This window comes from Vitis vinifera, chromosome 6 (genome assembly GCF_030704535.1).
Source record: "Vitis vinifera cultivar Pinot Noir 40024 chromosome 6, ASM3070453v1".
Taxonomy (NCBI): domain Eukaryota; kingdom Viridiplantae; phylum Streptophyta; class Magnoliopsida; order Vitales; family Vitaceae; genus Vitis; species Vitis vinifera.
Genome location: NC_081810.1, coordinates 23,226,792 through 23,282,963, shown reverse-complemented (window position 1 = coordinate 23,282,963; position 56,172 = coordinate 23,226,792). Strand labels below are relative to the sequence as shown.

Genomic DNA, 56,172 nt, shown 5'->3' with positions numbered 1-56,172 from the left:
ATAAAAATATTAAAAATTAAATAAAATTGGAAGCATAAATATAAAAAAAAATTAAAGTGAAGTGGTAATCATTTTTTAAAATATGATTAATAAGATACATATGAAAAAATAAATAAAAATAAAAGAATAATATAAAATAAAAGGGTGATATAAATTTAATAAAATAAAAGATAAATCGGAAAATAATAATTATAAAAACATGGGTAAATGTTTAAAACAATAGGCCCTTTTTGAAAAAATTGCCATTTGGCAATTTTTTGCTTGCCTTCCTCCCCACATGTTTGTGCTACCATGCTCAATATTTTCACTAAAAAATCATCCGCCAATCAAATATCGGTGAAATATATTTCGTTGATTTTCCCAATTTTTGGGTCATTTTATTTAAAATATAAATTTATTAAAAAAATACTAAAATATAAAATAAAAATAATAATGAAGTTCTAATATTTTTATAAATTAAAATTAATTTGATAAGATAAATAATATATTATATATTAAGACCGATACATCCTCAATTACATTTATAGAATAACTTGAACATGTGTATTTTTACTTATTTTATCATCTTTTGGGATTTTTCCAAATATTTCCATGAATAATTTTCACCTCATCGAAATTTTTGTCAAAATGTCCATCGATATTTCTTTGATATTTTCAATATATCCGTAAAATCCAAGAACCGATATATTTGTGTTACTAATATTTCAAACAATGCTTATGAGTAGCTAAGAACTCAATCTTATTCCTTAAAACTCACATTTAAATCTTTTAGTAGAAGTTGTAATTTTACCACAATCAATGATGATAAATTGTTTGTCATAATTTAGAGATTAAGAGGCTTTGTGGCTTATTTCGGGATTATACTAAGAAACTATTAGAGGAAATTTGAAAACCTACAGATAAGAAAAAGTTTTAACCATTGTTTTAAAAATCGGACTAGACCAGTCGGTTGGACTGTCGATCGGCCACCATTCCAATCCTATCCACATCTTTGAGCCGACTAGCCTTTGAACCGTCGGAACCGATGGTCGGACTTGTGAACTGGTTGACTCGCTCGATTTTGGATGAATTGAACGGTTCAAAAGATTTTTTTTTTTTGTTTTGTTTCATTCCCTTAAAAACGACATCGTTTTAACGCATTTTGCATCGAAACGAAGTCGTTTTGACCCTTACACCTGTCATGTGCACTTGGGGCCCAGTTGTGTAATGCTTATTATTTAATTTGTTGGTTGCTTATTATTTAATTTGGTTGAGTCAGAGTCATGTTGAGTTGATTAATTTAATTATTTGGGTCCAATAATTGTACGTGGGCATCATCCGTTAATTCACAGCCAAGTATTTTGGCTTAAGAATAGGTCTTTAGGTTGGGTTGTTAGCTGAATATCAGCGTCGTGGATTGAGTCAGTTGTTATTTTCAGTTGTATTTAAGTCTTTCATGTTAATGAGAAAGGTATCAAAACAGTTGCAATCAGTGAGTATTGGAGGCTGTGGATTTCCTCGAATTAATCCAACATTTTCTTAAGCTTGAACGTGACATTGGTATCAGAGCCAGGTCGTTCCAATGGCTGAGGGTACAGGTACCAGATATTCCCAGCTTGTTGAATCTTTGGCAGCTGTCAAACAAAATCAAGAGCAGTATCAGCAAAATCATAATTCTTTGCAACAAGTGGTTGAAGGGTTGGCCCATCAATTAGAAGTGGTTGCCTCCAATGTGCAAACATTAGTGCAAATGAAGACTAAGCATAATTCAGGTGATTCAGAAGGGTCTAAACGACAGATGACTAACCCTCTTTTTGAAGATAATGGGGGAATTCAGACTCGTGCAGTACGGTTGGATTTTCCTAAATTTAATGGAGAAGACCCCAATGGGTGGGTCTATCGAGCTGATCAATTTTTCAATTACCATCAAACCAATCCACATCACAGAGTCCTATTGGCATCCTTCCATATGGAAGGGAAGGCCTTGGTTTGGTTCCAGGACATTGAAGCTGCAGGGGGAATTAGTAGTTGGGAGGGATTTGTACGTGCACTTCAGACAAGGTTTGGATCATCACCTTATGAAGACCCCATGGAAGCTCTTATTCGGTTAAAGCAAACTTCAACAGTGGAAGATTATAAGAGCCAATTTGAGGCTCTTTCAAACCAACTTAGAGGACTGGCTGAGTCTTACAAACTCAGTTGTTTCCTAAGTGGGTTGCGGGAAAATATTCGATTTATGGTACGTATGCTTAATCCTTCAAATTTACATATTGCTTTTGGTTTAGCAAAAATGCAAGAAGAGAATGTGGCTGCTCTTAGAAGAACTGCAAAGCTAGGATCAGTTCCTACACGTTTGGCTATTGGGCCTCCGAGCCCACCTGAAAAAAGGGCCATTGTTCCGGTCCAAAGATTATCACCTAGCCAAATGAAGGAGCGACGGGATAAGGGACTTTGTTATAATTGTGATGACAAATGGGCCCCGGGGCATAAGTGCAAATCAGCCCGACTGTTTATCATGGAGTGTGATGAATCAAGTGATGATGAGGTGCCCAAATCTGAAGTTGCAGAAGGGCGTGCGAGCAAGTCTAAGGAGGAAACGCCTATAGTGGAGATAGAACCCGGAATATCTATTCATGCATTAGTTGGGTCACCAAACCCAAAAACAATGAGATTCTTGGGGCACATTTGTGGAAGGGCAGTAGTAATCTTGGTTGATACGGGAAGTACACACAATTTCATGGACCCATCTGTTATTCAAAGGGCTCACCTACCATCTAATCCAACAGAAGGGCTCTCTGTCAAAGTGGCTAATGGGCAAGCAGTTCGTAGTGAGGGGAGTTGTGCAGCAGTACCTCTACATATGCAGGGTAATCTCTATACCATTGATTTTTACATTTTGACCCTAGGAGGATGTGATATTGTTTTGGGTGTTCAATGGCTTCAAACCTTGGGACCTATCCTTTGGGATTTCTCAAGACTTCAAATGGAGTTCTCAGTTTGGGACAAACCTCGAAAACTACAAGGTATGTCACCAACTGGTATCTCATTAGTAGAAGGAGAAAAATTTGGTAAAGTTTCTAGGCAAAATAAAAGAGGACTAGTTATTCAGCTTATTGATTTTGAAAATTCCAGTTTGCTGTCCATTGAAACTTCTGCTGAGCCACTAATATATGACCTTCTTAACCTATATCCAGAAGTGTTTTCAGAACCCAAAGGATTGCCCCCTACTCGAAATCATGACCACCATATTGTATTACATTCAGGTGCAAAACCAGTTTGTGTAGGGCCTTATAGATACCCTTACTTTCAAAAATCTGAAATTGAAAACATAGTTCATGAAATGTTACAATCTGGTATTGTTCGACCTGGCCAAAGTCCATTCTCATCCCCGGTCTTATTAGTAAGAAAACATGATGGAAGTTGGAGGCTTTGTGTTGACTATAGAGCCCTTAACAAAGAAACCATTAAGGTTAAATTTCCTATACCTATAGTTGACGAACTTCTTGATGAACTTCATGGATCAACCATCTTTAGTAAGCTAGATTTAAGGTCGGGATATCACCAAATTAGGGTCCACCCAGAGGATATACCTAAAACAGCCTTCCGTACCCATGAAGGCCACTATGAATTCTTGGTAATACCTTTCGGGCTTACCAATGCCCCGACAACCTTCCAAAGTCTTATGAATGACATCTTTAAACCTTATTTACGAAAGTTTATATTGGTTTTTTTTTATGACATTCTTGTCTATAGTAAAAGCCTTGCTGACCATGTCCATCATTTACAAACTGTTTTAGACATTTTAAAACAGCACCAGCTTTTTGCAAAAAAATCTAAGTGTTGTTTTGGATGTTCTGAAATTGAGTATCTTGGTCATCTAATCTCAAAAGATGGGGTACAAGCTGATCCTACCAAAATTGAAGCAATGCTTAACTGGCCCTTTCCTACCAGCCTTAAATCCCTTAGAGGCTTCCTAGGTTTAACTGGATATTACAGAAAATTTATCAAAGGATATGGACTTATAGCAGCCCCCTTAACAGCCCTTTTGAAAAAGAATTCCTTCAAATGGACCGAATCCGCAAAAAGGGCTTTTCAAGATCTTAAACATGATGTAACTAGCCCTCCTGTCTTAGCTTTACCAGATTTTTCTATTCCTTTTACTATTCAATGTGATGCTTCTGGTATTGGTGTTGGAGCTGTATTAATGCAACAGGGCAGGCCCTTAGCATACATGAGTCAAGCAATTCATGGAAAAGCCTTGCAACTATCTACCTACGAGAAGGAGTTGATGGCATTGGTCTTAGCAGTGAAGAAATGGAGGTCTTATCTTTTAGGACACAACTTTAAGATACAAACGGACCAGTAGAGTCTCAAGTACTTGCTGGAACAAAAGATGGGTACTCCTCTTCAGCAAAAATGGATTACCAAACTTTTGGGATATGAGTTTGTGGTAGAATACAAACAAGGAAAGGAAAACAAGGTTGCTGATGCACTGTCCAGAAAAATGGAAGATCAGAAGGAAGGGAAGCTATATGCTATTACTGCACCAGCTAACACTTGGCTAGAACAACTCAGAACCAATTATGCTATAGATCCTAAATTGCAGCAGATTATTAAAAATTTGGAACAAGGAAGTCTTGCATCCCAAAATTATAAACAAAGGGATGGATTATTATTTTACAAAGGAAGATTGTATATTCCAGCTTCAAAGGAGTTGAGAGAACAAATTCTTTATTTGCTGCACAGTAGCCCACAAGGAGGACACTCAGGTTTTCACAAGACTCTCCATAGAGCTAAGTCTGAATTTTATTGGGAAGGAATGAGGAAGGAGGTCAGAAGGTTTATCAAGGAATGTGATATATGTCAGCAAAACAAGTCTGAGAATATCCACCCGGCTGGATTGCTGCAACCATTGCCAATTCCTACTAAGGTATGGACTGATATTTCCCTTGATTTTATTGAAGGATTACCGAACTCTGAAAGCTACAGTGTTATTATGGTGGTCGTGGATCGGCTGTCTAAGTATGCTCACTTTATTCCTATTTCTCATCCGTACACTGCCTCAAAGATTGCTCAGGTGTTCCTAGCCAATATTTTTAAATTACATGGGCTGCCTAATTCCATTGTTACTGATAGAGATCCTACTTTTACGAGTACATTTTGGAAGGAGCTCTTTAAGCTGCAGGGAACCACTTTGAAATTTTCATCAGCTTACCATCCTCAAACGGATGGCCAGACAGAGATTGTCAACAAGATGGTTGAGCAATATCTTAGGTGTTTCTCGGGGGACAAGCCAAAGGGATGGGTTAAATGGCTTCCGTTGGCTGAGTGGTGGTACAACACTAACATTCATGCATCTACCAAATTATCCCCTTTTGAATCTGTCTATGGCTACCCACCCCCAAAATTAATTCCTTATACGCCAGGAACCACACAACTCCAAGAAGTAGAAAATACTTTGAAGACCAGAGATGAAATCATCCGCATCCTTCGTACAAATTTGCAGTTGGCACAAGATAGAATGAAAAAATTTGCAGATATTAAGAGGACTGCGAGAAGCTTCAACATTGGGGATTTGGTTTACCTTCGCTTACAACCATACAAGCAGCAATCGGTGGTGCAAAGAAGGAATTTGAAATTATCTCCAAGATTCTATGGTCCATATAGAGTGCTGGAGAAGATCGGTACTGTTGCTTATCGGCTTGAGCTTCCTCCTAAGGCAAAAATACATCCGGTGTTTCACGTATCTTGCTTAAAAGAGAAGTTGGGAGAAAGGCACCAGCTGGTTGTTACTCTTCCACCAGCAGACAAGGATGGAGTTATTCGACTAGAACCAGAAGAAATATTGCACAGGAGGTTGAAGAAGAAAAAAAATCATGCGGTGACCGAAGTACTGGTGAAATGGAAGGGGCTCGGTGAAGATGAAGCATCTTGGGTGGAATATTCTACCTTAGTCAATGAATTTCCAGACCTTGTGGACAAGGTCATTTAATGAGGGGGGCAATGTCATGTGCACTTGGGGCCCAGTTGTGTAATGCTTATTATTTAATTTGTTGGTTGCTTATTATTTAATTTGGTTGAGTCAGAGTCATGTTGAGTTGATTAATTTAATTATTTGGGTCCAATAATTGTACGTGGGCATCATCCGTTAATTCACAGCCAAGTATTTTGGCTTAAGAATAGGTCTTTAGGTTGGGTTGTTAGCTGAATATCAGCGTCGTGGATTGAGTCAGTTGTTATTTTCAGTTGTATTTAAGTCTTTCATGTTAATGAGAAAGGTATCAAAACAGTTGCAATCAGTGAGTATTGGAGGCTGTGGATTTCCTCGAATTAATCCAACATTTTCTTAAGCTTGAACGTGACAACACCCATCCCTTCCCTAAATGTTCGTTGCTTTACGCCACTATCACTCTCTTCCGACTCCAATCCTATGACGTCGTCGGCCCGATGATGATTTCGCCTCCATCCCTATGATGTCGCCACCATCCAATGATGATGCCATTATCACTCCCTTTAGGCTCTAGTCCTACAATGTCGCCGACCCGACAACGATGCTACTGCTATCCCGACATGCTACTGCCATCTGACGATGATGCCACTGTCACCCCCTTTCGACTCTAGTCCTGCGATGTCGCCGACCCGACGACAATGCAGCTGCCATCCCGACATGCTACCACCATATGACGATGACGTCATCCCGACGGTGGCCATAACTCGTAATATTGAAGGTTGTCATAAACAATAATTTAATAAATAAATTGTAACATTCAAACTTTCCATAAGCAATAATTTACTTTTTTTGAAACTTTCAAAGTTTTAATGTAGAAATGTCAAAGTTTATGACTAATTTTTTTGCTATAATTTCATGAATTTTAAATTTGGTCATTAAATGTGTTAAAAAAAATCTTGATCTTTCCATTAAAATTTCAATTATATACATATAAGTATGTTATTGATTGAGAAAAGTTAATTTTTTAGTATCATATTAATACAAAGAAATAATATTTAAATATAAGAACACAATATTATGAGTCTTTCATTCAAATTTTTAGATTTTTTTTATATTTTATATTTTTATTTACTTTATTAGTTTGTTTCCATTATTATTTATTTTAATTTTAGAATTGTAATTTTTTAAATTTATGTTTTTTAAAATTTATAATTTAAATTTAAATTAATCAAAACATTATGATTTAAAAAAAATATGAAAACATTGTGTCACTCATAATTTACTATTTTTATTTTTCAAAATTATTTTTAATTTTAATAATATAAAAATATATATTCCATTATTATTTATTTTAATTTTACAATTGTAATTTTTTAAATTTTATGATTTTTAAAATTTATAATTTAAATTTAAATTAATCAAAACATTATGATTTAAAAAAAATATATGAAGACATTGTGTCACTCATAATTTACTATTTTTATTTTTCAAAATTATTTTTAATTTTAATAATATAAAAATATATATTTATGACATCACCGGTTTGACCGTCGGTTCAACCAGTGAACTGTGAACTAGTAATTTTTTCAGTTTAATGACCGGTTCGATTCTGAAAACATTGGTTCTAACTAATATTTTGAAATCTAGATGGGACCGTTAGACCCAACAGTCGAACCGATGGCCTCTTCGATTTGGCTAATTGGATTATTCAAAGGTTGGATTAGTGCCAAACCACCTGAACCAGCGATCGACCATCCAATTCAATTCTAAAAACATTGGTTTTAACTATTGAAATTAGAGCAATTGAGCACCTACAACTTAAGAACACCATGTTACAATGTTGTAGAAGCTTGTAAGTATGCTTTTTTTATATAAGAAAGTTCTAGGTACTTGTATCTTTATTTGGATCTTCATGCTCGCTTTTTTGTCAATCTAGATTCATGACCTTGCAAGAAAGAAATATGCAACTTCCCCTCCCCCCCAAATGATGTAAAGTGGATCTTTCCTTACATTAAAACTAACATTTTGAGTTTAGTGTTTTGGTTTATATTATATATACTAATATTTTATTTATCTTCAATTGCTTATTGTTGATGAGAACATTGCCTTGTTCCCCCTAATATTTATGTTTGAACTTTAAACTATGTTTAATTCTCAGAAGGTACTAAAAAAGAAAAATTATGAGAGAAAATGTTTTCTTATATTTGGTTTCATTAGGGAAAATACGAAAAAGTCAAATATAATTAAAACTAAGTTAAAATGTATACATTTTAAACTTATCTAATCTTTACATAGAAAATGAAAAAGAAGTGAAATGAGCTTGAAATAATATATAAAAATAAATGAAACAATTTTTGTAGATTTGTAGGCCTCAAATTGATCTATGAATAAACAATTGTGAATCTTTAATTTTATGGTAAATAAATAATTCATAATAACATATAGCTAGGGATCTTAATGCATTAGAAATTTCACAAAAGTTTATTTCTTAGTGAAAGATAGTGTTTGCTTTTGTTGTTACACTCGAAAAAAATTGAGAAACTGCTATCTTGGAGCAAGGTATTGTTATTGTAATAGAAGCATGTTGTGCTTATAGTAGTGTGTATAATACATATAGATTATGTTTGGTTTTCAAAAATTTTGAGGAAAAACGAGAGGGAAAGAAAATAAAAAGGAAAGGAAAAATAAAAAGTGTTAAAAATAAACTCAAAATCAATAAATTATTTTCTTCTTCAAACTTTCACTTATTTTCCTATATTATATAAAATTATATAATTTTAAAATGTATAAATTTTTAATTAATTTTAATTATATCTTATTTTCCATAATGAAACTAAATATGAGAAAATAATTTTCTTTAATTTTTTCTTTCCTTAGTAGTTTTTGAAACCAAACATAGTCATATTGTTTGTATAATAAGGAGGTTCTATTGTAAAGATGAAATCAAAATCAAGAGAGAGTTGAAACCATGTGAGAACACACATGAACCCATTGTTATGCAGAAAATTTTGGAAAGAAACATAAGCAGATGATTTTATTTATGTACACCAACTGCTAATAGACATAAGCATTAAAACGCCAGACTTGGCATCTGCAGATGGCCTGAGATCCACATCTACAGTTCCCACATCGATCGAACTGTTTCTTATTCTCTCTCTCTCTCTCTCTCTCTCTCATTCTTACACACCAAGACAAGCTTATGGTGCGCTGACAGTCCTCCTCAGCTTTTTCAACTGTTTTGCTATCTTTTGTGCCTTCGTTGCTTCCTTACCTTCTATAGCTTGCTGCTTGTACATGCAGAAGAATTAAATTCATAGAGTCAGAAGTGAAAGTAATATAAATCTATGCAAATGGGTGTTACATAAATGTGAGTACAGATTGATATGATTTTATAAAAGGAATCAAAAGAACAACATGGAATGCATGCTATTGTGCATCTTAATTTGTTAAACTTGATTGAATCAGACTTCACCTTTTCTCTCCGCTTACGTTCAGCCTCGGCCTATACCAATGAGAAATGTTTACATAAGCATACACAAGTCAGAAACAATGCCAGTGGAGTAAATAAATTCTCTTCTTGTATATTTTCTGAAAGACACGCATCCACTCTTACCACTATTTTCTTGAGCTTTGTATTTTCTTCTTTAAGCTGATTCAGTTCTAGTTCCAGCTCCACAGTATAAGCCTGTAGTAGAACAAATCAAATAGGTTATTGTTTAAGCTTCATGGTTGATAGAACAAAAGCAAACACATTCTCACATAGAATATCAACCTAATTGGTTACAAGGATGATACCTGCTTCCTGGCTCGTGATCGGGCTGCGGACTCTCTATTTTTTATCATCCTACGCTGTCGACGCTCCACCGCCATCTCAAGTGTACCATCTGTTGTCCTCTTTCTGCCTCTCTGCCCACCTGGCTGTGGTGCACTTTCTCCTTTTTCTTCTTCCTTAGTATTGGATGACTCTCCTGGAAACTTATTACCTTGTGCAAGATATGCTGCAAGATCATTGCTTGACAAGTTGTTACCAGAATTCTGTGAAGCGGAGAATTCCAAACCCATCATATTTCCGATGCCAAAGGTTGTCTCCAAGTTTGTATTATTATTTGGAAAGCTCCCGGAACGTTGAGTAGGTGTTAGCATATGTCGCTTGGAAGAGCCTGATGCTTCTTCAACAAACACGTCTTGAACAACCCCTGCTTTGACTAAAAAGTCTTCCAAAGTCATCTCCCCAAAGGTTTGTTCACCTTGAACAGAATCGTTACTGCCATTGTTGTTAGAATTTTGCTGCTGTTTGTTTTTGTTGATTTCAGACCACACCTCATCTATAGTTTTCTTGCATAGTGGAGGAGGGATGGAGAAAGATGCTTGTCGGGGGAGATCAGTCTGGTCAGCCATGTGTTTATCATTATTCGGTTCGTCTTGGCTGGATACCGAATAGAGGATGTTTTCATCTCCATTCCATATGCTGTTGATGAGTTCATCCATGTTCATGGACCCAAAAGACTTTCCACTCCTGACTTGGTACTCATCAAGAGTAAGTGAGAAGACCGAATTCTGTCGAATTGGCGCAGGAAACAAAGAGTCTTCTTGATGCAATTGTGGTGGTGATTTTGGTTTAACCTTTCCAGAATCAGACTCAGAAACCACCATTTTTGTATGCAAAAAGAGATGTTATTTTCCTGTAGCAAGAGATCACAGATGTTAATTCTAGGCCTAAATGTGTTCCTGGTGGATATAGAGAGACTCAGTTTTTTGATGAAACACTGATTTGACCTATGCTAAACACAAAATATTATTCACTCAAAATGAAATTCAAGAAGATGAACACTTGAAGGTAGCATGGTGAAATTAATGATACAAAGGATCCAAGACATCAATCCTTTTTGGGAAGGAAAAAAAATAAAATTCAATGAGAATAGAAACTTACATCTATGAAAGGAATGCAAACATTTGTTTTCCCTACACATATAACAAACATAAGGAAAATTGTGACACAAAGCTTTTTTAGACCTTAAGCATGATACTTTCTTTTTGAAGTTAAAACATCCACCAAGATATCTAATAAAAATCATCAAGAAAATTAAGACAAACTCTTCTTAGATCCTAAGTGCATGCACTTTTTTTTAGCTAAAACACCCACCAATTTATTGACTTCCTATAAACAATGATTATATATAATATTAATAAACATTCTGAAAAAGAAAAAAAAAACTTAATTTACTGAATCAATAAGAATAAACAAGGGAATTGTTGATATAATTATGATAATTTGGACCCTTCAATCTCAACTTTGCTGTTGCCATTTTTAACCACATATAAGAGATAATCACTAGTATGTTTGCATTCTATAACATTGAAAGGGCGAAATTCCCAAAAAACTTAGTAGTTATAGATCTTATAATACATTAATATCATGAATGACCCATGGAAAGCATGTGTTAAAGGATTATAGAGAATATGAAAATTCAAGTTTAAAATTAAACATAGAAAGTAGTAGACTATCCATAAAACCATTCAATCTATGATTATCAAGACCAATATCAAAGTAAAATTTAGAAGAATCGTACTTCTCCCTTAATCTTGACAATCCACCAAAGTGTTACTTATATTCTCAATAACCTAACAATTATTCATCTAGCTTATTGTACTATACCATTAAAAGGAACAAACACTATGCAATGTGATGCATTTTCATTCATGACTAATGCAAATATTAGGTTTCCTACAACAAAATCTTGGTAAAACTACATTATTTAAACCACAAACCCTTACCTTCTTTTTTGGTCTTCTTTCAAAACTTATCGCTCTAGAGAGAAGAAGAAGAAGAAGAAGAGCTTCGTTGATGTTCGATTGATACTTTCAATAATTCTATAAACTATATATAGAAATCAAAGTATCCACAAATAGAAAAAGTATTCTAACAAAATCCGAGCGGATTCGATTTTTCACTTTTTCTAAATCATGAAGATTCGATAGCAGTAATTGCGCATATCTAGTTCGCTATTTCAAATACTTTGTATGTATAAAAATAGTCTAACCAAATTCAAAATTATTTAAAGTTGAAATCTCCATGAATTCAATCCATGATAAAAGATGGCTCTTATGCCTTATCAGTTTTAGACCTACAGTTGCAAAAGGTGTTTGCTTAGGTCTCGCAAGTGACCGGGAAATTTGAAGCCTTGGCTTTTCACATTTTGAGGACTTAAGCAAGGGTCTTCAAAGAGGTGACGCCTATATTGTCTTGACCAATGAAATAAGTCAATGGAGGTGAGCCCCCATTTTTTTATAATATTAAAATGACGGTGAAAATAATGTTTTGATTGTTTGAATATTACTATTGCTAGATGATAACATATATTTTTGCCTCCTTGTTTCCCTTAGGTTATTGCCTTGTTTCTCACTTTCACCTAAGACAAAATAGGGCAATACTACTTGACATGTATTTTCCTTTAATAATATATTTTTGGGTCCAATATTGCATTTTGTCGATGGTAAACTCATTCCAACTTTTAATACATTGTAGCAGATAGAAATCTTTTTAGTGTCTTTTCTCTATCATTCCTCAAGACCTACTCTAAGCGTGTGACAATCATTTCACTCTTCAAGCCTGAAGGTTCAAAGTGTAAATTGAGTCAACCCTTGTAGTGGGTCTTAGGGCATGATAGAGTGGTATTAGAGCCTATTCTCCACCCTGGTGTGGGGTTTGTTTGGCCATATGAAGGGTGTTTGTTTGTTTAGCCTCATAATCTTATAGGACACTACGAGGGTGTTGTGTTTACATGAGGGGTGTTTGTAATATCCCACATCGAATAGAGGAGAAAATTCCTAATACTATATAAGTATGAGTCCTTCTTAACCCTATAGATGTGTTTTAAAACTATGAGGGTCCCTTTGGGTCTAGAGCGAATACACGATTTGGAGTAGGTCCTTACAAATGGTATCATAACTGATCTTCGATCCTAGTGTGAGGGTTTGTTTAGCCCTGTGATGGGCATTTGTTTGTTTGGCCTTGTAATCCCATGGGACACAATAACGAAGTTTTGTTTGTAATATCCCATATCAGATAAGGGAGAAACTTCCTAGTACTATATAAGTATGAGTCATATTTAACTCTATAGACGTGTTTTAAAATTATGAGGGCTCATTTGGGTTCAGAACGGATAATATCTACATGGTTGGGAGCGGGTCGTTATAGGCTAAGGTAGACTCTTACCAACTAATAAATCTAAACATTAAATTTCTTTTATAAGTATCTTTTTGCCTTAATTATTATATGAAGTGATTGTATTCATAAAAAAAGAAAAAAAGGGTAATAGGTTATGTACTTAATTAGAAGTGTTGGAGAGCTTCAAAGGAACAAACCAATTTCAATATTTTAGAGGGCATAAAAAAATGTGTTTGTTTGCTTGGACTTTGGGAAATAACCAAAAGTAAAAACAATTGAAAGAGAAAAACTAAATGAAAGGAAGAATACTTATATTAGAGTTTAATGAACCATAAAACTGAAGATAAGAACCAATGATCAAGAGAACCTCAATTTAGATCAAACATCATGAATGTACAAAAAAAAAAAAAAAGAATATTAATGAGTGCTTTCTAATTGATTTGCTATTTTATTTAATGATAAAAATAGTTAACGTTAAAAGGGTGATTACCAAGCACCATATTGAGTGACCTTTCAGCATCATGAGTTGTTAAATCAAGATAGACAAACCAAGATAGATAAAGTTGAGCTAATGAAAGCTATTAGGGTAGTAGAAACTGTGATGCCTTGTTATGAAAATAAAAAATAACAAAAAGAAAAAAATCACTTACAAAAAGAAAATACAAGGTTTAACATGGTTGAACTAATCATACATACATTCATATATTAGAAAAAAAAATCAATTTTTATGCATGATACACTATATAGTGTTGAAGGGAAATACTATTCATCCCATAATGTTGTATATTTTAAATGAAGTTGTAAAGGTATTATTTGTTAGTCTATAATAGTATGAAACAAGGAAATACATTTTTGTATATTATAGTTGTGTATTATTGCTGCTCAAAAGGAAAAATATTCTTACAATTTCTTCTATAATTTTGACACTCCCTCTTAAGTTGAGACAAAATATTAATAGTTCTCGTTCTTTTCACAAATAGAGCTAAGGGTTTTTTTTTTAAATAAATAAATAAATTTATAGGGTTTTAGCAAAAATGTAAGCTATTTGGTGCTTTGTAATAGAAATGTAGTAACAATTTCTTCTCATTCCATTTTAAGTGAATATAATGAAAATCTACTTTGATTTATTTTTCTTTTCATGAAAAAAAGGATGTATTTTTCTTTTCATGAAAAAAAAAATTTCTAGCTAACGATATGGATGATGACTTGAATGTTAACACAATAAAGAGGAGTTAGATTTGACATCGGTATTCCAATTTCTAGAAAAGGATTATCAACTAAGTCAACTCACTTATTGAATTTTCCTTTGTTTGATACTTTGTATTTGCATTAGAAATGAGTTGCAACTCTCTTGCTTCTCCATATTATGAGATTAACTCTAATGAGAATATAATAATTAGTTGTTGATTCTTTATCATAGGGAAATTTCACCTAATTAGAGTATATCCATTACTATGAACATATATGGAGAATAAATAAAGAAGACCACAACAACGAGCTCCCTTAAGATATTTCAAAAATTGTGCAATTGCATTTAGTTGACAAACACCCAGGATGATCACAAATATGTGAACAACATTGATTACATAAGATATATCTAGTTGATAGTGGTTATAAATTAGCTTTCACACTTGTCTTCTATATAATTTAGAATTATCCATTAACTCTCCATCATTAAGTAACTTTTGATTAGTTTCCAGGCACACAACAAGTTTGATAACAAGATAACTTGTATCTTTTAGAATGCCAAAAGTATACTTTCTTTAAGACACAAATATCTCTATTTGACCTTAAAACTTTAAATCCTATAAAATAATAAAGTTTGCCAAGATCTTTGGTATGAAAGCTAATCATCAAGATTAAAATGCCATGGTATGCCCTTTTGAAAAAAAAAAAGAAAAAAAAAACTAAATAATAAATTTAACTTATGATCATGTCATGAGCTATCAATGTTTTGCCATATTTTTCAAATCATGCATATGAAGATTGTTTGAGTCTAAATGTTGACTTCTTAAGTCACTATGAATGAAGGACTTTTCTATATGAAATTAACAAAGGGGCAAATTTAGATTTGCTGCACAAATATAATAATTTGTATATAATTTACTTTGGCCATATAATGAAAATTCTCACTACATTTAAGGCTTCTTTAGCCACTAAACAAGCTTTCACTTTATCAATTGTACTATAAAAATTGTGTTCTACGGTTAAGACCCAATGACAAACAACAATCCTAGCAATGCTAGGCCTATGAACAAGATCCAAGGTATGATTCCATTGCAAACATATATGTCATTTTCTATTACTTTTCTTTAGCCATGATAAGTACTTATTTGTAAGAATTATAATAAAAAAGAAGAAGATAGAGAAAGCTTTGAAAGAGAAGTAAAAGTGATCATAAAAGAAAAAAAATAGAAATAGGATAGATAGTAAAATGTATGTAACTTTATAAATATCAATATAGAGACAAAAAAAAAAAAAAAAAAAAAAAAAGATCTAGAAACACAAAGGGAGTTAGTGAACGTGATAGAGAACATGATATTACTTCGTGACGAGAATGTTGTTTTATTTGTGAACATGAAACTTATAAGAAAAAGAATGTTGAGCATTGGAGCAAGATGAACTTGCTCTTGAAGAAAATACTTCAAAAATTCATACCTCAGAATAATAAGGTATACCCTAAAGAAAAAATAACATCAACATAAACAAAGTGATTTTGCAAAGTGGGATCTTAACATTAGTATTTTTTTTAAGGTTTAGAAATAATAGGAAATGTGCACTTATAAACTCTAGATTCAAGTTTGTTAGAATTTGGACTTTGATTATTTACAAAACAAACACTCATAAAAACTTTTAAAGGGAGAGAGAAAGGTTCTTGTTCCTAAAATAACATTTGATAAGGGGACTTTCCAAGAAGAACTCCAAAGAATTCTATTAAGCCAAAAATCCATTGTGAGAACACCATCTCTCAAAAATAACTTCGACACATTCATTTAAAACATTAAGACATGTAAGACCATTTTTCTTTTAGTAATTCCATTTTATTGAGATGTATCAACAAATGAGATTTGATAAATATACCTCTTAACTCAAGGAAGTACTAAAATATAGAATGTTTGTACTCAAAGACATTGTTAGTTTGAAAAATGTTGATTTAGCATTGAATCAATAAGTATTTTAGAAGAAAATGAGTTAAAAATATCAAATACTCGAATTCAATCATTGAGAATATACAACCAAGTCAAAAAAGAGCAATCATGTATAAAGAAAATAAAATAATGATAGACAAATAATCTAATTTCCTAGATGAACCCTAGATATTAGAGTGGACTACTTGAAAAGGATGCAAATAAGTCTTATTGAGGAAAAGTTTAAAAGTAACCCTATTCTTGCCATAGCCTATGCTTTAGTGCTTTAAATGAATGTACCAAAGTTTTTTTAGAGAGATGTTGTTCTTACAATGGTGTCTCTACTTAATAGAATCCTTTTTAGAGTTCTTCATAGAAAGCCCCCCTATCAAATTTTATTTTATGACTAAGAACCTTTCTCTTTCTTTCTTTCTTTCTTTCTCTCTCTCTCTCTCTCTCTCTCTCTCTCTCTCTCTCTATATATATATATATATATATATATATATATATATACACTTTTAAAGGTTTTTATGAGTTTTTGTTTTATAAATAATCTAAGCCTAAGTTGTGATGGACTTAGCCCTAGAGAATGGACTAGCTTGAAATGAAGCTAACAAGGCTCATTTAGGAAAAGTTTAAAAGTAGCCTATGATGTTTACTGAGCTTTCAGGTTTCATAGTGGAAGAGAGGAATAAAAGGTAAAATAAGATCTAACATATGGGGACATATAAAGGAAAGATGACTAAAATGGAAATGGGGAGTTGAGAGCTAAAGATTTGCAAATTGGCTAAAAGTAGTAGAGTCCACAACTTTTAAATCCTTGGTTAATCACCCTTTTGCCCATAGATCATGAAAGATTTAATATGAAGAATGAAATATGACTAAACACTTCAAGTGAGAGACAAGTTTGTTAACAAACAATAAGTTAAAAGAGCAATTAGAGATACATAACAAATGAAAGTGAAAATTAGTCATGCTAACTATTCCAATTCTTTAGTTGGTGATTTAGAACTATTAAAAATGTAAGAAATGATGGAGATAAAGGATGAAAAAAGTTGAAAATTGTTGGGATAGATCCCTTAAAAAGCATGATATGTTGTTATAAAAAGAAATTCCATTAATATATTTATATATTATGATTTTAGTTTACACTATTCTATTTTTGTTTTCATTAAAATTTATTTGAACATTCATGTTTGCATCACTAACTAGCATTGCACATGATTTCGGTGCATTAAAAGTTACATAGAAGATCCAAGTCATGAGTTCCTTGCAAGTTGATGAGTTGTTCACAACTAATTGATGGACTTAGATAGTCCATAAGGTTATAGTGTACTACCTCCTAGATATAAGTGTTGGAATAGAGCCTTGAAAAACATGACATAATATAATGTTTTAGATTTATTAATAAACTTATTTATTTATGTTTTTGTTTCCCTTTAATACCATATTTGCAATAATTGGTTATCTGAGTATATATGCCCATTTCATTTGCATTGTACATAACTTGGGCACATTAAGAATTGCATAGAGGACACAAGTCATGGTTCCTTGTAAGATGATTTGATGTTCACAGTCGATTTATGGATTTGGGTAGTCTAGTAGAGATTGTAGTGCATTACCTCATAATTGGAGGGATGACTTGTTTTGGTTGTCGAGATAAGTTTCCTATGATTAGTACACTAGTGTCTATGGTTACACATTGGACATGACTTATGGTGAATCATGGCATAAGACTATTAATTGTCATGATTCACCAAGCTATTATAATGTGTGAACTCTCAACCTTGAGAGGATATTGAGCCCGTCCTAAAGTTATCAAGAGACGTTGAGTTATGGGTGAGACTCCAAAATAGTCATATATCCCTATGGATTAGGTCACTATTGATGGAGGTTATGGTAACAAATATTTTCAATAGAAACACCACGATATTTCATGAGATTGAGATAGTGTGTCCATTTAGGTGATCTAAAAGACGTATGATCTAAACGACTATGACAATAACATTTCATTTAATGAAAATTTGACATATGCTCCTTGGGGCTAGAGTATGTCAATTAATAACATAATTAGTGGATTTGTAATTTAAGGATTAGAGAGGTAATCATAATAGGTGATAACACCTATCTTGTTAGATTACAGACACCACTTCATGGGAAGTCTACATGTAGTAGATAGTAAGTTACCAACATAAATACTTGCCTCATTGTAATTACATAAAATATTGGAGTGCAATTTATTCTCTTTAGTGAAATGTGGAATCAACTTTAGAATTGGATTTTGAGGAAAACGGTATTTTTACATGGGTCTTAGTGGTCCCCACTCGAACATCTAATTCATGATGACACATTTGTATTGAGGGATTTAGGTTTTAGATTCATAAGTGTGCATAAGGGCGTTTTGGTAAGTGTAAGGTTATACAAGATCTTATGAATTGTCTTTCTAGACCGATCTAATTAATTAACTAGAGCTTAATAAAGCTAATTAATTAATTAGAGTTTAATAGAACTAATTAATTAATTAGGAACTAGGTGGGTTGGATTAAGTGAGCTAAGCCTAATTTGGGTTCAAGTTAATTAAGCTTATAGGGAGCCTTATAAATATCCTCTTAAGGGTTAGGGTTCCAAATTTTTGTTTGTCTTCTTTCAGAGAGAAATCTTAGCCATCCTTTAGAGAGAAAAGTCCACATTTTTCTTATGTTAGGAACCATGTAAAGTGTGATCAGGTGGAAGAACACTGTGTAGATGAGTCTCTCAAAGTCTTCTACGGTTATGGATTCTTCAACAACATTTTTTACAATTTGGAATTGATCTGAGAACATCCAAATCTAGGTATGCTTTCAGTTCTCCCTAGATTAAATATCTAATTGGTTTAATAAATCCATGTTGTTGCTGATATTATGATTTAGATAGCCTTAGGTCAGATGCATGCACCCTACTAGATCTAAGGCTAGAGAACAAAGCAATATGATATTCCTAGTAAGAAGGATGACTTGTCTTAGTCCTCACGATGGGTTTTCCATGGTGACTATACTATTTTATGTGGTTACATATTGAATAGGACTTATGGTGAATCATGACATCAACTATTAGGTAGTCATAATTTCACCAAGCTACTATACTGCATGCACTCTCAACCTTAAGAGACTATTAATATAATTTTGAGGTTTTCAATATTTTTTATCTACAAATGAGACCTTAATGTTTTCATATGTTCCCTCGAATTAGATCACTCTTGATTAAAATAGGTTGCAATAAGTATTCTCAATAAATACACTATAATATTTTATAAGATTAAGATAGTGTATCCTTTTAGGTGATCTTAAGGACATGATTATGAAATCTGCGGTGTTGCAGTAATTTCTTAAGTGAGACTTTATATATGTCCTTTGTGGACTAGAGTATGTTAGTTGATTATAAAATAGGAGGATTTGAAACTCAAGGATGACAAAGGTAATCATGAGAGGTTGATAACTTGTAACTCATTAGATTCTAGACACCAATTTATCGAGAATTTACATGTAGTGGATGGTAGGTTATGAACATAATAATTAAATTAGATTTAATCAATTTTCATCTCGATATACTTCTATACAATGTTGGAGTGTAGTTGACTTTTTTAATAGACTGTTGAGTTGACTTTAAAATTGGATTATGAAGAAGCTAATATTTTTTTACGGGTCTTAATGGTCATTACTTAAGTTTATATTCTTTGTTGACACAAATTCTTGAGTTTGTATGGAGAGTTAATCATTTATGTGCATAAGTGCAGTTTAGTAAAAATAGGATTATGCAAGATTTTATAATTAATTATTTTTTAGCTTTTTGGATTGAGCTACTTAATTAATTAGAGTTCTTGAAGATTAATAACTTAATTAGGACCTAATGGATGAGATTAAATGACCTAAGCCCAAGTTGGGTCAAAGTCATTTTAGCCAACAAGGAAGTCCATTAAGGGTTTAGGATTAGATAGTCAAACATTTCAAAAAGTGGTCTTCTAGAAAGCCTCCACCTCTATCCTCTTAAGGTTTGTAGCCACTCCACATAAGTGTTATAAATCTAAAGATGAAGCTAGTGTTTTTCTATTGGTCCTAATGGTCCCCACTCAAGTTCATATTCTTTGACATCAACACAAAGTCTTGAGGCTTTATAGAGAATTAATCATTTATGTGCATGAGGATGTCTTACTAAAAGCGTAAGGTTGCACAAAATTTTATGATTATTATTATTTTTTTAGATTTGGTCACTTAATTAATTAAAGCCCATTAAGGCTAATTCATCAATTAGGATTTAGTAAGCTAAACTAAATGACTTGGCCTAAGTTAAGCCAAAGTCACTTAAGCTAATAAGGAAGTCTATATGAACCCTCTTAAGGGTTTAGAGTTAGATACTCTCAACTATTTCAAGAGGTGGTATTCCAAAAAGCTTCCATATCTCTTATCAAGGTCTGTAGTTACTTTACACAAGTGTTATAGATTGAAGAACAAGTCACCTAAAGTAAGATGGCAAGGTTTTTTGGATCCTTGCATCAACTTGAGTAGGATCTAAGAACATCCAAATCCAATGGTATGGTTTTTATTACACCTAGATCTATGTTTCCTTGCTTTCTCTATGCTTATATCTAGATCTCTAAGAAGATTAGATGCTTACACCCTTATAATCTAAAGCTTGAATGGTTTTTCCAGATATTCCAATAAAAATAAGTAATGAATTACCTATCATATGATTGGATGAACCTAAATTGATAATCCAAGGAGTAATGGGTGAGGAATGAAGACTAATGTTATTTAAGTTACACAAAGTGGAGGTAGATAGAACAAGACAATGCTTGACACAAGATTTAAATTTTGATTTAGAAAGTATAACTTGCTTCACAACAATAGTGGCCTACTTTTTTCCTTGAACAATAGTCTAGTTAACCCATATATCAGTACTTTAAAGCTTCCAATAGAATCTACAATAGGGTTGTTTTAGTGACAATGAGTATATTACTTAGTGATATGACCTCCTTAGCCACTATGTGTGGTACAACCTCCTCGATCATTATATGGTTTGACCTCTACATCCTTGAGCTCCATGTGGATGAGTTGAGTGACTAAGAAGAATAGAAAAGGCCAATGTTTGAGTTTTTTCAAGTGCAAGAGGATTTTGGATTATGCATTGAACACCCATAAAAAGTTTTGCCAACAATGGACACTTTTCATTATAAAGTATCTATGAGTCTACAAATTCAAGGTATAACCAAGGTCAAAGATAAGTTTAATCATGTGAAGTTCTTTTAGATAACGCTTCTAGATAAGTTTAATTATGAGTAATATTGTTAAAATTATTAACTTGTTGACAAGAGAAAAGATTTTGATAGTCTTTGTAAATATATTCTACAAAAGAATACATGTTGACCTATCCATTTCAAATATCCTTAGTAGAATTAAGACTATAGGAAATACTAATAAATACCTTTGGTTCCATGTTATGTAAAAACGATTTATATAAAAAATATTTATGACTCATAAAAATCATTCCATTTTAAAATGCTTATCATAATTTCAAATCAACTAATAATTTATAATTAATTGCTTAATATTACATAACATAAAAAGTCTCTTTAATGCTTATAAACATGATATGATTACTTTCACTTTTGCAAATATCTACATATTAGGAAAAAAATGTTAGGCAATATAACCCAAAATTTCCATCTTATTAGCATCATTACATTATCATATGGCATCTACGTCAAGCATCTTTGTGCATAAACTACAACAAATATTCAGATTCTCCGTCAACAATCCACCATTAAGAATGAAAAAAAAAAACAACTAAATAAGAATATATTGTAATAAATAATTGTCAAAGACTATATCAATTATTTTTTGAATACATATAAATAGTCTTAATTTTATAGTATCATTAAGCATATATTGAACACATGCACATGATTTTCCAAAATCACGTACCTGAATTTGATATGCCTGATGAGAAACATAAACGGAAAATGAGAAAAGAGTACAGTTGTGATGGAGAGTCGTGTAAAAGGTTGAAGAAGAAAAGAGAGGCGGAGAAAACTATGGAAGAGATAGAGAACATGTAGAGTGGCGAGGGGCATTCACTAGGAGTAAGTGAGTAACTGCCCTTTTGCCACCCTTTGGAAATGGGTGGTGGATCCATACCCCATTCTTTACTTTTTATTTGTTTTTTTCTGTTTCACTCTGACACGTTTATGCCACACGCCACTCTTTTTCTGCCACCATCTCACTTGTAACCACTATTGAGTTGCTTAAGATCTTCCCATGTGCTACTCTCAAATTGAGTGATGTCTAAATTACATTTTTTTTAAACTAGGAATTAGTCTCAAAATTCTTGAATTACTAAGGAAAATTTTCAATCAATTACTACTTTTCATTACTTGTGATGATCATATGTAAAAGTTTTTATATATATATTTTTTTGTTTGTTTATTTATAATTATTTTTGCATTTAATCACCCCAATCATTTTAGAGATTATATATAAAAGACAATATGATAAACATGATACTTATATCATTACTTCTAAATTGTATGATAGCTGCTAAAAAAAGTTAATATATGAATAAATAGAGATAAATTTCCATCCTCACTTCTCACATCAACTATGATTCACAATTCTTAATATATTTTAAAAACCCTATTTAAAAATAACATAAATTCAATGGATTTGAATTGAAGTTAATTGTATTTATATCATATTCATGTTGTAATTGGTCATATTCGAATAAAAGACTTCAACCATATATGTTGATTTTGACATTTTTCATTTACCATATTATGTGAGTCAATCTATCTATGACTTGTTAAATATTATCTTATATTGACACAATTTATATTCAACTCCTACTTCATCTACTATTCATATAATCATTAATTTTAAAGATTTTTTTTAAAGGACTCCTATAAAAAATTATATTAATTTTTTTAGAATTGAATTTTTTTTTTTATAAATTCAGCATCTATATGTGGATTAAATAAAAAGGAGAATAAATAAGTAGATAAAATACTACAATTATGGAAAATTGGGTCACTTTGCTCATGAGTGCACTAAGACAAAGAAAGTATACCCAAATCCTAACTCTCTTTTCATATGTTTATACACATGTATTAGTTGCTCATTCTCTTCCTAGGTGGATTGTAACCTTAGGAGCAGCAAAACATGTAACAAAGGATATAGTGGGATTCGTAGATTACATAAGGGTACTTGTTGGAAGACACTATGTTATTTTAGGTAACATATCAATGGAGAATGTTTTAGGAGTTTGAACATACCAACTCAAATTGCTCTTAAGGCATACATTACTCCTTTATGATGTGTCATATGCACTTGGTGTCCATTGTAATCTATTTTCAGTAATAACACTACTTGAATTAGGTTTTAAATTTCATTTTGTTGGGTCAAAGGTTGAATTCTATTTAAATAAAACCTATATGGATAAGGTTTTTTATTCAATGGTCTATTTATATTAGATTTAGATTCTTCATCTTCTTATGTGGCTTGTGATAATACTATTAATTCTTTGAATTAGCATAAGAAAGAATGGCTAGACTAGTTAAAGAAGGTTTGCTAAGGTATCTCTCCAATGTTGGCCTACCTATGTGTGAGTCTTGTTTAGCAAATAGAGCCTGTAGCCTTTTGGAAAAGTGCCTAACGCTTCTTACCCTTTAGAGTTAGCCTATTCAGATATCTACAAACCTATGAATGTAAAGGCACACCATGATGCTTTTTATTTTCTCACATTCATTGATGATTACTTGCATTTTAATTATGCATATCTAATCTCTCAATGCTTTAAAGAATTGGATTGTTTTAAGCACTTTTTGACAAAGGTTGAGAGTAAGAAAGAAATGAATTTAAAGATTCTTCAAATTGATAAAGGTCACAAATACTTGTCACATCAATTTCAAAAACTATGTGAGGAGAAAAGAATACGTAGGTAGTCAATAATTCTTGACACTTCGCAATAAAATGGTGTAACAGAAAAAAAGAATCATACTTTATTAGATATGGTTAGGTCAATGATGACATAGACTAACCTCCCAATATCTCTTTAAGGGAATGCTCTTTTAATTGCTACCTACATCCTTAACCAAGTGCCTTCTAAGTTAGTCCCTACAACTACATGAGTTATGGAATGGTGTAAAACCAAATTTGAAGAATTTGCGACCTAGGATTTGTATGATTTTTGTTCATAAAACTTCTCACAGATATGAGAAGTTAAGCTTTAAAGCAAATAAAAATGTCTTTATATGATATTCTGATTGCTCAAATGGTTATGCAATAGATGATGAACATCCTAATAGAGGATAAACTTAAATAGAGTCACATGATGTTGATTTTATAGAAAATGATTTTCCTAGTATTGGTGAAGTAAAGAAGAGTCTTGAACTCTATGAGTTCTAAGAGGAAGCACCACAATCTTTAAGCAAGGGTTGGGAATTACAAGTCCATCTTGAAATCACCAAAGATAGCGGGAGTGACTTATCTTCTAATGGGAATATGCCACTAGATGGCTCTTCACAAGGTCTCAAGTTACATAGAAGCAAACATGGCCAAATTCCTTATCACCATTTTAAAATTGAAGGAGAATCCTACATGTGTACCCAGTTAGACCTTGATGAAGTTGCTTCTTATGAAGAAGTTTTAGCTTCACTCAACTCAGCAGAATGGATGGATGCTATGAAGGAAGAAATGAGTTCCATGATAAGGAAACATGTTTAGGAGTTGTATGATCTTTCGCTTAGGGGTAAGACCATTGGAAATAAATGTGTTTTGAAAATTAAATGCAAGATAGATGGTTTAATTGACAAATATAAGGCTCCTTTAATGGTGAAAGGATATAACAAAGAAAGGGTATAAATTATGAAGAGACATTCTCCTTGGTGGTGAGATTTACCTTTATTTACCTTATTCTGGCTATAGTCACACATTTAGACTTAGAGCTCTTCCAAATGGATGTGAAGATTGCATTTCTCAATGGAAAACTAGATGAGGAGATCTATAAGGATAAACCTATTCATTTTAAGGTTGAGGGACAAGAATGTAAAGTATATTGTCTCAAGTGTTCTATTTATGGCTTAAAACAATAATCTAAGCAACAATGCTTTAGATTTCATAAGGCAATTATTTGTATTGGCTTTGAAAAGTTGGAAGAGGATAACTAGTTGCATGCCAAACGATCAGGAAGAGACTTTCTCATTCTATCTTTATATGTTGATGAGATTCTATTAGCTGGAAATGACATAGACATGATTGCTGTCATCAAAGGGTGGTTGTCCTTTAATTTTGATATGAAAGACATGGGGGAAACAAATTTTAAGCTTGGAATTAAGATCTTAAGGGATCGCTCAAGAAGACTTTTGTCTCAAGAGACTTACATTAAGAAGATTCTAAAGCGATTTTAGATGCAAAATTGCAAACCTATTAACACTTCTATCGAGAAGGGTTACACCCTAAGCCTTGATCAATGCCTTAAGAATGATGATGAAATAAAACAAATGGTAAGAGCTTCTTATGCAAGTGTAATTAGAAGTTTGATGTATACTATGTTGTGTACTCGACCTAACATATACTTTGTAGTTGGATTGGTCAGTCATTACCAAAGTAACCTAAGCCTTGTTCATTGTTGAGTATTTAAGAGGTTTTTTCGTTAACTCCAAGGGACTAGAGATTTTATCCTCTGCTATCAAGGTCGGGACATGAAACTAAGATAATAGTATGATGCAGATTAGGCTAGTGATAAAGATGAGTACAAAACCACTATTGGATATGCTTTCTTACCCAATGGTGTCACTATTACTTGGTGTAGTAAGAAACAATCCTTGTTGCTCTATTCACTAAGGGTTAAATAAAAAGGATGATAAATAAGTAGATAAGATTTCATGAAATTCAAAATGTGTTTTTGAATTAAATTGGTTAAAAACATAATGAGGATAATTATCCATTTAGTTTTAAATCTTTATGTTTCACCAATAAGGTTGCCCATAAATAGTAGACTCATTAGTGAGTCCAACAATCAATTCTTCATAAGGCTTGAGCTTCTCCATCTCTTTTTTATTCTCTCCCAATCAATTTCTTCCTAGTGTCCATCTACACCTAGAATTTAAAGGATGGAGTAATAAGAAACTCTAGTAGTTTTTTTAAAAAAAAAAGAAGTTACCTACATTAAAGATTGTAATTCAAGTTACAAAGATCTCTCACAAATATTTATCTGAATCATAGTTTTTTATTTTATTTTATTTTTATTTTATTTTTTATCTTACAAATTTATTATATTTTGATAAATCATTTTAAAAATAAATTAATTTATAATTCATGTAAATTTTAAAATTTTGAATAAGCTCAATGATTCACAATGGTAGTAAGTGAGTTATAATGGTATTTATGTAGGCAATATTTAGATAAATGAATTATATTCATGCTTGTTTTATATTAATTTAACATAATCTCAATTTATTTATTTAGTGGTTATATGGAGTATGCCTATGACAAATGGGTAATATTCACATAATTTTTTTTTGATGTAATTATTAAAAGTCATACAAAAATAAATATTAAAATCTTTACCTTATTCAATACAATTTGCCTGTCTTTTGAAATAAAAATGACTCAATGTGAGAATCCATTAGTGATATTATGAGTTGAATGAGCCACTTTTTAATCACATATTGTTTAAAAAGAAAAAAGTGTATTTTCATATACTCATATAAAAATAATCATAAAATTGGAAACCTTTTAAAAATAATTCAAGTTTCATGCACTCATCGATTAAAAGTAGTACCTAAAATGGTCACAGATAGTACCTATATCATTAAAAGATAGCACCTAAATGTCAAATTAAGGTATTGCATGAAATGCTAATTATTTTTAGATAATTACTTGAAATTTGTATTTTATAAACTTGGATTCCGATTTTGTGGTTATTTTTTTCCATATGAGTATCGAAACACAATTTTAATAATAGTTTTAATTTTCCAGGATTTTGACCATGATCAAGTTAAAAAATTTTGAAGGATTCTGATAACATTCATCAGACCTATTTGCTGCTACTCTTCTGGTTCCACCAAAATTTTGTTGAAAATGATGAAAAACTTGTCTAAACATCCTGTTTTCATTCTCAAGATTACCACCACTATGATTGATTTTCAAAATATTGCAGATTCTTCCTTCTATTTTTGGACTCATCCTGAAAATTAAATGAAACAGGAGCAGCTGCAGGAAGGCCAAACTTGATGGATTCAAACACAATTCACTTTCTATGCAGGTGTATGCTGCTCTTCTGATCATTAAAGAAACCAATTTACAGCCAGGAGAACACAAAGCAGCTGAACTAGGCCTAAAATCTTTGGGGGTTCCTAAAGACGAATGCAATATGACTGTAATTTATCACTCTACAGATCAATTTACTAAGAGGACACTGCTTTGGATGATACAAAAAAGGATTTAACAAATCTTATACTGCATATTAATGAGGTTCAACTAGACCCTCAGAGTGGAGTTTCTTCTCCAATCAAAAGAGCCCTTAAAATGGCTTCACACAGACCTTGGTAATGAACTATCAAGTGCCCACCATCAGGAACTTCATGGTACCGAATCCATGGCAGCTTTTCTGCAACGTATCTTTGTAGCTGAAATGGCACAACCTTATCCTCGTAGCCTTGCCAAATGTGAACTGAGCTTTCATTTTGAGGAAATGGGTTGCTCAAATCCATTGGGTCAAAGTCCCAATCGCCAAAACCGACAATGAAGTCATGACGAAGAGATTCAAAGACACCTCGCTGCCGTATCTTATCCTGTGTGCGGAAGCATAACCAGTTGTCATAATCATCATTGTGTTATCTGGGGACACCGAGTAAGAAATTTGAGTTTTTGAGTTGTTATAACCTGGCTGAGCATTGGGAATCCTGATGTCTTCTTTAGTATATCTATGTCCCGGTTGCTGAAGAACATTGGACTTCTTTCCATGGAAGAAGATGAAGGGAACCATATCTGGGTCACCCACCAGTATAGCAGATCAGGGGCATGGTTTGCAATCCAGAGTACCCATGGGAAAAGTTTCTTCCTGTAGTCCTCTCTTGTCAAGTAGTGAGGAAGAGAAGGCCATGAGTAATTGATGACTGGGACCACTAGAGCCACACCTGCAAGCCTGCAAGAGTGAGGTTGTTTCAAGTAAGGAGAGTTTGAATGGACTGAAGCTTAAAAGGCAATGAATCTAGACTTTGGAAGTAAGTTTTTTTGCCTGTGTGGTATATGTTTGAGGCAACTCCAGGTGGGGTAGGATCCCATTGAAACTCCAATCACATAAAACTTGGATCCTAGTTCTAACCTATCAGCAACTTCTTGGATGTCGAATGCTTCGTTCTTCACTGAGCGCTTGGGGTTCAGATCACTTTCTCCATAACCAGCTCGATCAAATAACAGAAAATATATCCCCAACTCATCTATGAGCTCCTGGACGTTTAAACATTGCGAAGTTCATTTTATTTGAAAATATATAATTTTTCATTGCTTCTTTTACTGAAAAGGTGAAACAAGACTGCTAATTGCCAACATGGTGGGAAGTGAGTACTGTGAATGATGATGATTCCCAAACAAAACCAAACTCAGAGCATCTGTAGATGCTTTCGCTACATAACCCCTCTTTTATACATGTGGTGTGCTTGGAATTGCTGTTCCAGACTTCTCTATATGCTGTCTATTCTACATAAACTGAATTTTTTTTTAGCATCTCATATATACTAGGTGCCTAGAATTTCTTGTTCTTACAGCTTGAGAAATGTCATATTTTGATATCAAGGGCATTTTGGAAAAATATTCAGTTCATCTTTTCATCACCCATGCACATTTTTAAGCTATATTTTTATTCCAGTTTCCCATGTACCCTGTCTCTGTTCCTCAAATTGATAACCGTGTTCTATCATCTATGCAGGTGAAAACCCAAGTGAGAATTTGCCTACTGCTTGGGATCTATACGAGGAAGAAGGTAAGGAAAAGGGTTTATTTTTGTACCTGTGGGGCCAGAAAATTCATTTCTTTGGAGCTACCAAAGCCATGAACAATGATGATCTTGTAGTTTGATTCATTCTTGGGAACTCCTTTCTCTTTATAAGCCAGATATCTTCCATCACTAAGCATAATCCTTGGTGAAGAAGTAGGAGGAACATCTGACAACTCGGTACTCTCTGGATGGGCAGGTTGTGTGGCCCGGTAAGCTAATCCCAGAAGACCCATCAGCAACACAAGGGCAGTTTTCAAAACCATCCCTGAAGGAATAGAAAAGAATGTGTAGCAAACATATTCGAATGCAATATCACATTAGTCTTCCATAAACAGGACAGTCAAGCTCACCTGAGAGAACTTCACAGGAGAATGACTATGTTTGATTTTGAAATGCAAGTATTACAGAAGTTTGTGGAATATTACTTACATATGCTATTCATGTATTGTTGGTTGCATACGGTGTTTCTCTACCATTTTGCTCTCTGAGTTTCTTATTTTCTAGACTAGTTTGTTTTGAAATGATTGCCTCTCTTTACCTTATACAAGATATTCTATCATGATGTCTTTATTCTGTATATGGCATATTCCTTGCGTGAGAATATTCTTTTGTTCCTTGCTGGACAGTACTAGCTTACTGATAAATGATTGGAACATATCATATTGAGGATTTGTTTGTCCATTCTACCCTTGGAACAACATTGTCCTGTGAGCCCACTTGCAGAACCCTTCTAGCACTTCCGTTTGTATGAATTTTGAAAACCAAATTGCAAAGCAGAACAAAAAAATGTTGATTAAGTTGGAAATTAATCATAACACAAGACAGATAATTGTTAGGATTACAAGCCTTTGGATAGTTCCAATGGGGTAGAAGATGGTTTTGGAGAAGTTATATCAATGTGGAAGACCTTTTTTGGAGAGCCAAATCTAGATGATAGATGGTTCTTCTCCTAGCAACAGTGACCTTAAGATTGCTTCCAAAAAATTTCTGTCATGAGTAATCATATGACCACCATCAGGAATTTCATGATACTGAATCCATGGTAGCTTCTGGACTAGGTATCGTTGCAGTTCAAATGGCACGAGCCTATCTTCGTAACCTTGCCAGAGGTGAACAGAGCCCTCATTGTGAGGAAATGGATTTTTCAGTTCCATTGGGTCAAAGTCCCATTTGCCAGAGTGCACCATTAGGTCTCGATGGAGGGATTCATGGACACTCTGCTGTTGTACTTTACACTGTGATTAGAAACAGGAGATTATCACAACTATCAGCATTGAACATCAGATTTGAACATTAGTAATTATTCCATTTCATGTTGTAGCACCAGTACAAATTCATATGATAAACACTTGTTTGAACAGCAGAAGGGAAGTACCACATCAGGAGCATAGTGTGCAATACGAAGTTGCCATTGGTCCCTGGTAAGTTGCTTCTTGTAGGCCTTACTGCATAATTTGGAAGGAAAAGAGGCCACGAGTAATTGATGACAGGAACTACCAGAGTCACACCAGCCAGCCTGCAACTATTAATGTTCCAAAACGGTTCCTAAATATTGGTTTCTGCCTAAAAGTCCCAAATTGGAACAGAGAATTTCAGCTATTGGACTTAGTAATAGGCTGATATGATTGAAGAACGAAAAAGATATCAAGTTTGAATGTAAAGACCCAGCTCAGCAATCAGCTCCTGTGCACCAATACCAGTTACATTAGTTAGGGAATTGTTCAACAGAGGTCATATTTGAGAAACTGGCAAGTAGAGGCCCTCGGAGCTGTCAAAGCCATGAGTGGAAATAACCTTATACTCGGCCTTTTCTTTGGGAACACCTCTCTCTTGGTAGGCTAGATGCCTTCATCTCTGAGTTTGATCCTTGGCGAAGTGACTTGAGGGCCATTAGGCGATCCACATATCCTTGGAGGGGGAGGCTTCATCTTCTGATGCTCCCATAACACACCTGCAACCCCCAACACCATTGCTGCCACTGCAGCATCCCTGAAACAAAACTCAAGGAGATCCAATATATAGAGATTAGCATATATATGCAGTCTAACAAATTTAAGGTAAAGAGAAAAGAAGAATGAGATGATGGAATAGTTATGCAGTAGTGTTGAGGCTTGTAGAGACGTGGGTGTTTTCTTTCAGAGCTTTGCCCTCTGGCTTTTACTTGATGCCTGAGTACAACCCCTTCCGGTGATATCATACAAAGGAAAAGAGACATGGAAGCATAGATAGGTCCTGAGTGCATTACAGAATGGTATGTGTGTCTCATCACCAAACTTGCAAAATTCTGTCGAGTGGGGCTTTGAAAGATTGAAGAGACCTCACATGTGTCAATTTGAGAAAGACCCAGTTGATACTCACTGGCATTTTATCTTTTTGCAAGAAACAACACCATGGCTTGTGATGAGTTAAAGATACACCATGATGGTAACTAACATTAAATGGAATGGAGATCTCTTATCCATTTCCAATTCAGAGATTCATGAACCAAACCCACCATTTAACAATTGGTGCCATGACACCTGACTCTTAATCATATTCCTGTTCTTAACCAAATCAACAAGAATTCTTCTTGTTGTTTGTATACCAACCACGCTACTAATCTGGTTGACAACTTAAAAATAATTTAAGTTAAAGTTAATAAAAGTCTTTATGTAACAAGTATTAAGTCTTATCAAATATTCTCTAAGTTTTTATCCGACTAACTTGTATGTACCTTTCTACGTATTTATATTATTAAATAAAAAAATAAAAAAATTATCATAATGCTTTTAATGTTCCATGGCAATAATAATATTTTTTTTTAATAATATTTTTTTTTCGTTAACTCTTTTTAATATGAATATATTTTATAAATTTTGTATCAAAATTATCTTTTTAAAAGATTATTTTATTATAAACTTGTACTGAGATCATCTTTTCTTTGAAAAGAAGCACATGTAATTGGATAAAAAAACACCCTGAAAATTGCACAACGAAACAAATAAACAATGCTCAAGAATCCAAGCCTTCAGATATTTCCACATACAAATGCAGAGCAGAATTGTCAATTTATGAAAAAACAGGCTTGTAGTAGTTGGTTGGATCAATGTGGAACACCATTTTGGGAGACAGAGCATTCTTCTCCTAGCAAAAGTGACCTGAAGATGGCTTCACACAGCTTGTTGTGATGAATGATCAAGTGGCCACTATCAGGGAGTTCATGATACTGAATCCAAGGTAGCTTCTGGGCGAGGTATCGTTGCATTTCAAATGGCACGAGCGAGTCTTTGTGGCCTTGCCAGAGGTGAACAGATCCCTCATTGTTAGGGAAGGGATTTTTCAGTTCCATTGGGTCGAAATCCCACTTTCCAAAATGCACCATTATGTCTCGATGAAGGGACTCATAAACACCTTGTTGTCGTATCTTATGCTGTAATTTCAAAACATTAGATCATCACAACATCAGGATTAATGATGATGGGAACCCAATTTTTGTTTTTCAAGAGAATAAAAGAGAAAGAAGTTACCTCATCTGGCATTGGAATCTTTGATATTGTCTGTATGATTTCTACATCTTGTTTGCTGAAAATTATTGGGTGTCTCTCCAAGATGGATGATGAAGGGAACCACTTCTGGGTCAGCCACCAGTATGTTAGTCCAGGAGTATAGTGTGCAATGCCAAGCTTCCATTGATCCCTGGCCAATTGTTTCTTGTAGTTCTTGGAGAAGAGTTCTGAAGGAAAAGATAGCCACCAGTAATTGATGACAGGAACTACTAGAGCCACACCAGCCAGCCTACAGCCAAGGTTCAAACAAGTTTTCTGATTCATTGATTCTCAAAAAATATGAACATAATGCTAAGAACATGGGGAAAGACATGCCTGTGTGGTATGTATTTGAGGCAAGCCCAAATGCTGTAAGTTCCAATGGAGATCCCAATCACATGAAACTTGGGGCCTAGCTCTAACTGATCAGCAAGTTCCTGCAGATCGAATGCTTCGCTCTTCACTGACCGCTTTGGGTTTGGATCACTTTCTCCGTACCCAGCTCTGTCATATGTCACAAGGTATAGACCCAGCTCATCAATCAGATCCTGCATGCCAAAATCAAAATTTTTATTGGTTAATCTTCATAGTCCATGACTCTGCAATTACTATGCTCTTAATAAGTGTATTTGTGACAGATTTTTGTCCATAACTTCTTATTAATGACCTGAAAGATAGCCTGTCCTTGGGACTATGCTTGACTCCCTTCTCCCACTCCTCCCCAAACCCTTCCTCACTTGATATCTCTGCATCCTATGCCCAACTGAGATTTTTTTTTTTTTCAGCAACCCCAACCTAAATCAGCTCCAAGCTCTAGGGAACGATCCAGGTTTGGATTCAGACCTGCCTGAATGCCTGTCTGTGCTATGAAATTCAGGGCCAAGCAGTGTTTACAGACTAGATACATCGTATGTGAAAACACTAGAAGTTTTTCCTTAGCAATACACAACTATGTATTAACCAATATTCTCTTTAGTACACCCAAAATTTCAGCAAACAGTTATCTTTAATCTTCAACACTGTTCACTGTAACTTTTGTATAATTTATAAAACTTCAGCAATTTTCTGCTAACAGGATAAGAGAACTGTTGAAATTTGCAAAGGAAACTTAAGATCTCCTTTTAGGCAAGGATAACCACCAAAATGCATTTTTAGTTCGATTCTCCCATGTGCTAGTAGTCCATTGGATAATACATCCTAATTGTAGAGGTACAACAATACTGTTCTTAAGTGCGATGATGAATCATCTTGATGATCACTCTTAAAACAAACCAACAGGATGTGAGGTCTAATACCATAAAAAGTTTGACCTACTCTCGATGAGCACTAATTGGTTTCAGATGAGATTGTTAAAGCCTAATCCAAGAATTGGTATAAGAGCTAATGATAATTCAACATGAATTGATTTTCAAAAGAAATAGTTAAAAGACATATATTATTAAAGATTGATTGTATGATTGGGTCTCTTATGCGGCTGCATGTACAGATTTACTTTGAATGTCCAATCCTTGTCAGTCCTTTATGCACATGAAAATGAAAGAGACAGGTGGGCGTAGAGGTGTACCTGAGATAATGGCAAATAGATGTCTTTGGAGCTATCAAAGCCATGAACGAGGATGACTTTATATTTGGCCTGTTCCTTAGGAACGCCTCTCTCTTTGTAAGCCAGATACCTTCCATCACTGAGCTTGATTCTTGGTGAAGTAACAGGCGGGCCATTCGGAGAGCCACATATCTTTGGAGGCGGAGGGGTCACTGCTTGATATGCCCATACCAGAACACCCACCCCCAGCACCAGAGCTGCCACAGCCAGCATCCCTGACCAAAATTAAATCAAAAACCAATGAACACCTAAGCATTGTAGATATATACAACAAAGGGGAAATGATGAAAATTCCCACAAATGAACCCACCTGAATATCACTGCTCCTTGCTCTCTACAGAAATTTACAATTACTTTTCTGGGGGGTGAAGGGGGCTTATTATAGAAAGAGCCTTGGAGCAGTCATAAGATCATTTTCTGACTTCTAGCTGGTACCTGACTATCAGCCTTTCTTTGAGTGTAGAAAAGGAAGAAATAAAAACTTTCTGCAAGTTCAAACAGTTCATGAAATGTAAAGCTGAAAATTTAATAACCAATTACGAAAATAATTGAATTCTCTCTTGGGCTGTGCGGGGAGTGACGGTAGGTGGGGGGAGCACAAGTCAACCCCAACTACAAGTTTTGAGTGTTGTTGAAGTTAGCTGCACCAGTGCTCTGAAATTCAAAATCCCTGTTTCATTGTAAGGGAGTTAGGACCAAGTAGTTGAAGTTGAAATGGCAGAACGGCAGTTATGAAAAAACATGGTGGTGTAGATATTGTTTTGTGTGCATACCAAGAGAAAGAAAGAAAGAAAGAAAGAAAAATCAATCTTCTTTCACCTAACTTTCAAAGTAGTTCTTTTAATCCATTTTAGTATTTTGGAATATTTAAAAATTATATTAAATTCTTATACTTTATGGAGATGTTAGTAACCATATTTTGTAGTATTTATTTTCTTAATAAAGAATATAATTTATGATTTTATTATAACATTAGGTTTCATATTTTATTAAAAACTATATATATTTTTATTTATTTATAACTAAAAAATGTTTTTTTTTTAAAGACGAATTAAATTTAATTAATATTATATAAATTGAATTTGCAATTTTTTTACAAAAATCATTTTTCAAAACAATAATCCAAACAAGTATTTTTTTTTTTTTTTTTTGTTCTTCTAATTTAAAAATAATTTTTCAAAACAAGTTTGAAAAACACATGAATAAATGGGAGCCCTTAAGTGGAACTGGTTAAGCTTATTTTCTAGACCTGCTCACCTGCTCAACCAAACATGAAGTCAAACTTTTGAATCTTTGATATCGGTTCAAGCTTATTTTCTAGACCCAGATGATGAGATTGGTTAGACTAGAATGTTATCAAAGAATTAAAAAAAGTATAGGAATGTCACAATGGATAATTAAGCTCAGACCACAAGCTGGTCTTACTGTTATTTCAATATTGTTACTGAAGCAGTCTACAAGAGTTGCAGATGCATGTTATGCATGCAGTTTATTACAGAACTTGGCCTCATACAGTAAAAATGGAGCTTAGCCAGGCAAAAGCCCCCTTAAGATGTCTTCACAGGTCTTCTGATCAAAGATGAGTAAATGCCCCCCCTCAGGAACTTCATGATATCGAATCCATGGAAGCTTTTCTGAAATATACCGGTTTAGCTTATAAGGTATGATTTTGTCTTGATAACCTTGCCAAATGTGGACAGACCCCTCATTATCAGGGAAAGGGTTGTTTATATCCAGGGGATCAAATTCCCATTTTGAGTAACCAGCCATAATGTCTCGATGCAGAGATTCATGAACACCTTGTTGTCGTATCTTTTCCTGAAATCAAAGGCATCGACTGGCCATTACCAACTGAAAACTGCTTTGGTTTTTACAATCTGCAAGACTTTACGCATCGAGTGAATAATACTAAAGATGGGTTGCCGTTTAATAAAAACAAAAAATTGGGAGTGTATCCAAATGAAGCCTAGAGAAAATGTTTGAAGCACTTCATCCATATAATGTGATAAACTAACAGTGCATGGGAGATGTTACGTACCTGACCAGCAGATGGGATTTCTGACAACTTTTTCAACATCTCTAAATCGGGCTGGCTGAAAATTGACATGTTCCCTGCCATGATACTCAATGAAGGGAACCATTTTTGAGTCATCCACCAATAGAACAACCATGGGGCATGGTATGCAACCCGAAATACCCACTGGTCCTGCACACACAATGTCTTGAAGGCCTCTTTTGCTAGCTGGGAAGGAAAACAAGGCCACCAGTAGTGTACAAATGGTACTACCAGGGCAGCTCCAGACAATCTGCAAATATTGTGCCAGTAATAGATGAACAACAAGCACTGGCAATCCCAAAAGAAGGGAAAAAAAAAACCGTGAAGCCTATGGTTGGAGCATCATGCCTGTTTGGAATGTACTTTAGGCAACCCCAAATAGGGTAAGCTCCCATTGAGACTCCAAGCACATAGAACTTGGACCCAATCTGCAACTTGTCGGCTAGTTCCTGAATATCAAATGCTTCACTCTTTACTGAGCGCTTTGGATTTGGATCACTGTCTCCATAACCTGCTCTGTCAAAAAAGAGGAAATAGATCCCTAGCTCCTCTATAAGTTCCTGCAGATCAATACATGGTTGAAATTTACTATATTTCATAGCATATTCAACTGAGATATGTACAAGGCCTTCCACTTCTGCCAAGGAAGATGAGGGAAAGAAACAAAAATGCTAAATGACAAGATGCAGGCATGCTAAGCAGTAAACAGCACATGTCCTAATTACTTAGATTGTTTTGTTTTATACTATTTCCTGAATTTTATTTTGGTATATCCAATCTCCTGTTCCACTTGACTATCTATGCATTACTTAGTCTTTATCATTTAATTATAAACAGCATCAAACTTTTATGGCATATCAATTTCTATTTTTTTTTATAGGTAGAGATAACTACACACAAAAGCGTCAATAAGAGTGAACCTAAGTACATGGAGGCTATAGAAAATGCCCATAATATAAAAAGAAAAGAGAAAAAAGAAACAGAAATAGAAGGCATCAAAAGAAACAGCCTAGACAAGGCTCTAATCAAAGAAAATTAAGCTTCAATTAAAACCCTCAACACCACATACTATCAATGCAATCAGAAAAGTGAACACTTCTGGCTAAGCAAACATCATCCATACTTGGATAGGGATCCCAAAACAATTGCTTTAAGCTTGTGTTTCCTAGTTTGAATCCCCTCAGATATTCCGTAATTCCTCTCCCTTCCAAATGCTCCCTGCTGATAACAAAATGCATTGTCTTCCATTCTTGTTCTATTTCTGCTAATGAATTTATTTTGTCAGCTTGCTAACACCTCCTTCATAAATCTTAGAAGTGCCTAATAACCCCAAATAAGGCATAGAGAAGTGCTCACATATCCCAAGCATCCAGACAATGAATAAAGGGCTGGTGTATAGGCTTTTCACTCAATATGCACTTATAACACCATTTAATCAAGCTCATCCTCTGCTTCAAGTTATTGGAAGTCAAAATCTTCTCCATACTGCTGAGCAAACAAAGAAGGCTATTTTTAGGAAGCCACAGTTCTTCTCTTGGACACTGGGAAATGGCCATTTTATCTTGACAACAGCACCACAAAGTAGGATTTTACCAAAAATTGCCTCTCTTTGAAACCCACCGTCCACTTGTCCCATCCTCCTCAATCCAAGAAGATGAAACACTGCAGATAAACTCCATAAAAAGACACATCATTCCAATGCCCTTCAGCCCCTGACTGACAACAATCCTCCAAATATTTAAAAAAAGAAAAAAGAGAGAGAGAGAGATAGAGAGAAAAAAGAGAACTATATTTTGAGGGCAATTCTAAAAAGTCTGGGAATATCATCTTTAGAGAGCGGTCTCTACACCAACCATTATGCCAAGATTTCACCATTTACTGGTTACTTAGAGAAAAGTAGACTAGTCTGGGGAACTTTGCCCTGGCCCTTATGCCTTCTCATGATAACCCCTTCCTTGAAGACCCCTTACCAAACCTGTGAAGCAATCTCCTACTTCAATTCCATATTTTTTGAAAACCACCCTTTTCTGTAGACAGCCCTTTCAACTGCCAATCTCCACAACCACATTCCAAGCCGAACTTTATTGAGCAAGCCTAAAATTCTTACCCTTAAGCTCCCCCTTTGTCAATTTGGAAATCACCCAATCCCTCAATTCACCAGATGGATCTTTTTCTCCTACCCTAACTGCACTTAGGGATAATGCTCTACATCCTTTCCAGCCAATAACATACTGAAGCCAGAATTGAAAAGGTAGAGAAAAAGCAATGGAAAGAACAATAAAATGCTCTTAATAAATGTATGGTAGCTTCCAATGAGTTACTCTCCTCTCAAGCCTCTCCAGCACTCAGTTGCAAACTGCCTTAGTCTTTGAGAATGTCTCCAGACAGAACCCTAGATAAGCAGTAAGTAATCTCTCTTTTTGCAACCCAAAGTAGCTAAAGAAATCAGATCAGTCTTATCCAGTTTAACCTTCAGACCTGGTAGAACCTTGAAACAGAAAATGATGAATTTATGATACCTTGGTTGTTCTATATTTGCCCAACAAAAAGCAGGGCATAATCAGAGCATATAGAAAGCCAAAAATACAAAACCCTTCACCATCCCTCAAACCAACCTGAAAGCCTTAAATGAAACCACCTTCCACAGTCTTTGCCACCAACCTACTAGGAGCCTGCATTATGACAATAAAGAAAAGTGGAAAATCAACCCCCCCTACCACAGGTCCTTAGACCCCTTAAATAAACCTATTTGGATTCCTATCAAATACTGAGAAGACAAAACATTTAATCCACCCAACCCTAATACCATTAGAAGAAAAAGGCAAAAGGAGGAAATCCTAGTTAGCAAGTGTATATGCTTTCTCCATGTTCAACTCGCTTGTCCACCAGCTAAAGCACTCCTCATACTCATGTCAGAGGCCTCATTCACGGTTAAAATAGCATCTTTTACCATGCTACCTCTCAATTTCTGCAATACCACTGCTTTCATTAAACACATAGGATGCATTTGGCATGTGGTAATAGGAATGAGAATTTCATTTCATTTCTCATTCATTACTGCATTTGGATTACTTTTTAGAAATAGGAATAGGAATAAAAAATCATTATCATAAAAACAAAAACCCCCTTTTGTAGGGATTTTGATTCACCTCCATTCCTATTCCTATGTACCAAACACACCCTTAAATAGTATAAAAAGACTCTTCCTAACCTTTTCAAGTAGCTATTTTTATTTGCTCCAATCTTCTTAGAACCCACCATGATATCCTCACAATATCACAACTTATGATTTACAATACTCAAATCATTCCCTCTTCCATAATTTTCAAGCTAAACCAGTTTCACAAAAAGCATTTGCCAGAAATTAAGACCACTCACAAAAAGCATCTTAGGAAACACATTAATTCAACCAACTATGATACTAGCATTTAGTTACGTATTCTACCTCAGCCATTAAATCAACCTCATGTTGCACTAATAAATCTTCTCAAACTCTGCCATTCTCATTCGATCACATTTATAAGATAATTTAAATTAGTATTATGATATTATCATAAATTTTTTTCATGTATCACATTCTACTACTAGTAATAGCATGATCTGATTGAATATCATAGCTCGTTCCTACACAAGGATGCCTACAAATAAACTTGGTTCTTAAATTTCAATTCACATGATGTCTCAATTGCAAGCCGGTATTTATTTTCATTAGTAAAGTCCACCACTTCCAGATAGAATTCTTCTATGGTTTTTCATACCATTCCTCAATGTGGCTGATCCTTAAATTAATGTCCACCCACCATAATATCACAACCTAGTGCTATTATTCCATATCTGTGAAGTGTAAACAGAGTAACAACCATAATTTAAGAACAGAATATAATGTGGTTGGCAATTAATAAGTGGAGTTAGCTCATTGTTATACTTGAGATGCAGGTAAATTCAAGTCTTTGGAGCTGTCAAACCCATGAATGACAATAATCTTGTACTTAGCCTCTTCTTTGGAAACTCCTGTCTCTCTGTATGCCAAATGCCTCCCATCGCTAAGCCTGACTCTTGGTGAAGTAACAAGAGGACCATCTGGTGACCCACATATCTTTGGAGGGGGAGGCTTAGTTGCCTGATAAGCCCAACCAAGAACACCCACCACCACAGCCACTGCTATAGGGACAAACATTGCTGAAAAAAAACCCTACCATAGCATCATATCAGAGTTCATGAACTAGATAAAGGAAAAGATACACCAGATGATTAATCAGTTTAATTCAACAATAGAAGGACTTCAACTCCTCAATCTGCTATTTTTCTCCTACCAACAAACTTTTCCCAATTTTATGACAGTGGATAATCACATCTTGTAAAAACCAAAGAAAAAAAAGGAAAAAAAAGAAAAAAAGAAGAAGAAAGAAATTGAACTCTAATTTCATTGAACAAGAGGGCACAAACATGTTTTAGGATAGATTAAGAAACAAAACTATGGAATTAAGGTTCTTATGATAGATACCCAAGAGCGAGGATCCTAAGTCTCTTAGAACAATCATCCATAAGGTGTTTGCTAGAACGTAACTGTAATTTATTTTCTCTAATGATACAATTAAGAAACAGAAAACTTGTAAAGCATTTTAGCCTAGACAAGGGTGTTGAAATGGTTAAAGTGCAAGGCAGGAGGAGAGAGCTAGAAACAATAAATTTGACAGATAATAGAGGTAGCATAAATTGAGGACAATATAGTGGTAATGTGTAGGGTAGGGAAGACCAATAACTAAACCAGTTAGAGGATTAATCTGCTTCTAGGTGAGGGCACCACAAAGACAAGAAGAGCAAAAATGAAAATGTGGGTCAAAGCAATTTGAAGTCATAGTAGCCCTTGATTTATTAATGTATGCTCCTAAATAAAGCAATACGAAAATATGGCCTCATGTAGCCAACTAAAATAAGCTTGCATAAGGCTTTTGAGTTCATTTGAATTCCAGTTTATAGTTCTAACACATGACACAAACTTTAAAGTTCATGATAATCCAGCTAAATTAATAAAGCCTTACACCAACCAAACTCAAATTCATGAAATTAGTGTCTGGTGAACAGGTTAATTTGCAGAACAAAAGCTCTTTTTACCCGTGTTTAAGACTTGGTATGAAGAAATTTTAGGGGGAGAAAACTTAATCAGAATCTCCTATCCTTCATTGAGGGCCATAAAATAATGCATTAAATGATCTTCACAAGAAGGGATAAGATACAAGCAAATTTATCCCAAAATTACGAATCCATATCAAGATTCAACATCTTCACCAGTAATTTCCTAAGAGTCGCTCAACTTCATGTAGAGTGTAACATCCACCAAGAAATTAGGACCAAAAAAATATATATATATCTTTAAAGAAAGAAAATAGAGAGAACCCAATAATATTAGCACAAAGAGGAGCAGAAAGAGGGTAGAATTTGCATTAATCAATCCCTTTGGGGGAAAAAGAGGCAAAAAAAAAAAAAGCCAAGCAACCCCCATAAACCAGTAAACGAAAACCAGGGTTCATACAGAAAGAAAAAGAAAAAATGAAAACCCACCTGGGGGAAGCGTCTTGGGTGTTGTGGTATGATGACCACTGATCAGCTATGGGAGTATGGCCGGTGCTGCTCTACAGTCTACTGTTTCTTCCTGCTGCTGGACAACTACATTTCTCACTCTCCCACACACTCATCTATGAGATTAGATCATAGGCGTGGTCCCACATCGAAACAATTACAATTTTCCGGCAACAATGCATCGCCCATGTGCTTCACGCTTATTTATTAGGAAGAGCGCTGCCCAATTTTTCCCTTTTTTGTTTGCTTTTCTTTTAACACCCTACATGTGCAATTCTATGCATCAAAATCCCGTGTAATTCTCCATTTCTACAAAGTCTGGATTCTCTATATATCGTTTTGTGAACCAGTCATGATAAAGAGTGAATTCACCCTTCCGTTTTTGTTACCGTTGTCCAACATTCAACACCGTATATTAAAATATCGTTAGTTAACATCGGTCTCTACTCTCAAAGTGGGGGCATCCACAATTAAGGCAGGCCCCAAGGACCATCCACCGGCCAGGCCCAATGGTCTTGGCCCAATGTTTGATGTTTAGGTGGGCCATGGTATTTATCAGTTTTTTTTTTGAATAAATTCAAGCAATAATCTTTTTTTGAAGTTTACCACTATTTGTAAGAGGAACATCAATTTTAAAGTTTTAGAAAACGGACCAAAGATTTTTCTATTTAAGTGGGCCAAATCTTTTAGACTCCTATCATCAAGGCCAGGCTTGGGCCATAGAAGTTCACCAGTCCCACCTGACTAGATTTTATTTGAGTACAATAACTTCTCAGACCAACTTTAAACTTCTGAGTAGCATCCACAATCTGTGATGAAGATTGGGACCAATAAATTTCAGTTGTAGAAGTATACTTTCAGTGCGGCATACTAGGGGTTCACCAATACTCATTGCAGGAGCAACAACCATTTTCAAAATGATGGAAACGATTTTGATCTCTCATGATAATTTGCCGGTTGTAAACCTTAGAAACCAACTTCATAAAGCAATGACAATCGCAACAAACCCTCAAGTTCTTCACTATATGAATAGGAGCACTCTTGTTTATGTGTATAAGTCCGAACGCAATGGCCATCTTCTCACTGTGGAGGTTAAGCAAGCTCTCTTTTCCTTCATCTTCAATGTCCAGAAGGACTTGAGTGAGGTCAGGTTCGTAGCCTTGCAGCTTCAACCTAGAAACCACCTCGGCTATCTTAGCCAGAACTTGGCCACTATAGCTACTGTCCAATTCTTTCCCCAACAGGAACTCGTGGACTTTCCCATTAACAAGCATGGAACTGCAACCAGCAATCTTTTTCACTCCCCTTTGTCTCATCATCAACCTAATTTTAGCTACATCATCCCATCTCCCCGCCTTGGCATATATGTTTGAGAGGAGAACATAAGAACTTGAGTCATCTGGGGCCAACTCTATTGCTCGCAGAGCAGCGCTTTTCCCAATTTCAATGTGCCCATGCTTCATACTGGCACTAAGAATGGCCTTCCAAGCTAAGAGATCAGCCTCAAAGGGCATATTTTGTATAACTCCAAGAGCATCCTCTAGACGGCCTGCTCTACCAAAAAGATCGATCATGCATCCATAGTGTTGAATTCTGGGAACAATTTTGTACTTTTCATGCATGGATTCAAAGTAAAACTGACCCTCTTCAACTAAACCTCCGTGACTACAAGTGCTCAGAAGTCCTAAGAAAGTAATCTCATTGGGCTCAATATCCATCCTCTCCATCTCAACAAAGATATCAAGAGCTTCTCGGGCAAGGCCATGGATTGCAAGGCCAGAGATCATTGAATTCCAGTCCCCAATGTTTCTCCTATGGGATATACTTCTAAAGACATGATATGCATTCTCAATATACCCACATTTAGAGTACATGTCTATAAGTGCTGATCCAATGAACCCAGAGCTTAATTCTATCTTATTCATAGATACATAAGCATGCAGCCATTTCCCTTCCTCCACAAAACCCAAGTCAGCAATGGCAGAAAGAACGCTAACAATAGCAGGGCCATCTGGTCGAAGTCCCAAGCTCAACATTTCCCTAAATAAATCTAATGCCTTCATTGGACATCTATTTTGCACATAAGCCGAAATCATGGATGTCCAAGTAACCACATCCTTATCACTCATCGTCTCAAAAACCTTCTCTGCAAGCTCACACCTGCCACACTTGCCATACCCATCAATCATGGCGTTACAGGAAACCAAGTCCCTTTCAGGCATTTCATCAAACAGCTCACTAGCCAGCTCAATCTCACCCGCTTTCAAATAACCCGCTATCATCGAATTCCAAGAGACCACATCTCTATTAGGCATTCTATCAAACACCCTTCTCGCCAATTCAATCTCTCCAAAATCGATATACATTCTCACCATCGAATTCCCCACAAAAGGATCAAACCACAAGTGGGTTTTCAACACTTGACCATGAACTTGCCGGCCTTCATCGAAAGCCAACAACTTTCCACAGGCTTTCAGAACAGAAGGAATAGAGAACTCGACACCACTGGAGTAATTCAAGCAAGAAAGCATGCGAGCATAAAGAATCAAAGACTCCACTGGGTTTGAAGTATCAGAAAAACCCTTAATCAGAGCGAAGAAGATGAAGGAATTGGGGTGTTGGATCCGAGAAAAAACCGATGAAGCGTAGTCTAAGCCACCCGAGACACCAGAGAGAGAACAGAAAGCTATAAGTCTGCTTACAGTGAATTGATGATTGAGGAGGTTTGTTTTGATCATTTGGGCATGAATTTGACGCAATTCACATAAAGATTTGCATTTGTCTAACACTGAGACAACTGGGTTTGTTGAAATAGCTGTCATGTTGCTCAGGTTTTTGCTTTGCTATTCAAATTCTAGAGATTGCAAAACCTATTTACACATAATATTACTTAATAAATTTTCAACTTTTACACCTGAAACTTTTATCCGTACATATGGATGCAATGGAAGAAAAGAAAATGCCGCTCGATAGAGTTTATAATGCCGGTCGTCCAAAGTGGGTTGATAAGAATATGATATTGTAATTGGTCCTCCAACTAATTGGAGGATTTTGGTCTCATTCTTTATGTTTGATTCAATTTGTTTCTATATATAGTTTATGTAACGGTTTAGATTTTATCATACATTTTGGATATTCAAAATTACTATTACTATCATATCGATAGATACCAAATTGATATCCTAACATTTTCCTTTGATAAAAGGGTTATCTAGTAAATATATATTAAAACAATATGTCTTATCCTTTTAAGGTTATAAATAAGGGTTTCACTCCTTTCGCATAGGCAAGTCTATGAGACTCGTTATCGTAGTATGGCTATTGCAACCATACGCCAACCAAGCCCCCAAGATTCATAAAATTATTGTTATTATTATTATTATTTTTTGTTTGAATAATTTGAAATTCACATAACTTGAATCATGTGAATTTCAAATTAAAAAAAAAAAAAAGACATTAAAGCTAAAAGACACGATGGTTCATAAAATGTAACACAAAATCATTCATAAACTCAAAATAGTCTATAAAATTAACCATCATCAAATGCTTCTCATTAATTTATGTCATTCCCGTATGCTATTTTGAGCATTAAAAAGTACAATTCATCTAAACAAGTATTATACTAATTAAATTATTCATAAAAGTTTACAACGATTTGATTAATCTAATCAAATTATTCAACTCATGTTTTCTCGTAAGTCTTACCAAAGGTTCATTTAAGGAAAACTTCAATTGCATTTTTTTGTATAGTAATAGCAAATTCATCATTGTCAAGATCATCAAACTCCTACATGACAAAAGATTTATATATTTACCAAAATGAATATTTAAATGAAGCTATACATTTCAAGATTATCAAACTCCTACATGATAAAGATTGAAGTCATATATTTACTTAATAGAATGTTTAAATGAGTTATACAAACTTGTTATTTAAAATATTACTTTAAATACTTCAATTTCTTCATCTTAGGAGCCATAACCATTCCCTTGAACATTATTACCACCACATTTATATGAAGAACAATATTGAAGAGACTGAGTTTTCTATTTATCAAAGAACACATACAACTTATTACAAACACATGGGAGGAAATCATTTATACAGATTTTATAGCAGATATATGCAAATAGTATCTCATATGAATGATTAAGAATGGTTGTTACAGTTGAAATCACACTAAATCTAACCTATACTTTTGACATTTTGCTAACATTTGAGTTGTCATGTGCTATAAGTAATCATCATGATCTTCTTTGTGTTGTTTTAAAGTCAAATAACACACCCAAATTGAATAAAAGTACAAATTTGCAGTAAGATACTTATTGTAAAAAAATATAAGAATTGTATCATATAACACTTTTAAGAACTTATTAATCTAAAAATTTCTTACTCGTGTGTTAAAGGACAAATTCCTATCATTTGAGTCAAGCATCTCCAAATGTTGATAAGTCTGATGATAAAAGATAGCACTATTAAGCATAAGATATGTGAGTTCTATCTAGTGGGTACATGTTAACACAACTCCTTACATGCCATAGGCATTAAGCTAACACACCAAAAAATTTTGTGTTGTTACTTGTAACCCATTAACATACTTGACACTTTCACAAATCTTATAAACAATTGTGTCAATTTGTTTCAATCTTGTTGGGGATTTTGGATTACTTTGTTCTCAAGTGTAGATCGTATAGGAAGCATGCAATCTACCCTAGGCTTCTCTAGAAACTATTTAAATGGAAACAATGGCTATAAAAACCATATAGAATAATAATCTAGAGAAAAATGCAACTCATGCCTACTAGATATGGATGTTCCTAGATAAATTGTAGTCCACATAAATCGTTAAAGAAGAATCTAAATCTATGAAAAACGTCGTAGATCTCGTCTAGCTACTAGTCTTCCATTCAATCTTTCTTCACATGAAGTTAGGAATGAGAAATATGTGGGTTTTTCTCTCTAAAAGGTGGCTAAGGTTTCTCTCTAGATGCTCTCTCTAGAAGATGACAAGCAAAACTGAAACCTTAACCCTTAATAGGGATATTTATAGGGCTCTCTATGGGCTTAAGTGATGTTAAACTCAAAATGGGCTTGGATCACCTAATATAACCCAATTGGGTTCTAATTAATTAATTAACCCTAATGAGCTCCAACTAATTAATTAACCTATATTAGAAAGTCAATTCAAAAAGTCTAATGCAACCTTACACTTTTATCAAAACTCCATAAGTTATACTTATGAACCAAAAAACCAAATTCCTCAAAACAAATGTGTCTCCGTGTCATAGAAGCTTGAGCGGGAACCACTAAACCCATAAGAAAATACTAGCTTTCTTAAAATCCAATTATGAAGTTGATTCAATACTTTACTAAAGATAATCAATTACACTCTGATATCCTATGAAATTACAATGAGCATAGCTCGAGTTTATGTCTTACTATCTACTATATGTAAACCCCCCATGAACTGGTATCCGTATTCTAACAAAGTAGTGCTATCACCTATCAAGATTACATTTTCAATCCTTAAATTACAAATCCTCCTTATTATACAATCAATTGACATACTCTAACTCCAAGGAGTATATATCAAAATTCCATTAAAGGAGTTGCTATGACCATAGTCTTTTAGATCACATGTCTTTTTGGATCACCCAAGATAATACATTGTCTCAATACCATAAGATATCATGATGCTTCTATTGAAAATATTTGTTGCCACCAGCCTTCATAAATAGTGACCTAATCCATAAGAATATGTGACCAATTTAGGGTCTCATCCATAGGTCAAAACCTTATGTTGATTTTGGCATAGGTTCAATACCAATCATGACAATTAATATCCTTACGTTATGATTCACCATAGGTCCTATTCAATATGCATCACATACATTAGTGCATTTACCATGGAAAAACTATCTCGATGACCAAGACAAGTCACCCCTCTAATTAAGAGATATTACATTACAATTTCAAATGGATTGCCCAAATCCATAAATCGATTGTAGACTACTCATCACTCTACAAAGAACCCATGACTTAGATTTTTTGTGCAACTCCTAATGTACCCAAGTTATGTACAATGCAAGTGATGTGAACGTGTATGCTCAAATAAATAATTAATGGATATGAGATAATAAAATGAATCTCAATATATTACATCATGTTATGTTTTTTAAGGGTCAATCCTAACAAACTCCCATTAAGACTTAAAGCATGTTGGGAACACATCTGATACCTAAGTTATCCTTATGATCATCAAAGACTTTAGTAGACAAAGTCTTCATGAAGGAATGTGTCATGTTCTCTATAGAAACGATATTCTCTACAACCATATCTCCGTTTAATACTATCTCACGTACCAAGTGATACTTCCTATCTATGTGTTTACCATTTCATTTGTTTCTTGGTTCTTTAAACTATATCATCACTCCACTATTATTACAAAATAGTACTAAGGGCGACACAACCAAGGGTACTATCCCAACTCTTATTAGGAACTTATGATGCTAAATGGCTTCATTTGCTACTTTAGAAGCAACAACATACTTGGCTTCCATAGTAGAGTTAGAAATATAGGATTGTTTTACACTTCTCCTACTAACAGCCCTACCACCTAGAGTGAACACAAACCCAAAAATAGACTTGTGAGAGTCTCTATCTGATTAAAAGTGTGAATATGTGTACCCAAGAGGTAACAACTCATCACAATGATACACTAACATATAATCCTACATTCTTTGAAGATACTTGAATATATGCTTGACCGTTATCTAATGTTCCATGTTTGGATTGAATTAATATATATTCTCTATCCTTATAGTGAAGCAAATATCTGGTCTCATACATAACTTTGCATACATAAGGCTAGCCACTATTAAAGCATAGGGTGCCTTCATGCGATCTTTCTTCTTAATTGTCTTATGATATTGATCCTAAGAAAGAAGCACTCCCTGCCCGAAGGATAGCAAACCCTTCTTGAAGTCCTATATCACATACTTGACCAAAAGCTTGTTAATGTAAGTGGCTTGAGACAATGAAATCTTCTTATTCTTGTGGTCCCGAAGGACCTTAATCCTAAGAATATATTGTGTTTCTCCCAAATCCTTCATTTAGAACTAAGTAAATAATCAAATATTGACTAATGACAATAACCTAATATCATTCATAATGAGTAGAATGTTATCAATGTGCAAGACCAAAAACACTACCATGCTTCCATGTGTTTTCTTGTACACACAAGGCTTATTCTTATTTTAATCAAAATTAAAAGTCTTGATAACTTGATCAAAATGTCAATTCCATGAGCGAGATTTTTGCTTTTAATCCATAAATAGATTTATGCAACTTGCACACAAGGTGCTCTTAGCCATTTGCTATGAATCCATTTGGTTGCATCATATAGATGCTCTCTTCAAGATCACCGTTCAAGAATGCTATCTTAACATCTATTTTCCATATCTCATAACTGAGATGTACTACAATGGATAGGAGTATTATGATGGATTTGAGTATAGCTATCGGTGAAAAGGTTTCCTCGTAATTGTAACTAAGTTTCTAACTATAACCCATCACTACAAGCTTAGCCTTATATATCTCAACATTTCCATCTACTGTTTTTTTCCTCTTGTAGACCCACTTACACCTATGGGTTTTATCTCTTTAGGTGCTTCTATAAGATCCCAAACTCTATTAGAATACATAGTTCTAACTTTGCCTTTATAGCTCCTTACCATAGAATAACATCATTACTACTCATAGCTTCATTGTAATCCATGAGATTGATCTCATGTTCTTCTAGAATAACCTCAAAAGATTATCATAAATACATGAACCTATATGGTTGTATAACAACCCTCCTATAATGACAAGGCTCTCATGTACTAGAATTGATTGGAATGGTAGGTGTAGGAATCTTTGGATCTATAGTTCTTTGAACTAATGTAAAAGTGTCTTCAAGCGCACTTCAATCTATATCACGTTTTGCCCCATTAATCATCATATAGTTCTCTTCTAGAAAATTGAAATTTGTATTGACAAATACCTTCTATTTGACTTGACTATAAAAGTAATGCCTTCTTGCTCCTTTTGGATAACTTATAAATTGATATAAATCAGACATTGCTTCCAACTTGTCTATCTTTGGCTTCAACACATGTGTTAGACACCCTCAAATGTGAATGTGTTGCAAATTGGGTTTGAGACATCTCCACATCTTTGTGAGAGTTAAAGGTACCAACTTGAAAGACACTAGATTAAAAAGGTCAGTTGTAGTATGCAAGGTATATCCCCAAAAAGATAGAGGAAGTGATGAGAAATTCATCATATATCTCACTATATCCATTAATATTTGATTTCTTCTTTTTGCTACTCTATTTTTCTATAGAGTTCCAAGTGCATTGAAGTGGGATATAATCCCATGCTCCTTAAGGAAAAAATTGAACTGAGTAGACATGTACTCACCAGCTTTATTAAATCGAAGTGCCTTGATATGTTTACCTAATTAGTTTTTTTAATCCACCTTAAATTCAATGAATTTGTCCAAGGCATCGAACTTTCTATACTTTAAGTAAATATATCCAAACTCGAAGTAATCATCCGTAAGCATGATGAAGTACTCATAACCTTCTCTTGCTTGAACATTAAAAGGCATGTCAATATGCACTAACTCCAAATACTCCTTGGCTATATATCCTTTAGCAATAAGGGTTCCCTTGGTCATTTTACATTTTATACAAGATTTGTAGATTGGAAGATCTTTTGGAATCAAAGAAGATTAAATTCTAGATTTAACCAGTCTTTGGATCCTATTTAGATTGATATGACCCAGACGCAAGTGCCAAAGTTGTGTTTGATTAATGCTAGGTTCCTTTCTCTTTTGTGATACATGATCATTCTCATTACTTGGAAAAATAAATAATGGATATACATGATAAAGATGATCTACTAATGATCCTAAGCATATAAGCGAATCATTCAATTTAATAAAAACTAGTTTATTATGAAAAAAAAACCATTGAATAATTCAATTTACATAAACTAGTAACCGAAATCAAATTCTTCCTAAACTCAAGAACATAAAGACAACCTTTTAATTCTAAAAGACAACTTTCATCTAAGATAAGGGTAACATCTCCCACTGCTTGCACAACAATCCTCACTTTAGAAGCTAATGTTAGGTACATGTCCCCATCATTCAGGTTTTTCCTTAGCTGAAACCTTATAAAGAATTACAAATATGGTTAGACGCGTCGAAATTTATCCACTAAGAATTAGTGGAATCCACCATGAAACATGATTCAACCAAAACCAAATGATGCATACTTGATCGGTTCTTAAAAAAAAAGCTAGACATTCCCTTTTCCACTAGTCTTTTTTTTTTTCCAAAGGAAGCATTTACTCTATTCTACTTTTCTTCTTCTTTCTCTTACCCTTGAAATTTTCCTTCTACTTAGTGCACTCCATAGTGTTCTTCATTTTCTAGCTAAAAGAACCTAAAGAACCTTTTACTACCATATGAATTTCTTTCTTGCCCTTGAAAATCTCCTCAACTATCTAGAGTTCTCTTATCAATTCAATTAAGCTCATCACAAGTTGAGTTTGAACTACTTGACAGAATATAACAAAGTCTCTAGAACCATGTCAACTTGGGTTTTCCAATTGATCTCAAATCCAAGGATCTCTATCTCATTAAAGAGTCCAATTATACAAATCATATGATCTTTAACGGAAGTTTCTTTTGATATTTTAGTGCTCATAAAAGTTTTAAGGGAAACTTGTCTAGTTGACTTGTCCTTGCCACCAAACATCTCATGGAAACTAGCAAGAATATCTTAATTTGTTAGCATAGACACATGTTGATGTTGAAGCACGTTATCCAAAGACCCAAATGTGATACACTTGGTTTTCTGATTCCTCTTTAGCCAACTATGATATGTATCAATCTCCATCTAAGTGAAATGTTCATTAGGGGGAGATTGAGTTTATTCCTAGGTTACCTACTTTAGCTTCTCTAAAGTGAGTACTATGTCCAAATTCCTTTTCCAAGCCACATAGTTTGGTTTGATCAATTTATTAGTAGTAAGTATGAGATTAATCGAATTATAAGATATAATATCTATAATAGAAATAAAAAACATGGATTAATAAAATGAGCAAACACAACAAGAATAGATTTAGAAAAAATGTAAAGCTCTCAAGACTACATACCTATTTGCAAGGCATCCTAGTATAATAAGAATCAAGCCTACATGGGGCAGGTCATGACCTTATTACTAGTTAGAGACCCTCTCAGATTGATCTCCTTGCCTTAACCATGAAAAATATTTAAAAGCAAGATCAACATACTTTTTCTTTGGCCCATGGACTATGTAAGTGGGACCGTGTGGGGTGATTCGACCACTTCATATCCAATGTTAAGTGTATTACCATTGTTCTTAAACTATTAATGTCACCAAGGGACCCTACCATGGGGTTGGTTACTACAAACATGTCTAGTCTTGTTCATAAGGAGATTCCATATCTTTTGATTCCAAAGGCCTAACCCACCATGGTGTTGATGGATCCAAATCAAGATGGGCTCGACAATGGAGGCCATTAGCTTTGCTAATGCCTTCTCCCACTTAATATTTTGAAAAGAGACTTTTAGTAATTTTTGGTAACATTTCTTAAAATAAATTCTCTATCATGAGATTTCTTAAATCCATTATTTACTTCTTAAACTCAATCTCCTACACTAAAATAATTACTCTTTTATTCCTTTATCCTTAGACTATCCATATCCATAAAAGTCATTCTCTTAAGGAGGAAAACCTATAGAACTAGGTGGTTTCCTCTTTCTTTTAGGGTAAGAGAGCTTGGAAGACCACCACCATAATAGGTGTCGTTCTCATTCTCTTAGGGTGGGAGGGCTTGGAGAACCCCTATCCAAAACCAAATAGAGTGTTCAAAAGGAATAACAATATGACTTTCAACAACAAACAGTTCAAGGAAAAAATAACAATGGAAAAATGCTTCTCATGAAAATTTATTTTCTTAAGAAAAATCCAAAATCACTTTTCTATTATTTTATTATTCATTTAACACATGTTAAAATCAAATATAGCATAAAAGTAAAAAATAAAATAAAACAATTGCTCTCATGGCCTTAGGAATCTTGTTACATGAATTTGGTAATCCATTTGGATAATCATCCAAATTTACCAAAACTATACCTACAATATAAAATAGGGTTAGTAAACAACTTACAATCAAACCCTATAATATTACAAAAGTCCTAAAGATCCCAAAAATCCTTTCCTCTCTATTTGCCCACTAACATGAGTGCTCGAGTGCCCAAAAATCTAAGAAAGGCAATGGAAGCAAAACTCAACACTAGCACTTAAGCACTAATCTCGCTCAAGTGCTACTAGACCTGAGGCTATTTCTCCTTTAGATTCTGACCATTTTTTCATTAAAAAACTTACCTTTGTTGGAGAATGAGCCATCATAGGTGTAAGGAAGCCTTGGATTTCTTTCTTACCCTTCATGGGTTATGAGATTGATAAAATTTGGAACTTTTCGTACACACCTAAAAACGGAGTTTATAATCAATCTAGTAAATAAAAACTAGATTTTTACAATGTAGAAAAAATCCTATGCCCTTAAACACGAAGCTTACAACCCAATCTAAGAGAAAGCAAAAAAAAATCATAATTTTAATCATTGTATTCAATATATATTCAAATGAGTAAAAATCATTCAACCACAATCATTCATCCCTAGGGCCATGAGATGAAGAACAAGCCCTACTAAAACAAGTTAGCACACTCTAAAGTAAATCTAAGATGCAAAATCCTATCCTAGGGCTTTGATACCAATTGTTGGGAACTCCAGATTACTTCATCCTAGGCTTAGGAGTCTTCTCTAGAAACTATTCTAGTAGAAACAATGATAGTAAAAACCATATAAAACAATAATCTAGAAAAGAAAGGTACTTGTACCTATATCTAGATGTTCCTAGATCAATTGTAGTCCATAAAAATCATTGAAGAAGAATCTAAATCTATAGAAGATGTCATAGATCTTGTCTACCCACTAGTCTTCTAGACGATTTCTCCTAACATGTAGTTAGGCACGAGAAAAACATGGGTTTTGCTCTCTAGAGGGTGGCTATGGTTTTTCTCTAGAGACTCTCTTTGAAAGATGACATGAAAAACTGTAGCAGAGTTATTTATAGGGTTACTTACACGCTTAAGCAACTTGAGCCTAAAATGGGTTTAGGTCACCTAATGTAGCCTAATTAGGTTAATTAATCCTAATAAGCTCCAATTAATTAACTAGCCCATACTAGAAATTCAATTCATAAGATTTAATGCAATCTTATAATTTTACCAAAATGCTCTTATGCACACTATGAACTACAAACCCAAATCCCTCAGAGTAAATGTGTGCATACCTTTTTGAAATAGGAGCTCGAGTGAGGACCATTAAGACCAATAGGAAAATACTAGCTCCCTCATAATCCAATTCTAAAGTTGATTCAACACTTCATTAAGGAGAATCAATTGCACTCCAATATCTTATGAAAATAAAAAATGAGCATAGATTAGGTCTGTACTTTATTATCCACTACATAGAGACTCCCCATGAACTAATGTTTGTAATCTAATAAGGTAGTGTTGTATTTATTATCTACTACATAGAGACTCCCCATGAACTAATGTTTGTAAGCTAATAAGGTAGTGTTATCACCTATCAATATTAACTCTCTATTAATCTTTGAGTTACAAATCCTCTTTGTTACATGATCAGTTAACATACTCTAGTTCTAAAGAGCATACATCAAATTTCACCAAGTGAAATGCTATGGTCATTGTCTTTTAGATCATATATCACTTGGATCACCCAAAATGACACTTTCTCAATACTATGAGATATCACGATGCTTATATTAATAATATTTTTTTGCCACCAACCTCCATCAACAATGAACCAATCAATAAAAATATATATTACCACTTTAGGGTCTCACTCATAGATCAAAACCTCATGTTGATTTTGACACATACTCAATATTCTCTCAGGGTTAAGAATCTATACAATATAGTAGCTTGGCAAATCATGAAAATTGATAGCCTTATGACGTAGGTTTTGTTCAATGTGCATCACATACACTAGTGCATTTACCATGAGAAAACCATCTCGATGACTAAGACAAGTCACCATTTAAAATAGAAGGTAATGCAATACAGTTTAAGATGGATTACCCATATCCATGAACCAACTGTGGACTACTTGTCATTCTGCAAAGAACCTATGACTTGGATCTTTTGTGTAACTCCTAATGCACCCAAGTCATATATAATGCAAGTGATGTGGGCGTGCGTGCTCAAATAACCAATTAATGCATATGAGATAATAAAAAGGAAACCAAGAAACATAGATAGATAATTTTATAGATGAATCATGTCATACTTTTTGGGGCTCAATCCTAATGAATCCCTCTTGTATAACTAAATTGTGAATATAAGCACAATAATGAATATAAAGGAACTTATCCCTTTTTGATCTCTTCAAATTCAATTCTGTTGTCAATATCTTAACAAAGACATCATTTGTAGATGGATTATCCAAAGTCAAAGAAAATACTTTACTTTCAATTCATCATTTACATAACAAATTATGAACTTCGTCAGACAATGGCTACCATTATGTGAAGGTGACATAAAATAGAAGTTCAATACTCTTTTTCAATAAGTTCAAATTTCCATCTATAAAACAAGTTCTAAAACAGCAATGCCTATCACTTGTCAAGGAACTTCAAAAATTAGATGTTAAACTTATTCTACCACAATTTACCTTTCTTTTTTGGGTAGTTTAAAAGCATTGACCTTAACAATGTTTCTAGACACTAATTGTAGGTTATGAGATAAATGTTCCTAGACACTAATTGAAGGTTAGGACACTATTATGTATTGACAATTTTATTCTTTTTCATTATGATATAGGAACCTTTTTAGATAATAGCTTACTCTTCATTAAAGATTCGAGATTGTTGGTCATTAAACCGAATTGTCATAGATAAGTCTAAACAAATTTGTTAAAGGCAAGTTTGTTTGTTTGTTTTAATAAGGTAGGGGTGGATTTGAAGTTTTAAAATTGAACTAAAATGTCTAA

General features: G+C 34.1%; 4 protein-coding genes and 1 pseudogene across 8 annotated transcripts; all 5 read right to left on the bottom strand.

The window, feature by feature from the left end:
• Positions 1-8,935: 8,935 nt before the first annotated feature.
• LOC100255346 (ABSCISIC ACID-INSENSITIVE 5-like protein 1) lies at positions 8,936-22,357 on the bottom strand. 2 transcript variants are annotated; one of them, XM_002274392.4, is made up of 5 exons: positions 22,183-22,357; positions 9,725-10,611; positions 9,543-9,614; positions 9,402-9,431; positions 8,936-9,213 (listed from the first exon to the last, which is right to left on the bottom strand). In XM_002274392.4, exons 2-5 carry the CDS (start codon positions 10,580-10,582, stop codon positions 9,127-9,129), a joined length of 1,047 nt encoding a protein of 348 aa, XP_002274428.1. In that variant the 5' UTR covers positions 10,583-10,611; positions 22,183-22,357; the 3' UTR covers positions 8,936-9,126. The 2 variants fall into 2 exon arrangements, with proteins under 2 accessions (XP_002274428.1, XP_059593247.1); XM_059737264.1 differs by lacking the exon at positions 22,183-22,357 and adding an exon at positions 10,860-10,878.
• A 5,131-nt stretch (positions 22,358-27,488) lies between these two features.
• Positions 27,489-29,792, bottom strand: LOC100253478 (uncharacterized). 2 transcript variants are annotated; one of them, XM_002276324.3, is made up of 5 exons: positions 29,681-29,792; positions 29,263-29,516; positions 28,493-28,704; positions 28,138-28,399; positions 27,489-28,046 (listed from the first exon to the last, which is right to left on the bottom strand). In XM_002276324.3, exons 1-5 carry the CDS (start codon positions 29,691-29,693, stop codon positions 27,741-27,743), a joined length of 1,047 nt encoding a protein of 348 aa, XP_002276360.2. In that variant the 5' UTR covers positions 29,694-29,792; the 3' UTR covers positions 27,489-27,740. The 2 variants fall into 2 exon arrangements, with proteins under 2 accessions (XP_002276360.2, XP_010651901.1); XM_010653599.2 differs by having other exon boundaries at positions 29,602-29,709.
• A 385-nt stretch (positions 29,793-30,177) lies between these two features.
• Positions 30,178-31,142, bottom strand: LOC132253894 (uncharacterized; annotated as a pseudogene).
• A 1,049-nt stretch (positions 31,143-32,191) lies between these two features.
• On the bottom strand, positions 32,192-35,100 carry LOC100248360 (uncharacterized). Its single transcript, XM_002276555.5, has 5 exons — positions 34,689-35,100; positions 34,340-34,593; positions 33,112-33,323; positions 32,758-33,025; positions 32,192-32,660 (listed from the first exon to the last, which is right to left on the bottom strand). Exons 2-5 carry the CDS (start codon positions 34,589-34,591, stop codon positions 32,334-32,336), a joined length of 1,059 nt encoding a protein of 352 aa, XP_002276591.2. The 5' UTR covers positions 34,592-34,593; positions 34,689-35,100; the 3' UTR covers positions 32,192-32,333.
• A 674-nt stretch (positions 35,101-35,774) lies between these two features.
• On the bottom strand, positions 35,775-45,062 carry LOC100245043 (uncharacterized). Of its 3 annotated transcripts, none has more exons than XM_059737652.1 (5): positions 41,997-42,747; positions 40,360-40,626; positions 36,783-36,994; positions 36,417-36,684; positions 35,775-36,196 (listed from the first exon to the last, which is right to left on the bottom strand). In XM_059737652.1, exons 2-5 carry the CDS (start codon positions 40,609-40,611, stop codon positions 35,906-35,908), a joined length of 1,023 nt encoding a protein of 340 aa, XP_059593635.1. In that variant the 5' UTR covers positions 40,612-40,626; positions 41,997-42,747; the 3' UTR covers positions 35,775-35,905. The 3 variants fall into 3 exon arrangements, 2 of the variants coding, with proteins under 2 accessions (XP_059593635.1, XP_059593636.1); XM_059737653.1 differs by having other exon boundaries at positions 40,360-40,613; XR_009465916.1 differs by lacking the exons at positions 35,775-36,196; positions 36,417-36,684; positions 36,783-36,994 and having other exon boundaries at positions 40,180-40,613; positions 41,997-45,062.
• Between the last annotated feature and the right edge of the window lie 11,110 nt (positions 45,063-56,172).

What these genes read in the sequence shown, in the direction of transcription:
- LOC100245043 (XM_059737652.1), bottom strand. Translation starts at nt 40,611, where the DNA reads ATGTTTGTCCCTATAGCAGTGGCTGTGGTGGTGGGTGTTCTTGGTTGG. An exon ending in CTAAAGTACATTCCAAACAG is followed by an intron (nt 36,685 to 36,782) that starts GCATGATGCTCC and finishes CAATATTTGCAG; the next exon opens with ATTGTCTGGAGCTGCCCTGG. An exon ending in AAATCCCATCTGCTGGTCAG is followed by an intron (nt 36,197 to 36,416) that starts GTACGTAACATC and finishes CTTTGATTTCAG; the next exon opens with GAAAAGATACGACAACAAGG.
- LOC100255346 (XM_002274392.4), bottom strand. Translation starts at nt 10,582, where the DNA reads ATGGTGGTTTCTGAGTCTGATTCTGGAAAGGTTAAACCAAAATCACCA. An exon ending in GATCACGAGCCAGGAAGCAG is followed by an intron (nt 9,615 to 9,724) that starts GTATCATCCTTG and finishes GTTCTACTACAG; the next exon opens with GCTTATACTGTGGAGCTGGA. An exon ending in AACGTAAGCGGAGAGAAAAG is followed by an intron (nt 9,214 to 9,401) that starts GTGAAGTCTGAT and finishes ATGTACAAGCAG; the next exon opens with CAAGCTATAGAAGGTAAGGA.
- LOC100248360 (XM_002276555.5), bottom strand. Translation starts at nt 34,591, where the DNA reads ATGCTGGCTGTGGCAGCTCTGGTGCTGGGGGTGGGTGTTCTGGTATGG. An exon ending in TCTATTTGCCATTATCTCAG is followed by an intron (nt 33,324 to 34,339) that starts GTACACCTCTAC and finishes TTTGGCATGCAG; the next exon opens with GATCTGATTGATGAGCTGGG. An exon ending in CTCAAATACATACCACACAG is followed by an intron (nt 33,026 to 33,111) that starts GCATGTCTTTCC and finishes CCTTGGCTGTAG; the next exon opens with GCTGGCTGGTGTGGCTCTAG.
- LOC100253478 (XM_002276324.3), bottom strand. An exon ending in TGAATTTTCTGGCCCCACAG is followed by an intron (nt 28,705 to 29,262) that starts GTACAAAAATAA and finishes TTAAACGTCCAG; the next exon opens with GAGCTCATAGATGAGTTGGG. An exon ending in CTCAAACATATACCACACAG is followed by an intron (nt 28,400 to 28,492) that starts GCAAAAAAACTT and finishes TCACTCTTGCAG; the next exon opens with GCTTGCAGGTGTGGCTCTAG.